The sequence below is a fragment of the Mustela nivalis genome, assembly GCF_964662115.1.
Source record: "Mustela nivalis genome assembly, contig: HAP1_SCAFFOLD_2516, whole genome shotgun sequence".
In the NCBI taxonomy this organism is placed as follows: Eukaryota; Metazoa; Chordata; class Mammalia; order Carnivora; family Mustelidae; genus Mustela; species Mustela nivalis.
The window spans coordinates 1-58,000 of record NW_028134149.1 but is presented as its reverse complement, the minus strand read 5'-3'; the positions used below and the strand labels follow the sequence as shown (position 1 = coordinate 58,000).

The window sequence follows — 58,000 nt, the reverse complement described above, 5'->3', positions numbered from 1 at the left end:
CTTTCTTTTCTTTTCTTTTTCTTACCTAACTGCTCTAGGACTTCCAACACTATGTTGAATTAAAGAGGCAAGAGTAGACATCCTTGTCTTGTTCTGGATCCAAGAGGACAAGCTCTTCAGTTTTTCACCGCTGAGTATGGTAGCTGTGGGCTTGTCACAGAGGGCCTTCATTATGTTGAGGTATGTTCTGTCTATCCCTAGTCTGTTGAGTGTTTTTCTTTATCATAGACAGGTGTTGAATTCTATCAAATACCTTTTCTTTATCCACTGAGGTGATCATGTGGGTTTTTGTCCTCCAAACATACTGAAATCATTGCTTATTTATTTATTTATTTACTTGAAAGTGAGAATGTTTGCAAACAGGAAGGGGGATAGGAGGAGAGGGAGAGAGGAATCCCAAGCAGACTCCACGGGGGGGCTCGGTCTCATAACCCTGATATCAAGACCTGAGCTGAAATCAAGAGTCAAATGCCTAGCCAACTTAGCCACCCAGCACCCCCAGACTGAAACATTTTAATGTCAAAATGATTTTTGTTTAATTAGAATGATGATCTGTATATCCACTATCTTATTCTTTTATTCTGAGACTAGAAACTATAGACTTCTATAGTTGGTAGGGATCTTAGAGAGCAACTAATCAAGTGAGACCCCAAAGGTTAAATGACTTGCCCAATATCACAATGCAAGTTATCAGAAGGGCTGACACTAGATCCTAGTAGAAAATGATTTCTGTACTGCTATCTTTCCATAAACCCACACACAATTTATCCTATAGAAACAGCCTAAAACCTGTGTGAAAATGTGTGTATGGGTAGAGGTATACATACAAAATATGTTTATCAAAGCCTTATAGCAGTGAAAAAAGGGAACAATCTAAACTATTAGATTGAGAAACTCAGTAGATTATGGCATGCCCATATAAAAAGTACTATGCAGCACCTCTGAAGAATGATGTAAAAGTATACTTTCACTGACACGTCTGTAATTTATTAAGGGAAAAAATTATAAAACTCTACATAGAATTCAAATCCATTTCAAGAATTACATGTGTACACACATACACTCTTTAAAAATCTAGGATATGCACAAAAATGTTAACAATGCTTCTATAAATAACGATTGTTAACTGATTTATACTTAATCTGTGTTTTCTAATTTCTTGACAGAGTATATGTATTTCCCACACATATTAATAAAAGATCTACCATTAAATACTATATTAAATTCACATGGATGTCTTCAAAACAAGCAGCTGGAGTTGCTGGACAATTTCTAATTACTCATGTCTGGCTATTTGTAATTCTGGATGAAGATCAGCTCATGCTCACAGATGCACTTACCTCCATGGAGCCAAAGAAGTTTATCACGGCACTCCTCTGAGCTACACTTAGTCCTCAACCAATAGTCTTAGGCACCTTCTACAACATTTTCAGGGTTAATCTAATTTATCAACCCCCATGACATAACCAAACTTAGGGGAGGTACTCTAATCGTCTTCACTAATAGAAGGGGACAATGAGTACTCTGTTTTGATTACTTGGGCCCATCACCTAAAACCTCTCCCTTCCTAATAGATACATGTGTCAAAATACAGATCAAAATACAGTCATTTAAAAATCTAAGTTCTTCTTCCTTTCATGAATGTTTCAGTGTAACCATTTAGGTAGGTAGGGCCCTCCAGGGTAGACATCTGGGCAGGCAGGGGAGAGGAGAAGACTGAGCAGAGCAGAAAGCATGTCTGTGCAATATGGAGTTGTGTGCACGCATAGCGGTTGAGGGGTAAGATCAGTTATGGACAGGGTCACTAACCAAGTAAGTAAATACAGAAGGATACTGGGAACCAATCTGTACTGTCAGAAGGAAATTATGAATATTATAAAGGACAAAACTAGAATGAACCCTATGGTGTCGGCTGAAACTGTGGATATAATTGTGACTTCATGGTTTCTCAATATAGACAGATCCATGATAATATAGACAGGTAGACGTAAGCATGTGTGGAGAACATACATACATACACACACACCGTCCAGCTCTTTTCACTAGGGGGCTCAGGAACACAGACATCCTGGTATCAGTGAGCATACCTATATACCAAAGTCCTGCTTCCTAAACATCATCCTCCTCCTGTAAGAAAGCAGGCCTCCTGGGATAAATGGCTGATACCAGAGTTGGGGCAAGGAGAGTACAAGACGAGCACAGAACATCTTGTTACGCTACAAAGTGAAGGGTCACTCAAGAATATGGGACATGCCAAAAAGACATGGGTGATAGCTTGAAGGGGCCCCCACTGGCCGAATGGTAATGGAGCATAAAGCACTGAATTAAAAAAAAAAAAAAATCCTTGAGTCCATGCTGAGATTTAGAAAATGAAAAAAATTAGAAGTGTGATGAGGAATGGGCATATTTACAACCTCAAAATACCTCCACACAAAATACTTATGAATTATATAAATGCACAAAACCATTGCTTAACAGTGAAGACCTCTGGGAGACATCACCACGGTCAAGTGCTCAAACAGAACAGCACCAGTAACAGGATGGGCAGGAAAGTGTTAACCTCGCAGGCCTCAGACTATCCTTTCTGGAAAGGCCTGCTGGCAAGGACAGTCCTTGGTTAACATACGAGAATTTGGATTTGAGGAGTGTTCCCACCATTCCCTAAATGATAGGAGTGTCTCAACAGGCCTAAATTGTCTGGACAAACAATATGGTTTACACTCAACACCTCCTTTCATTCAGAGGGTCTAGAATTCTGGAAGACAGAGGGGTACCTACATGTCTGACCCTCAGTTTAAAACCTTGGACACTAGGTCTGTAATGAGCCTCCGGGGGAGACGACACCTCCCCCATATCCTACTCAGTACTGAAGGAGGTTAGGTGTCTTGCGGGACTCCATGGCAATGAACTCTTGGAAGCTCCCCTGGCTTTCTGCTCTGCGGAGATGCTTTGCCATCTTTCCCTGTAACAAGCCTTGGCTTTGGGCCTGACCATACATGCAGAGTCTCGCGAGTCCTTCCAGTGTGTCTCAGGAGTGGTCTGAGGGACCCCACACATGAGACAAATTGGAATCATGGATAAGAGGATACAATGAGAATAGAGCATCACCTCTGTGAGATGCCCACCAGAATACATAACCTGAACCTCATCATAAGAACACAAAGAGGGGCAATCGTTGAGATGAACCCAAAGAGGGACAATCTATAAAATAATCTATAATTTTCAAAAGCGTCGAGATTTTTAAAGCCAAGAAAAGACTGTTTCAAATGTAAAAAGACAAAAGAGACATGAATACTAAGATAACATGTCTTTCTGAACTGGATTGTTTTGTTCCAGAAAGGACAGTACTGGGACATCCGAGCTAATAAAATACCTTCCACTAGAACAGTTAACATGCCAGCGTGACTTGCCCCAGGGGGGTGACTATGGCAATAGGGAAACTTCCCTTTGGTGGGAAACAGCCACTCACGTGTTCATGTTCATACCTTACGTTTGAGTGGTTTTGGGTAAATAAGCATTCTTGGTACTGTTCATACAACTTTTCTTTGAGCTTGAGATTGTTCCAAAATAAAAAGTAAAATAATAAGAATGGTGATGACGCGATTCCATTCCTCGACACCAAATACCAAATGAGAGAGAGCACAAGATCCTAGGTGGGGCTAGCAGGAGCGACAGTAGAGGCGAGGAAAAGCATCTTCCCCACTCTTTCTCCTCACCAAGACCAAGTTTACATAAAGCATGCAAGCTCCAAAGTCAAGTATTTTAACTGTACTGGTTGATGATTCTTAAACAACTTTCATTAAGTGGAGAAAATCACTGGAGGTTGCAGAGCTGACTGTTGCTTACCCAGGAATAACTTAGTGAGTCTTAATTACTTAATGATAAAACTAGGCATTTTTATTCTGTAGATTTTCAGGCATAACTTTCAGCTCGGAAAGCCCATCTACATGACCCACTGCCAGAGAACTACTACCAAATTTTAAAAACGTTACATTACCGTTTGTGTGCTTCCTGTTTGCTGCGACATTCTTCACAGTAATATTTGTACTCACTGCACAGAGTTTCTGTGTTGCTGAAACCCCTGTGTAAAATTCAAGATAAATTTCTTTAGTCTATACCAGAAAACTGTGTATTCATTTAAAAGTACTCTAAACCAAAGATATTCATTAAACTTCCAAAATAAGTAACTCTCCATTTACCTTAAGCAGTGAGTGATCGATGTGTTTTGTTCCACATCAACAGAAAGGTCTAAAAAATCTTCATCTTTGCTGCTTATCTGTAAAAATAGGGAATTACCTCTGATTTCTTTAACTGTCAGTAAATCATTGTTCTGAAGTGACAGAATTAAATGCATTCTTTCTATTAGTAGTAGTAAGTACATGAAGAATTCATCTTCCACGAGTTCAAAAGAAATCTACTGGATCTGGATTATCCAAAAGGACACTGAGTAAAGGACTCTCAACACACGTACAGGTTAAGCAGCAAAGTCCACCTGTGACTGATACCCTTTCCAGCAATGATGAGGATGGGAAATCACATCATTTTCCAAAACCTTGGTATTATGGTGAAACAAGAAACAAACTGCCCATATATACTAATTCTTAAAGAAAACACGGGCTAAGACTAAATGGGGACACTTGGCAAAGGGCATCACACCTGTGCTGTTTTATTATTCAAGGAAATAATTTTGCCTAAAATGCCAAATTACAATCTTCACTGACAACCAAATTATAGTCTTCATCGATGACCTCCTTTAATCCTTCTTCTTCTTCAAAAATAAAATCTAACATAAAGTACTGTTTGAATTATGGGTAACTCATCTGATTTAAAAAAAATTCAAGTTATTACTTATTCATTTGAATTGGATTAGGACAGAACTTCAGAAATCAATTTTCCTAGCTCTTCCCTTCAAAGACTCTATGCCTAATGTTAGCACACAACAGGAGATCTCTTGACTGTACCTCTCACACACAAGGGCTATAAGCCCAGTGCAGTAAATGCCTTCCTGCTTCAACAGTGCATCAATTTTATAAGATCAGCATCATTAACTTGTGACAGATTACGTGGCTGTACATACTATGTACTTACACAAACAGGAGTAGCTATGGGTACCATGTACGTACATTCTAGGGACACCATGAGGGAAATGACCTGGATCTCAAAAGATTCAGTGAAAAAGAGAATAAGAAAGACTCGTCACAGAGGAAAGGGAACGTGAGGTCCTAAGGAAAAAGAATCAGCCCATTTTGGGAGGAAGAAGGGTAGGATGTCAAGGGATAGTATGGGACAGACAGGCGAAAGCCAGACTGAGCAGGGCCTTATGTGTAGGCTAAAGAGAAATAAAGATTAGAGAGTCTGGTGTTTCTCAAAATGAGGTTTGTGGTTCTCAGGCACGGCCTCAGGGGTCTTCATTTTAGATTTTGATCTTTATTATAGCATACAAACTTTGACATAACGATTGTTCTGGATCACCTGGATATATCTGAGTTACTACGTTTGGATTTACAGTTCTGTTGGTACTGGGAAACTACCAAGTGGGGCAGTATTTAACTCTTTAAAGTGTCTGGTTGTTGCTGGACTCGCCCATTCTAACGTCAGGTCACACCCAGGATGTGGAAGACTCAGTAAAGCCCTATAGGCTAGAGATGTGGGTGGGGAGTCATTAGCACAGGCGATAACAAAATGGAACATGACCCTCCCAAGGCAGAGCAACAAGCAGCCCAAAACAAAAGCCTGGAGGAAGCCCACATTTGAAGGATTAATAGCAGAAAAAGAATGGGACCAGAAGAAAGCATCAAAGAACAGAAGAACACAAGAAGAGGGTGCCATTACAGAAACCCAATCTTCTACCAACTGGGACATTAATCACTGTGTTACTAACATCTGCCATATGAACTCTGTCTCCCCGAAGCCCACTCTGAATCTGCACAACTCCGTCCCACTCCCACCTGGATAGGTCAGCTCCACTGTTGTCCAACTCCCACAGACTCATGCTTACTTGAACTACAACATACTGTACTGGAATTACCTATCTGTTGGAAGCCTGCAAGCTCACCTGTGAGCATCTTGAGATCAGAATTGAGGTCTTACTCATCTTCCGCCAACCTCTACCCATCTTCGACCTGGCATAGTTGGTACTCAAACAGTTGTACGAAACTAAATGAAGAAATGCTAATATATTCATTCTGAGAAATTCTCAATTTCATTCCTCTAGCTGAACTTGATAAAGGCATGGTACTAATGATCATTTACTGAGACTGCAAGAGGGCGATTGAGATTTTGAGGAAATATTCTCAATTCATACCCTTAATTCTTATGAGACTATCTGCAAATACATATTGCAGACCACAGGAGGACCTAGCTAGCGAGGAATGGGTGGAAGGATCACTATCCATCCATTACAAGTAAAATTAATAAATATTTGAGCAAAACAAGAATGGGTGATATCACTTTCTCCATCTAATCCTCACTCCCATCATCCTCAGTCTGTAACATAAACTTCAAAGACCTTATATCACAGTATCCCCAAACCCTCCCAAATCTACTTTGCCAGCTTCACCTATTACTGCATTTCTCAACACGCTAAACAAATTTAACTATTTTCTGTTTTATCGAAGAGGATGAGTTATACATATCTTCTAACACAGACCAAACTCCATCATATCAAACATCAAAAGCATCTGTCAAGTTCTCTGATTGTACCTATTATTCCAACCAAACCACTGCTCTAATAATTGGACAATATATTTACTTAGAGCTCAGCTTAATAAAATTCTTCTTTATAAGATCTACAAAACTTGTGTTAAAAAACAAATGGAGTTGGTTAGATAGAATAAATATGAGTACTGAGACCAATTCCTGCCATCAAACATTGCCCAAACTCTTACTACAATTAACTAATGGCTGCAGCAGTGAGCAATAATCCTTACTCTAACCCAAAAACATCTTCACAGCATGTTAATATATTTAAACACTCAATTATACCTCTTTCACTTGATGTGAGAGAGGGTCACCAATAAAAATGTATTTCCACAAAAGAATTTTCTTTATTACTACTGTGTCCTTCATTAACTAAAATTATACTACTGACAACTATAATTTTCCAAATGCCTGATTATAGTTAAACAGATCAATGCATAATCAACAGTCAATAGATCATTAATCGGTATAGGTCATGGTTCTATTTAAAGACCCTATCTTTTAATTCATGGTGGAACCAAAACAGTCACCATTTGCTTTGAGAGAGAGAGAGAGAGAGAAAGAAACTACAATATTACTTACATTAGAGCCAAAAACAAACAAACAAAACAACCCCACTCATCTATACAAACATAACAAAATAAAATATGTACAAGATCAACATGAAAACTACAAGATGATTTCTTTCTAAATCAAAGAAGATGTAGATAAATGTACAGTCCATGTAAATGGACAGTTGGACTCAAGACTGTGAAGACGCAGTTTTTCCCAACTTCATCTACAGAGTCAAGGCAATCCCCTTTGAAATCACAGCACACTATCTTGTGGACAATGCTAGTTTTTAAATATTGTGTGATTCTACGGTTTATATGGAGAAGCACAAGGCCCAGAGCAGACAAAGCAATAGTCATCATAACTTGGGAGGCAGCTGAATGGATAAGTGAATCAGTGAATGGATAAATTGCAGAATATCCACATCATGAAATGTAATTAAGTGAAAAAAAGAAATGAGCTACAAAGCTACTTCTCTATGATTCCAAATACACGACATTCTGGAAAAGTCAAAACTATGGAGGCAGTAAAATGATCAGGGGTTGCCAGGGATTTGGAGAGGAAGGAGGGATGAATTTGTGAAACAAAGGGTGAAACTACTCTGTATGATACTTTAATGACAGACACATGTCATTATACATTTGTCAAAACAGATGGAACCCCAGAACAGGCAATACCAAGACTGAACTCAAAATATGAACTACAGATTTTAGTTAATGTGTCATGGGGCGCCTGGGTGGCTCAGTCAGTTAAGCGGTTAAGCATCTGCCTTCGGCTCAGGTCACGATCCCAGAATGGATCGAGCCCCACATCTGGCCCCTTGCTCAGCGGAAAGCCTGCTTCTCCCTCTCCCTCTGCCCGCTGCTTCCCCTACTTGTGCTCTCTGTCCAATAAATAAATAAAATCTTAAAATAATAATAATAATAATGTATCATTATCGGTCCATCAACTGCAACAAATGTACCTCATTAATACCAGACATGAATCATAGGGGAAAGTGGAAGAAAGAGAGAGAGAGAGTTGGGAACATTCTGTACTTTCTACTCAATTTTTCTGAAGTCCATTAATTAAAAAATACAATTTCCTATTGGCCTCACTCAACATACTAGGTATGTTAATCTGATTTAGACAAACAAGTAACCATGCTATTCTTCCAAACATCCATAAAACATCTGTCTTATTTATCTTGCTTGTGAATTCTCTTTTCCAATGGATGATGCTACTCTTCTGTGCTATTAAAGACTAGTTGTAGAACCATCATAGTAGGACTGGACCTGAGTGGATGCTAAATGTTGCGGGAGATTCTGATGAACAAGATATTTGTGTCTCCCCACAGACTGCCTTTACCAAGACATAAAAATAAGACATTATCAACCAGAGAAAGTGAACAACACCTTGAATGAGAGATCAAAATTTGGCCAACGAGAGGCAGACGGATATTGTGTGCCCACACGTGAGACCCTGAGAAAGACACGTTAACTGAATCACTCCAGCCAAGAATGCATACCTGCGTCTCAGTTAGAAGGAAACATCAGATAAACTCATTATGAGAAATGTTAGATTTTTTTTTAAAAAGGACATATTCTTTAAAAATGTAAATGTCTTAAGAAGGTAATGATACTACGAAAGGACTGGGCTATCTGACCCCACATAAAATCCATTTTCAAGCTTCTTCCCTACTGCTCCGCTTTACGAAATATCCAGCAGTGGGTATTTCCCCCTGCTTGAGTGTACACAGTATGCTTTAGTTTTTATTCCAACAATCAACAATAAACATAACTGCAGGAAAAGGGAAAACAAATTAATGTACCTCCCTGACCTGTAAGTTTCTTATGGACTTAAGTAAGACACAGACGAACAATTTCCAGAACATGATTCTATGGCCTCTTACACAGAAATAAAAACAAATACAGTTGACCCCTGAGCAATGCAGGGGGGGTGACAGGTACCGAAACCTCCTACCCATGCTGCCACTGTGGAAAATCATCTGAGTCTCCAAAAAGCTAACTATAAGAGCCTTCGGTTGACCAGAAGCCTTATTGATAACATAAAACTTGATTAACACACACTTTGTGTATGTATCATAGTATGTATTTATAATAAAGTTAGCTACAAAAAGTGTCGTTAAGAAAATTATTTTTAAAAACCTCACATTTACAATACTATACGTATACAAAAAAAATAAAAAATAAAATCTACAAATAAGTGGACCCATGCAGTTCAAGCCCCTGTTGTTCAAGGGTGAACTACGGTCCAAACCGCAGTAAGTATTTTTCGGTCAGCTCAGGTATCCACTGTTTATAAGCAGCATTACTACAGAGCATACCAAGTATGAGAGCAAGTACAGCTTCGATAATTCATTTATGCTACACCTAAGAAATTACCACCTTCATGTTCATCTCTCACACTCCATCTCTAGGAAGTATTAATAAAAATGAATTAAATCTGCTCTATACAAAATTTGATGACATACTTACAGTTTCACAAGTAAGACATCTGGTTTCATTTGTCAGTGTTCGCTGAAAAATCTCGTGAACCCACGTTGGGTCTGGTGTGTTGTTGTTGTTCTCATTGTCAATATTACCGTTAGGTAAACGGCCATTTTGTTTCTCCTGCTTTCTTTCTTCTTGTAAAATATCAGCAATTGTATTTAGCAGGTAATTTAAGAATTCATGGGCATCTTGCTGCATGTAGTTGTCAAAAAGTTCTAAAAATAAAAATATATTAGAAAATTACTTCAAAATTAATAACCTGATTAAAACTAGATGGAAAACAAATATCCAATATTCTATCAGAACTAAATACAAACGTCTGGTATTGTCAGTCATGTACAAGAAACAGATTATCTTTCACAAAAACATATGACTAAACTTGGAGAAAATACAGTTAAGACAAATGAGGATCTTCTTTTTAAAGCAACAATATTAAGTGATCCACGAGAATTGTGGGCCATGCATCCTAGGGATTCAGTCAGAGGTGAGGCCTGGAACCTGGAACTTTCCAAAGTTCCTCCAGGGGACTCGGATTGCAGTCAGGTATAGGAAACATCGGTATCACAAATGATCTATTCAATCCAGATAATCTCTATAAGTGAGATTTTGTAACCCTGTAACTATACAAATGAAAAAATATCACCGAAAACCAGTCACTAACATGAACTGCTTTATACCCAGCACTGGACATCACACCACTGAAACTGAAAGGTAAGGACTTCACAGGCAGTGTTGCAGGTGATCTTTTAACAACTCTGTGACTATGTTATTGTCATCTTCCAAATGAGGGAATGGGATCAGAGAGGGAAAGTCATGCGCCAGGAAGTGGCAGGCCCAGGACACAAAGCAGGCAGTCCCCAAGCAGCCCAGCTGCATACAAAGCAGCCTGCCCAGGGAGGCCCTGCCCCACAACTGGCACCTGTTGCTCAGCGATCACACACACTGAGAAGACCTGGCCAGCAATATTTTACCTTTAGATACTCAAGGCACATTTAATAAATTCCAAAGATATCACAGCTGACATTTTTCAAATAAAAGACAACAAATTAGGAACAAAACTTAGGCAAAGTCTAAGATAAAAAGAACAAAAAATTACATTTTAGAAGAGCTACAGTTATGACTGCATAAAATTAAGTTTCTGTGCATTAGAAAACACTGAAAAGGTTTAAAAAAAAAACCCATAAAAACTATTAACAGCTTCAACACATAAAGAGCTTATACAAAAGGAAATACCAAGTGTGGAAATCAACAATTTATAAAAACAGAAGTCAAAAAGTTAAAAAATGTGAGAAAATGTTCAATCTATGGTAATCAAAAAGGCCTTGATTTTCTGGTCTGGAAAACGGAATACCATCTTCTTTTGCAAAGTTACTGTACAAACAGAATGGGAACTAGTGAAAATGTGGATTTGGGAAGTACAGTCAAAACAAATAAAGACTCATTTCACTCTTGGTGTCAAAAAGACCTGTAAGAAGCCTCAGATGTAAGGTGCAGCTGCTCGAGCAAGACTGTCCGCATTCCTAGGATGGTTCGACCTTTCATTACATGTATGTCACAGGCAATTTATTAAACCTCCTTCTTGGAGTTCAAGTCAAACTCAATAATACTAATGCAGTTAGAGCCACTCCCCACTTCTCTTCTTTAAACTTGTCCTGAGGGATTTGATTAGCCTCCAACAAGCCCTTTATGTTTAAGAACAATGAAAGCCTTGAGTCCTGAGAGATACTGCATTAGCCTATGTGGCGTTAACATTTAACTGATGATAATTTGGTATTGTGTGTCCAGTGTTTTTTGCCCATGAGGGTCAGATCCAAGAGACTGTGACACCATTCCCCATCCCCTGTTGCCGCCAGAAGTCTGTGTGTCACTCCCGACACTGACACAGCTCACTGCAAAACCTCCCAGCTGTCTACTCTATCTTCCTGAGACAAACCAAGTCATGGTCAGAACCCTTAGATGGTTCCACCGCTGGACGGGTCTAGGCAAGGCTGGGGTAACTGAAGTCAATCACCTTTCACTTTGCCTCTCAGTGCAATGATGCCTCATCCCTGAAAATACTAGTCTACCTCCCAACCCCACTCTCCCATCCTCTATTACTCTGAGTCGTTTATTGTTCCTTATTTCCTTCCTCATCCTTGGGATTTTCTTCTTTCTCAACCCTTTCTGCTGTTCCCTCCAGAACAAGGTTCTGTTCTAAACTCCCCATCTTTTCAGCCTCTGGCATTTTTGAGCTCCCTGCAGGCACTTCTAAATCATTACACTTTGCTTTGCATATGAAAAACTCACCCTCAGTCAAAAAACCTGTTAGGTCTGGCCATACTACCCTGAACCTCCTTCTTTCTGTGGTCATCTGTCAACTTCCCCTCACCTCCTAAAGGCCTGATTCCTGGCCTCTTTGTCCATCCTGACTCCTTCACCAACCCTGACACTTTGAGTGTCTGGGCAGCTTCTAGAAGTGTACAGGACACCCTTAAAAGTCCCCTTTTTATCTCTCACTTACTCATCTATCACCAGGTCACAAAAGAACCACCCATGTCTGCTAAGAAGGAAATAGGCTAGAGTTGATTAGTCTTCAAGGAAAATACGAACAAATTGGAAAAGTCAGCGAGGAATCTAAAAGGAAGGATAATGGGAGAGCACCATAAAAATATTTTATAAAAACTCTAAGGGCCTAGTTAAAGTGAGATATGAACAATTTACTCTATATGCTGGCTCTCTGTATGCTGGCTCAATGCCACAGTCTAAAGTAGTCTCTTTCCCACGAAATCAAGTTTTTTGTAACCAAAGTTTTGTTTTTGTTTTTTTTTTTTAATATTTTATTTATTTATTTGACAGAGATCACAACTAGGCAGAGAAGCAGACAGAGAGGAGGAAGCAGGCTCCCTGAGGAGCAGAGAGCCCAATGTGGGGCTTGATCCCAGGACCCTGGGATCATGACCTGAGCCGAAGGCAGAGGCTTTAACCCACTGAGCCACCCAGGCATCCCCTAACCAAAATTTTAATGAATGTATTTTTGCCATGAATATTTAAAATAAACTATAAAATTAGAAAATAACTAAAAAGATATAAATTTTAAAACTTCTGGTTAAGAAAAAACAATAAACAATAAGAAGTCTCATTTTTTTTCTGTTAGAATTTATTTTAGCATCTATGCATGTTCTCAAAATAATTTATAAAGCAAAAATGTGCAAATACTTTTGCTTTTTCAAAACTTGAAACAACTTTTTTTAAATGTTGTTCTTTTAACATAGAACAAAGGACTTCACATGCACAGACATACCTCAACTGACTTGAGCACTCTGGAAATGAGATATAAAGTAAACCAGAAAATAATCTTAAAGCATTTTGTTGAAATATTTAAAATAATTTGCAGTCCATTTTTTTATAAACACATTATGTAAATGTTCCAGACTCTCGCTATGCCTGAGTCGTCAATACAGATTTAAAAACTTCAACCAGCACCACATAAACAGCAAAACAACATCAACTAAATGGCCACAGACAAGACCCATAAAATGGAGTACACTTAATTTCTAAAATCTTGGATTCCTTATGGTTTGCTTTCTTTTCTGCTAAGTAGCATGATGGGAAAGGTGGGCTTCAAAGTTGCTTTGGCAAATTAAACAAATTCACTCATTCACTCACTCAACTCATCAAATATTTAGTAAGCACCTACTACGTGCCAGGAACTAGATTACATGCTGGGAATACAATGGTGACCAAAAACAAATGGCTTCCCCTCATCATGGAACTAATGGGACAGTCTAATGGGACAAATTCATTATTAAATAAATGAATATGAAAGGTATAAATTATTGAAGTCCCAAATAGCTGCAAAATTAATGCAAAAAAAAGGGGGGGACTAAATCAACGTGTAAAAATGTTATGTGTTCTTCATAATTCAGAAATAGTTAGCTTTCATTAATACAAAAATCTTTTACGCTCTTTTGGAGAAACAGGATTAAGATGAACATGGAAATTATTCACTCACATCTATTTAACAGGTGTTATTTGTAATAATTTCCACACTTAAGGAAGACCAATCCTTAAATATATATTTTCACATATTTATATCAGTATCTCTCTGCATCACCTGAAGCATCGCTAAGCACATACAGGTTTCTTGAGAATAAGGATCTTTTCTGTCTCATTCACTGCTGTATCTCCAGCACCCAGGACAATGCCTGCCACATATTTGGATGTGCTTGGCATTGTATGAATGAACGAACGAACGAACTACCAAATGAATAAACTACCAAATGAACAACAGGGGCGGAAACAGCTACGACAACATGGGAAGAAATCTGGGCCCAAACAATAGCGTGAACTACCTGTGCTGTTAAGACCCAGTGAGTCAGAGCACACAGCTACACGTGCCAGCTGATGGGACTTTCAAGCCCCCCAGAAGTGATCCCAAGCCAAGTCACTGCTAGGTAGCACACAAGTAGCTCATCAGTCTGTGTTTTGAGTCTTGTAGAATGGTAGAGTGGCTATGGGAAGTTGGCAGTGTAGAATGGAGGGCTTTACTTCTTACCTAGGTTAGTGCAACAGCCTCCTGGCTGGCTTCCTGGGCTGTACTCATGTGACCCATGCCGGCTCATGCTACCACACCACCCAGCAGCCAGATCAAAACACATCACCCACCTGCTCAGCAAGCCTAACCGCTCACCATGGCTTTCAAATTAAAGCCCAAGTTCTAGGCCCTTGCCTTTTTGCTCTTACTCCACTCCAGCCACATAAATATTCTTGTCATCCTTCAAGCACTCAGGGCAACTGCAATTTTGATTCCATCCACTTGGAACGAGTTTGGCTCGTATTTTCCAATGGCTTCTCACTTCAACTCTCTGAACTAACATAACTGATCAACTCCCTTTCCACGTTTTTTTTTTTCATGGAGATAACACATTAAATTACATGACTATTGGTCCTCTCCACTAGTTCCTGGCCGTCAACAGAAGCTAAATAAATAATAGTTAATCAATTCAAACTTTCAGCTAGTTTCCCATCATTAGGGAGAACACATTTATGGAGCAAGTCTTATCACACTGTAAAAGTTCTATGCTATGATTAGGGAACATGAAATAAAATTTTGAAACCAAAAATCCATTACTGAAATTAAAACAGTTTCTTCCCAAGTAATATCGAAATGATTAGCTATATAAAGTATCAGTGGTTAACACAATATGAAGCTAATATCGACTGCAAGTACAAAACATGACGTGTTTATTTACAGCATACCATGGAAGAAAACTGGTTTAAGAACAACAATCCAACAGTGAAAGTTAGTGGAAATTCTGAAATGGACAATATTCATTTTCGCCAGAGATTTAAACAAAAACAAACAAACAAACAAACAAAAACCCCAGCAAACATAAGGTCAGAAGGAGAGTTAAGCATGGATAGTCCATTAAATGCTCTTTAACTTGTATACTCTCCTCTACAAAATTATCAGGAAAAAAATCAAAAGGCAAAACTGTACTTCATACAAATGCCAGCAACATCAAATAATAAACATGCTTTTTTATTAAATACTGTATCTGAGGTATAGAAAAATGAAACAAAACTATGAGAGGATAAGTTTGGAATATTCACTCTGGAATCAATTTCATCAAACAAAAGAAGTCCACTGTAAAATGCACTCTGCCTAAACATTTAAAAAATTTTCAGAAAATACTGAATTATTAAAAAAATAATAAACACTGCAAAAACATTCCAGCTTTGACAAGCAAACGTATAAAGCCACAGAAACACAACTTTCAAAACACAGTAACTTGAGCTCTGTGTGCAGCGTGACTTACTGTAAATTTAAAAAGCCACTGCTCACTTCAGGACCATAGGCATGTACGTCCACCCAAAGTCCCCTGCTGGAACCCTAACCCCCAATGTGCCGCTCTTTGGAAGTGGGGCCTGGGTAGGACTTTTAGGTTTTTAAGACTGGGATTAGTGTCCTTTTAGGAAGAGACATGAGCAAGTTTGCTTCTCTCTCTTCACCATGCAGGGCACAGCAAGAAGACAGCCGTGTGTAACCAAGAAGACAGCCCGCAGCAGACGCTGAAGCTGCCGGCATGTTACTCCGGAATGTCTCAGCCTCCAGAACTGCAAGAAACCCCAGGCTATGGTACTTTTGTTACAGCAGCCCAAACTAAGAGCACATACAATAGATTAAAGAATAGGGTCAAGGGACCTCGGTGGCTCAGTGGGTTAAAGCCTCTGCCTTCGGGATCAGGTTATGATGCCAGGGTCCTGGGATGAAGCCCTGCACCAGAGTCTCTGCTCAGTGGGGAGCCTGCTTCCTCCTCTCTCTCTGCCTGCGTCTCTGCCTACTTGTGATCTCTGTCAAATAAATAAATAAAATCTTAAAAAAAAAAAAAAAGAATAGGTTCAAGGGGCGCCTGGGTGCCTCAGCTGGTTAAGCATCCAACCCTTGATTTTGGCTCAGGTCGTGATCTCAGGGTCGAGAGACCAGGCTCTGCTTCTGAGCCCAGTGCCCAGCTCCACGCTCAGCAGGAATTCTACTTGAAATTCTCTTTCTCTGCCCCTTCCTGCCCTCAAATAAATCAATCTTAAAAAAATAATAAGGTCAAAAAAAATGCACTATTCACTGAAAAAGAAAATACTGTGTATTCTGTGTTTCATGTTTCTGATGCTGACCATTTCTAAAATACTAACAAAATCACTGAGAAAGATAGCATGTTCAAGTACCATGTACATCAATTTTCTACCAAGACAAAATCCCTGAAGTTTCATACCAATACAGACAAAATAACTTAAGGGACTTGAATCACTCAGCCAAACTCGAACAGAGCTGTATTTGGTGTTCTTAAAAACAGAAGATACTACACAGATTTCTAACTTAAGGAAATGTTTGGCTTTCATAGGGAAAACACAGAAAGATTTGTTTTTGTGAATGAATGATCAACTGCTTTGTATCTGTTTACAGAGGAAATGAACAAAATCTTTTAACAGGTGAATCAGATTCAGGAATAATAGCCTACTGCCATGTTATCTCAGTGTCTTCTTACACAGGAAACGGGATATGACCCAGGCTTATCTCAATTCATGGGATAATGAACAGTGTCCACGCAGTTAAGGACAGCATTATTCAATGGTGTGTTGGGTAACCAATCTTAAAGACGTCTCAAATATTATTTCTGTGGGCATCTTTTGGTAATAAATCAAACTAAAAATACCACTCAATTTTATTTCCAGAATGATTAAACTGGCTACATCAAACAAAACCCAGAATTCTACATGTGATTTAAATCCTGCTTGAGGGGCGCCTGGGTGGCTCAGTGGGTTAAAGCCTCTACCTTCGGCTCAGGTCGTGATCCCAGGGTTCTGGGATAGAGCCCCGCATTAGGCTCTCTGCTTGGCAGGGAGGCTGTGTCCTCCTCTCTCTGACTGCCTCTCCTGCCTACTTGTGATCTCTGTCAAATAAATACATAAAATCTTAAAAAACAAAAACAAAAACATAAAAACTGATGCAAATTTTTAAAAAAATAAATAAATAACTCCTACTTGAATTTTCTTAGGTAACATAACACAGCAGACAGAGTATGCGACTTAGATGGCAGAAACGTGTGAGACAAATCTAAAAGAAAAACACTGAAGAGAGAAACGAGAAGACAGGCTTAATCAGTAACTATTTTAAAAAGGGGGTCAGTGGAGTTAAAACCACCTACACCTACCCTAAGCCAAAAAGTTTCTGGAAAGCTTTTTAGCCTCTATTCTTTGCAGGGCTAAAGTGGGAGAGATCACATGCTCTCTAAATCAGAGTAGTGTAAAGATCCAATGGGTTAACAGACGTGAAACAGACATGAAGCAGACATGAAACAGACATGCTACTATAAAAACAACAGATAATGGGTGGAAGCCCCAACTTTATTCTCCATAGAACAGCCAAGCAGGCAAAAATAAATAAAAATAAAATAAAATAAAAAAATTATCATTTCTCATTTCCTGGCATACAGAATGTAATCTTTGTAGAACATACTTCCAACATTAATCATACCTCATATTAATTACTGTGTGATTACCTCCCTCACTGAACTAGCACTTCCTTCAAGACAGGAAGGTCAGCTTTGGTTTTTCCATGGCTAACGTACTTTCAGTCTTAGAAGATGCTCAGTCAGTGCCTGCTGAACTGTGGTGTGCTATTATTTACCCTTTCTGGTACGTAAGAATACGTTCAGAAGTAGAAGAATTACCATTTTCCTTCCGTAATCTTGTTATGAACTTCTTAGGAGGAATCTTCTTCAGAGTGGCTATGCTATGGAAGAGGTCTGCTAGGCAGGTAAGAAGGTTCTCCTTCTTCCTAGGTTGACTCTTGTATGCTAGAACTTTTTCCCGAAATGGACGACAAAAATAAAGTGCTTGAAGAACTGAATTACAGTAGCAGGTATTCCCAAACTAGAATAGGAAAAAAAAAAAAAACCTTGTTAAATATGGGGCAACACATTTTCAAGAGAATGAATTTCCATGTATAGTTAAGAAAACAGAGAGAAGATAGGGAATTTATGGTCCTCATAAATTACAAGGTATCTGAGAGTAGAAATAATTATTCTGTCTGCTAATCTGCCATTTGAACATTAAACGGATGCTCCAGGCATTGGTTTCAGGTTAAAACAGAAAGAAAATATATGCACTAAATTTGGCCTTCATGAAAACTAATTTTAAAACTATACAGTTTAAACAGTAAGAGTAATTAAAAATCTTAGACTTCTTTATAATTCTTTTTTCAATTCCCATTGTTACATTGTAGATATTAAGCATTTCATATATTATACATTTTAAAATATAACTATCAAAAATTCTTTTGAAAAGACACAAAAGTGAGGTTTTCTATCAGATTCTTAAGTGCCATCAAAAAATAAAAACAAAGGGTCCCTGAGTGGCTCAGTTGGTTAAGCGTCTGCCTCCAACTCAGTTCATGATCCCAGGGTTCTAGCATTGAGCCCTGCATCAGGCTTCCCTGCTCAGTGGGGAGTGTGCTCCTTCCTCTCCTCCTGACCCTCCCCGCAACTCTCCCCCACCACCCACCACTCATGTTTGCTCTCTCTCCAATGAATAAATTAAAAAAATCTAAAAAATATTAATAATAAAAAGCAAATAAAATGAGAACCTCTGAAATGTTAGATTAAAAATTTTCAAGGGCACCTGGGTGGCTCAGTCGGTTAAGTGTCTGCCTTCTGCTCAGGACATGATCCTGGGGCCCCACATTAGGCTCCCTGCCAAGCGGGGAGTCTGTTTCTCCCTCTGCTCCTACCATCCATCCCCCCACACTGTGTTCTCTCTCAAGTAAATGAATAAATAAAAATCTTAAAAACAACAACAACTTTTCAGTATGCTAGCACAACCACCACTGAAATGCTAAGATACCTGCACATCACTCTTGATATATTACAAACAGACTTCAGGTGCATTGAATCCTCCACATGAACCGACTTCTTACCAGCCGTGTGTAACTACAGCCTACTGAACTTTAACGTCCTCCTCTTTAATAATGGGGGGAAATAATCCTACCTTAGGAGACAATGACACACAATTTGATCAACATTCATTGTCTTCCTTTTTCCTTCCCACTAAGACACACTGGTTCCCAAAGCGAGCTGACAAAACACCCATACGTTGATTGATGAGGACATGGGGAGACTTTGAATGTGGAAGAAGAGGGAAGAGGACACTTCTCAAAGCACTACCAGGCAGGGAGGTCACATCCTCACTAACCTAAAAAGCCTAGGCAGAGGAGACTGTTTTAAGGGGCAGTGTCAAGGTGCCTGGGTGGCTCTGACGGTTAAGCACCGGACTCTTGGTTTCTGCTCAGGAGCTGATCTCATCATGGTATCAGGCTGTGGGATCGAGCCCCAATTCAGGTTCTGTGCCCAGCGGAGAATCTGCTGGAGATTCTCTCTCCCACTGACCTACCCAACCCCAACTTGCACACACACTTTCTCTCTAAAAATAAGTATTTTTTTTTAAGGGTAATGTCAAACACATCCACAGACATGTACATTTACTTATATTTAAAAACCAGGAAAGATAAATTAAAAACTAATAAAAATGGTTATAGAGAAAGAGGAAGAGTAGAGAAGAATCAAAGTACCTTTTTAAAAATATTTACTTTGCACCAATCTTTTTTTAAACTAAATTAAATCGAAAATATCTCAGAGGAAAAAAAGAAATTCCTAAAGCTGAAAGGAAACATAGATCAGTGACACCTAAATGTTTATCCAGTCCGTGGGAGAACTACACAAAAAATTAGTTCGAGCAACTTTAAAACATGGAGTTTTTACTATCCATGCGTATTGAAATAGTCTAAGAATAAAAAGAAGAAATCTTTCTTTTAACAATTTCTTTTTTTAAGATTTTATTTTATTTATTTGGCAGAGATCGCAAATAGACAGAGAGGCAGGCAGAAGGGGAGGGGAAAGTCTCCCCACTGAGCGGAGAGCCCAATGCAGGGCTTGATACCAGGACCCTGAGATCATAACCTGAGCCAAAGGCAGAGGCTTAAACCCACTAAGCCACACAGATGCCCCTTAAATTGGAATTTAAAGTATTAGTATAAACTCGTGTTTGTGTATGTGTGTGTGTGTTTGTGTGTGTGTGTGTTTTCAACTTCTATCCACTGAAAGGCCTAGCAGCAACAAGTTTCCCTGGCACACAGATTGTAGTCTTTAAGAACCTTTTTCCCACAAAATGGAACTAGGATGTCTTACAGATATGGCTACACTAGGTCTGGGACAAGAAATATACAAATGTAGATCAGCCTGGAATATATTTTGTACCGATTCAAGAGCCAAATTTCATTCAAAAGAAATACTGCAATTGATAAAAAGCACATTAATCATATAAATATTTATGAACTAATAATGATATTTTATAAAACCTTTCATTAGACTCCATGGATGCTGTAAACTCATATATAAAAGGAGAACATCAAAGTTTTATCTTGTTCCCTCCCTCCCCCCAGCCGCGAGAGCTAGCACATGAGCACGGGGGTAGAGAGTAGGGGCAGAGGGAGAGAGAGAATCCCAAGCAGGCTCCACACCCAGCATGGAGCCAGGCAAGGGGCTTGATCACAGGATCCTGAGATCATGACCTGAGCCAAAATCTAGAGTTGAATGCTTAATTGACTGAGCCACCCAGGTGCCCCTTATCTTGTCTTTTTTATTTGAGAAAGAGAGCATGAGAAGGGGGAGGGTCAGAGGGAGAAGCAGACTCCCCACTGAGCAGGGAGCCTGATGGGGGACTAGATCCTGGGACTCCAGAATCACGACCTGGGCCGAAGGCAGTCGCTTAACCAACTGAGCCACCCAGATGCCCCTTATCTTGTCTTTCTTGTAAGAACTATAATTCACAGGGAAATAACGAGTTGATGAAGAAGGTCCAGCTTATAGAATAAATCCAGCTAATAAATTAAGAAGAAATGACTACAAATAATGGAGTAGGAAATAATTATCAATGGATACCAAAAGCGTTAGTGGCTGATGGGAACTTGAAAAACTATCTGAAGCCCCAGTGCACTACAAATTAAAAATGAACAGCCAGGACGCCTGGGTGGCTCAGTGGGTTAAATCACTGCCTTTGGCTCAGGTCATGATCTCGGGGTCCTGGGATCGAGTCCCATATCAGGCTCTCTGCTCAGCAGGGAGCCTGCTTCCTCCTCTCTCTCTCTCTCTCTCTGCCTGCCTCTCTGCCTACTTGTGGTCTCTGTCTGTCAAATAAAATAAATAAAATCTTTAAAAAAAAATAAAAATAAAAATGAACAGCCAAACCTTTGTCTCTTGCAGAAATATGTAGCAACTCTTAGGAAGAATTCCTGTCTTAAAAAACAAAAGTACTACATTTTTTTAAACTACTAAATTTCAATCACATGTCTAGACCTATCTACCAATTTACAAGATATTTAAGGAACAGAGAAATGAGTTAAACAAGACCACAAAAAAAAAAAAAAAAAAAGAACAGAACATGAGGCCCAATGAGAATATATGATTTTTACATTCCTATTGCTGGTCAGAGCCAAGAAGTGGTTTCCATAAAAACAAGTGCTTTGAAGGCTTTCTAGGTAAATGCTAAAAGAAGTAGATGAAAAGGAGATGATGCATTGGTACTACTGATAAATGTAACTCTGGATATACTTTAATAAAGCCTATCCGGGGGCTAAGTACACCTGCAGTAGAATCTACAGTATTACTGAGATTAATTTACCGATTATTCAGTATTAATTAGTCTGAAAAATACCAGTATTTGTATCACAGTCTAATGAAGCTAATGACCAACAAACTACGCCTCTGCCATCGGAGAGAAGATTCACTCTCCATCACTGGACACTTCTGTTAAAGAATAAGCAACAGGGATTTGAATGACTTCCACAGAGCAGGTAAAAGCAAAAGACAGCGTTTCACAGTATATTAGAAAAATTTATAATAAAGGCTGACCATATTATAAAAAAGAAGCAAATGGAATGATAAGCTACGGAACCAGAGAGAGTCTATTCTTTTGTACAGAATGCTGGGAGGTAGACTCCTGCTCATCTTCTGAACATAAGGCAATGAGTAACATTATAATCAGTTCTCTGGGGTCTTCTCTTATGGTCTTGCACTGATCTTCATCAATCCCATTAAAGAAAAATCAAAGCTTGAAACTACTACAATTTCTCCAGAACAAGCAGTAACTTTCGATCTTATTCATAACTCTGAAAATTTGTCTTCAGCTTCCCTGACAGTAACTTTCCTCCAAGTTCCTAAAACCTAAAAATGTATCTCTCTAGTGTGTAGCTTTCATGCAAAAGATTGTCTGCGATGATTTCCCCCACACTCCTGTTTCTGAATGCTCAATTTCCACAAAAGACATTGCTTTAAGGGTTGAAACCTACCCTATGTCTTCTCAGCTTGTTTTGAAGATCAAAGGTATAACCAGGTTCAAAATAAAGGGAAGCAAATTTTTAAAAGCCACCACTCTCCTCAAGGTCTGAGCATTGACTTTTTCAGTTGCTTACTGGACACAATGACATCCTCTACTGCCTTTTGCTCCTGGTTTTAAGATAAATGCCCCCTCCACAAATCTTTATCATAGCCCCATCACTAAGATTATCTTGAACACACATCCCTAATAAATACAAATAAAAATTATATGGTTCATCATATACATGAAAATACACTTTTATAAAATGTAAATTTATATACATAAAAATATACATTACATACAGTCAGCCTTTCAACAGTACAGGAGTTAAGGGTGTTAACCCCTCACATAGCCAAAAATCTGTGTGTAACTTTCACCTTCCCAAAAACTTCACTAATAACAGACTACTGCTTACCAGAAGCCTCACCTATAACAATTAATTAACACACATTTTGTATGTTATGTGTATTATATATAATAAAGTAAGCTAGAGAAAAGAAAATGCTATCAAGAAAATCATAAAAGAAAATACAATACTATACTGTGTACCAAAAAAAAAGCAAACCGCACATAGATGGACCTAGACAGCTCAAACCTGTGTTGTTCAACAGTCAACTGTGTAACAAATGTGACTGACACAAAGTAAATATGTAAAATTTTTCTTATTTACATTAATTTTGTTTTCACTAAAAATTATTAATATTTAAGTGACAGCAATGAAACAAAGTACACCTTGTGATAAACTGTGGGCTACAGATTTTAATATTCGATTGCAGGTCTGAGTTTACGTTCAGTTATTTCTGAATGTGGCTTTAATGGCAATCAAAGATAGATACACAGATGCATAGACAGGTCCAAGGGGGAAAGTTTCCTTTATGGCCTTACTGTATTTTTGAAATTAAATTCTCCATCCTATCTACCAAATTTGTTTGAATTCACTGGAGTGATCATCGGCCTTGAAAGCAGCACCACTCAGCATCGAAGCAAACAGGCTCTGAAAGCAAACTGTCTAGGTCCAAGTATGCTTCTGCTCTCTGACCTCTGGAAACTGCCATGCCACTCCGCTTATCCGCGTCCTCGGCTGTAAACGGGGTTTGTAACACAAGGCCCACCTTCTAAAATCTTGAAAAGAACTAAACTAATAATCCACCTGAAGCACTAACAACAGTTCCCTGGCCTTCATCACGGCACTGTTATTTTTGAAACTATCTTTTTAAGTCATTTGACCATTTTGAAAAATTAGATTAACAGAAATTAAATCGTATCATCTCTAAATCTACCTTGAAATTGTACTAGTTTATAAACATATAAATGAATAAGAGACAGTTACACTGTCAACTCTTTAGTGCTATGGAACCTGAAGTGACATAGGACCACTTCACACATGGATAGAGTGTGGATACTAGTATCAAACATTTAATAAGAATTAATAAGGCTGGGGCCCCTGGGTGGCTCAGTCAATTGAGCATCTGACTATTGATTTCAGTTCGAGTCATGATCTCAAGAGTCCCGGGATGGAGTTCCACATCCGACGCCACCCTCCGGACTACACCCTCCGCGGGCTCCACACTCAGGGGGAAGTCCCTCTACCTCTGCCACCCCCCACCCACCTCTCTCCAGCCCCGGTTGGGTGCACACACTCTCTCTCCATAAAATGAATAAAAGAATCTTTAAAAACAAGAATTAGTAAGGCTTCGCTCTCATTTTTAGATAAAAATAAACATTAGTGATTCTGTAGTTCTTTCCACAGCCCAATCGCTCATCTTACGTATATCATTTGGAGACTACTGGTGTTTACCACCATTATGTTAACAGTATCGCCTAAAAAGAAAAGTTTTAAAACGTTTAAATGCTCCACTGTCCCCCGTGCTGGAGGCTGGTGACGATGATGCCTATCCTCTTCTAAGGATATGAACATCCCCTTCTAAGGAAAGACCCTCTTGCCCTACTACAGTTTGTTTAGGTGGCCCTGTTTTTGAACACTGTACCAACATGCCCCTACTCACCAGTCTCACCACAGCCAAGTGTACCAGATCTAAAAGTGTCCTTCCGTGTGCTAGTGGAAATGCATTCCTCACCACATACCCCTGAACTCCGCTGCCCCACCCTTTCTTACAGAAAATAACTTCTCTACATAAATTCTGCAAGGTTGTCAATCACAAACCCTTTCACAGACCCTGCCACAGGGCTGGACACTTGATCCAATCTCAGCAGAGGACTTGGGACACAGCTGTTCTCTCGGATCTAATGTAAACATTCTCTGGGATCTCTGATAATCTAACCCTCAAGTAGCCTATGGCCATCGGGTGGAGAGAAACAAAATGACAATCAATCAATTCAAACAAAAACAGAACCAAGACATTTGCGTAATCAACTTTATTCTTGAGGATGTCCTTTTATAACCCGCAAATGGAAAGAAAGTTTCATTTTTATTTGTCACTGTTCTTCACAATGCTCCTGTCCCCTGAACCAATTCGAACCAATGACCACTAGCCATTCAGGTGTAAAAAGCCTTTTGTAAGATGGTCTAGGAACTCAACTGTTATTTCGTAACAAAAATCTTAGGGAAAAACACCATCCACTATAAACTCACAAATAGATTTGCTGACGCGACATGTCTGTTGGCTCCTACTGTATTAGAAAATTAATATAGAACCATATCATAAAACAATGAGAAAAGACTATTTAAAAAGGTAGACTGTACAAAAGTAGGAAAGAGATACTGCTAACTGAAATCACCCCTTTTCTATCTACATACAAAAAGAAGTACTCACTAGCTAAAAGATATAAGGGGAAAAAGGCTATCTGGTTCATTGGATCAAAAGAATTCATTTTCAAAGAAGTTAGCTGACCCTATAAAGGTGACATTTAAGCAGGATATTCTGCTGCAACAGAAAGCTTTCAAAAGGCTACCGGGCCTACTCAAGATAGTTTCTGAACCCCCACTCCACAGTAGTATTCCTCCTGCTTTCTAATAACATCAGAAATATTAAAGCATTCACAAGAATTAAACCAACAGGAAATCCCCACTCAATGTATTACGTAAAGTACAGTGACAGACATCAGAATAGTAAGAAAGAACTGCCATCAAAGCGATCCTTTGTGAAAATATTCTTCCAAAAAAAGATCACTGCAACTGAAAGTAATGGAAAATAGGTTATACTAACAATATGAAAAGTAACCCCTATGTTGAATTTTCTGCCAGTTAATTAAACTGTGGTTATTTTTCTTCTGTCCATTAAAAAAAAAAAAAAGTCTGATTTTCTAAGTGCCCCAATACATGTACTATTTGCCAAAGGCAAGTGGTAGTGAATGATTGTGCCACTCACAAAAAGTCACAAAAAAAGCCAGTCACAAAAAGCCAAGCACAAAAAGGCTCCAAACAGGCAGTTCTGATAGAAACCCTTCTCGATGTAAGCTTTTTGTTAGAAGCAATTAAAATAAACCTTGAAAATGCATACTTAGCTAAGAGCATACTGATAAAAGAAAGAAAATACATGTGTGCTTCATTTTAACAAAATTCAATTATTGGAAAAGATAAATCAGAGTTCTTAAAGCAGTTACATTCCAGTGTTGTTTCAACACTAACTACCTTGTAGACAGGTACAGCAAGGGAAAAAAAATGTCACAACCTTACGTCTGAATTAAATAAGCTACCCTCTCCTACCCTCCCCCCACAAAGCTCCACCCTTCATTTTTAAGGGACTCCTACAGTGTGATTAACTCCAAAAATTTCTTAAAAAGGAAGAAGGCGTGGGGGGCGGGGGGGGACAGAGAAAGAGTGATGATATTTTAAGAGCTGCAAACAGGACATATACAATAAAGTTAACAGTATAGAAGACAGTCCGAAGGTAGCCTGAAAGTTTAAATCACAGAGTTAAACACTATACTAGTTCTGCTGCATCTACTCTGACCACCAATTAATTTCTCAGTATAATTCAGGTGTTCATCAATCTTTCATAGTTGGAGCGCTGGCTACCTCAGAGATCCCAATTTTTCATAATAACTAGGCACAGAGATCAGAAACTACATTTCTACCCATTAGATGAGTCTCTGGAAGGGATAAAAGACAAAGCTTCCTCTAAAGATCTCTTACTAACTCCACTCCCTCCTGCTTCTCTTAGGTGTTACTCAGTATCAGTTAGTCAGTTTCAGGGAGAAGCACAAATACCACCCTCTTAATTTGCATTGATTGATCCATGGAGAATAATAAAAATAAAACCTTCTTAGAAATCCTTTTTTTTTTTTTTACACAGCTGACACAGAGCAATATATCAGAGAAAAAACAGCATAACAAAAAAATAGACTAATTTCAGAACTCATTTTATAATATATTTTCTCAAGGATGTTGTTTTAGTTGTTCTGAGTCTATCTACAGAAAAAGTTACAGTCAGACACAAAACGGAGAGACTGAAATATTTAAACTGGAGAGGATTAAAGGTAAAACAGCCTTCAATATATAAAACATTCCTCTGCTGAAGAAAATGGGTCCTTCTGAGACACAATTCTAGACACACATCAACGTAAGAACGTGAACCGAATCCGGGTGGGAGCCGTAGGGAAGGAGTTCATGGGAGTGGAGCAGCTAGGGTGCTGCCCTTGCCAGAATTGCCAGAATGTACACCAGGCTTCCAATCACCAGACACCTCTGCTCGTAAGCACGGATGCTTCAGACGTGAGAAGAGGCCCAGATCGTGTTAAAGCAGGGAAATTAAATAGTCAACTCCCCACCTTCCCCACAAAACCCCAATAATATGACAGTAAAAGAAGATATTAAGCAAAAACTCAAAAGGCCAAGAAAAAGGGGGAAGGGTCGAGCTTCCCCTAAAAACACGGGCTGGTCAGAAGTCTTTTAAAAGGACCATTTAGACCCCTAGATGACACTTACCCTTTCTTTCAACTGCAGGTTTAGTCTCCACAGAAGCTGCACAGAAGAATCCGGTTGAAAAGCCCTTAAGGACAGCAGAGGACAGCAGTGAGGCACCAAACAGAAAACAGAGGGCTCAACAAAACCCTGAACTAAGCTACCTCTGACAGAAACTGAAAGTCCCTCAGCACCAAGTAAGAGTCCCAGAGGAAATGCTCCAGCCATTGGAATGGGAGGTGGGGGGATGCAGCCATTTCTAACACCTGCCTGCCAAGGGTCACCCTAGAGGAAACCACAGCAGACAAGCTCCACCCATAGTACTCCAAGTCCCAATCAGCTTTTCAGAGTCTCACTTGTATGTGTGAATGAAATTTAAGGAAAGTTTCCATTAGAAAAGACGGAGTTTAAAACAGTGGGGGGGGGGGGTGCTCAAAAAATCCAGTAAGCATAAGAAAACCTCACCAACAAAAATTATAAATAATATCTTGGGGAAAAAACCAGGATATTGCCTCCTTCTTCTATACTCGCCTCGTGCTCTTCCCTACGCAGATCCTCTACACCACCTACTACGAGTCCATCGCCAAGTGGGGCCCCTTCTTCGGCTACTACTTCTTCAACGTCCTCCTGGTGATGCTGCAGCTGCTGCACGTGTTCTGGTCGTGCCTCATCCTCCACATGATCTACAGCTTCGTGAAGAAAGGCCAGATGGAGAAGGACGTGCGCAGCGACGTGGAGGAGTCCGATTCGAGCGACGGGGAGGCGGTCCCCGAGCACCTGCCGCTGAAGAACGGCGCGGCTGCCAGGCCTGGGGCGGCCCAACCGACGGCCCTCAGAGCCGGACAGCTGGGCGGCTGGCCAACGGGCACACGCCGGCCACATAGCTCGCAGAGGCCCGGCCTTCAGGGCTGCCCCCAGTACCCCATAGCTGAGATTTGGCTGGGGGCGGCTGGACTGGTGGCCCTGGGGCCAGCTCTGGAGACTGGGATGGCCCTCCCCCGGGGGGAGGGGAGAGGGCTAATGATCTGTCTCCAGCCCCTTCCTTCTGCCTGCCCTGCCCTGCCCTTGGGCAACTGGACAGAGCCGGGGAAGGTGGGCAGCAGCGGAGGGCCCAGCTCCAGGCTGAAAGGGGCCCAATAAAACATGAATGGAAAAAAAAAAAGATAAAAAAATTAAGATAACACTCTACGAAATAAAAAGTGCAATGAACTGGACCAAAAAGGGCAATAGTCCAAAATGTAGAATAATATCAGATGATGAAAAAATGGAAGAAAAAGGAGGGAAAACAGAGAATCAATCTGCATTTCAATATGCAACTAAGACTATATGAAAAAAGAACAAAGAGATTACACTGATTGGAAGCAATTATCCAAATACTGGTATCAGAAATATTCTAGAACTGAGGAAAATGAAACATGTCTACATGGGTTGATAAACAGCCACCAACAGCAGGAGACACGAAGGACCATATCATGGGGCCTTGGGGTCTAAATGGTCCACAACAACAGCGGGAGGCACGAAGACGCATCAGGAAATTTCAGAACACTGGCTATCCATTCACATTCTGAAAGGAAAGCCTCCCAGAACATCTTTGTAAGGGGCAAAAGCCACACGCAGAAGAGATGAAGAATCAGAAGGGCATCAGTCCTGCCGATGTCAACGGAAGCCAGAAGTCCACAGAGAAACCCCCTTACAATTCTAAAGGAAGGTTGTAACTTAGGATCTCCATCTAGTTTTGACAATAACCAAAACATTCTTAAATACACAAGATCTCAAAGTCACCTCCTGTGCACACTCCCTAAAGAAGCTACTACAGGGGGCGCCTGGGTGGCTCAGTGGGTTGGGGCCTCTGCCTTCGGCTTGGGTCATGATCCCAGGGTCCTGGGATCGAGCCCCACGTCGGGCTCTCCGCTCAGCAGGGAGCCTGATTCCTTTCCTCTCTCTCTGCCTGCTTCTCTGCCTACTTGTGATCTTCGTCTGTCAAATGAATAAATAAAATCTTTAAAAAAAAAAAATAGAAGAGGAAGAAGAAGAAGCTACTACAGAACACGTTCCACAAAGCAGGGAAAAACCCAAGCAGAAGAGGGGATCCAGGGAAGGAGAAAAGTGAAGGGCTGTCCGGGGTAACGGTAAAAGGACGCAGAGGCCACACGGCAGGATGACAGGGCTCCGGAGGGATGTTAACATTCTGGGGCTGACGCAGTGCAAACTGGTACTGAGGAATTCTTTTTGCATTTGTTAGTGCTGCTGAAGACTTGGAATAAATGAAAATTAAGGATGAAATCTAACGAAAATGAATAAATGAAAATTAAGGATGTGGAAAACTAAAGCAGTGGTGAATTCCACGCCAGAGCATGGGCAGGGACGGTGCTAGAAGAGGGCTAAGTCTCTGACCTACCGTACAGGACGTCAGTGAACGGGTCTGTTTGTTTTTAAGATTTATTTATTTGACAGAGAGACAGTGAGAAAGGGAACATAAGCAGGGAGAGTGGGAGAAGGAGAAACAGGCTTCCTGCCAAGCAGGGTGCCTGATTCGGGGCTCGATCCCAGGACACGGAGATCACAACCTGAGCCAAAGGCAGATGCTTAATGACCCAGGCGCCCCAATGGACTGATTCTAATAGCAGCATAGGCACGTGATCTAGAACACAGGGGTAGATTCCAGGGGAAATGGCCAGGCTCCTCTGGGGAGAGGGCACTGTGGAGTGGGGACTGCTGATTCTGTCACAAGCTTCACACCCACGAGAGGACTCCCAATGAAACACCCACACCACTTAAACTGCTTGCTTCAAATCACACAAGAAATCCACCTCACACATCACAATTACATACTAGTGTTTAGTAACACACAGGTGTGTTCAGTGGAACTTTCTTTGTCACCCGTATTACTCTCTCTCTCTATAGCGTAGAATACTCACCCTGGACCCACCTAATAGTACCCTACCACACAGATTTGTGGTGTGTGCTGAGGATTCAGAAAAGAGTTAAAAATTCTAAAAGAAAGTTCTTCCAAAGTTTTAATAATGCATAATTACTAGAATTACCTCCACAAGCCTGGGGAATGTACCCTTTACTTGTATTTTGCCCTTGAAGATCTATACTAGTTAAACACTGCCAGAAGTTGACAAATACTTTACAGACACAGGGAAGCATTTACAAAAGGTTATTATACCTGTACATTTGGACCACTTATATTTAGGCATTTAAAGGATTCTCAAAGAATCAAGAGATCATTTGGTGTAAGCCATACAAAATTTAAGTTATGAAAAATTCTGACACAAAATAGGAAAAATTTAAAAACCATTTTAAAACTCTTATGACCTTGGGCAACTTTGTTTCCCTTTCATTAAAAAGGGAATTTCAAATCAAGTTTCTTGGCCTTAAGCCTAGTGAGGCAAATAAACAATTTTCCTTTAATAAATGATGAGATGCATGCATTATTTTAAAAACTATTTCCAAAGGTACTGGTGAAGACTAAGTATCAACGGGTACTTACATTGACTAATCCAAAATAGTGCTCATTGACTGGAAACTGTTCTGGTCCAATCTCTTTCTCTAATGCGGAGGCATTGGCGCCCTTTAAAAAAACAAAAACAAAAGCAGAGATCTTAGTATCTGTAGTATTAAGTTTTCACAGTTATAGAGGCATTACAGAGAAATCCTTTAAAAACGATGTTCCCTTTGACTCCCTAACATTACTGGAAAATAAAGGATGACAGTGAAGAGTAAAGGATTTTAATAATATGACTAAAAAGTAGTTCGCAAGAACTTCCTCAGGAAACCAAAGCATGGATCAAGAAATTCTATTTGTAATGTGTTACTATTTTCTGGGTAATGCATTAAAGACCCTGCTGTACCATGTGCTCTAAGAGGAGAGCTGAAAACCAAATATGCAGATATGCAATAACCTAACGATTCTTTGAAGCGATATACCTGAAAATCCCCCCACGCATCCCAAACGACAAGAACGTTGTGTGAAATGGCACTGATGACTGTGCAACTGCCAACCATCCTACTACACAGCAGAGTCAGAATCATGGAACTAGATTTACATACAAAAGCACGACCATTTCTCAAAAAGATAACGTTAAAGAAAAAAATGAGACTAACACATGTATAAAAAATAGGAGATGGCAAATGGGCTGAAGAACAGACATGAAACATACTCGAGTGGGTGCTGAAAGAGGACTAGGACATGGCATTCAGGGTGAGGGATTAAAAAGGGAAAAAATAAAATGAAATGCAACCAAAAAAGGGCCCTGCGCCCAGACAACAATTGAGTGTCACAGTCTCAGGAATATGACTGACTCAACTCTGTGCACTGGGGTCCCTGAAAAAAAGCGGGGTAGGCCAGGGTAGGGTGTCCCTGTGTGGTGGCACATGCCACTGAGCGGACTCCAAACATAGCCGGAAGGGAATCGACAGCAATACTGAAAACCCAACTCTAGATACGGTTACTTGAAAACTCCCAAGAAAACATACCACCACCTACATAAAACTGATACGGTATGACTCACAAAATACCTGAACACCAGTTAGCAAAGTCACACACAAGACAACATACGCGCTATGCCTCCTCAGAGGCGCTGACTCGAGGTTAACGCTACCTCTGTGCCCAGAAGCCCATCCCTGTTGTTTCCTGACTGAGCTCCGCTCCTGGACTTGGGAAGCCCAACCTCTGTTAGACGACACATCCTCAACTTCCTGATTGCAAGTACTGATTACACAGACCTGGTGGACTGGTGGTCAAATTCTACCAAAACAAGACATTTCCTTTACCATGTTCCTGCCCTCCAGCACTTGTATATAAACACGACAGTGCTTTTATTTTTTTTTTTTTAATTTAGGACTTATTTTAGGCTTTCTGCAAAACCTTCATATAATCGCTAGTTTGCAGATACCATTTGTTTCTAATCTGGCCATCCACTGTTCCAGAACAACATCAAATTCAAATATTTCAGCAGCTACAAGATCTACTGAACAAATCTGTCTTGGTGCGAATGTTGGAAGCCCCTCTCCCCATCCCCGCCAGCACAAGTTATCAGGTCATAAAATTTCCTCAAATATGTTGAAAAATATCCATAAGCCCGGATGTTCACCACCTACTCTAAAAACTAATACTAGTTTATTCAAATAAGTATAACCCCTTCCCCACAAAACAGAAGGGCAGGGGAGAAGGCAGGGGAAGGAGGAAAAAGAAGAAAGGTTCTATTACCCAAAATACAACCTTATTGCATCTTTTTATGTGGAACAGTAAAATGCCAGTACATGTAACTCAGGAAAGCATTTCTGGCCCTTAGGATGAGCACAGTAACACATGAACATTGTCTCTCCGATGTAATGCCAATCACACACCGCAGACCGGGTATTCTAACCATGCCAGAGGATCCACTTATTCCCGCCCCTCCATCACAGATTTTCATGCCTGCTTAGAAAATCCTCCAGCTGTCCTGCATCCTCAAAGTAAGTCTCACTATGGATCAAGTTATTAGCTTCTCTGCACCTCGGTTTCCTTAACTACAAAAGGAAAATGTCACCAACTACTTCAGAGGATAGCTACAAGGAAAGGAATTTAAACCTCTATAAAAGCATCCAGCGGCGTCCCATAAATATTGGTTCCCTTCTTTGCCTTCCCTTCAAATTCAAGGTGGGGGAAGAAAGCTACTCTCATTAGCCAGTAATGTTAATAAATGTCTGCTCCATGCAACATAGAAGAAAACAAGTCAGAAGAAAAATGAGATAGCTTTAAAAATAATAATAATAATAAGGTATTATTAAAAAAATGGATTTCCTCACCCAGGCCAATTCCACCAAGCGGCTCAGAAGTACAGTCACTGTAGTCTCCAGAGGCTGACAATAAAGCAAAACCACAATCCAATCAGAGATCTGGGAAGAGGAGGCTAAGTGTGATAAAATGGAAACAGCCATACACCATAGCCATTGAACCTTTCTGGATTTATGAAGCTTCATTTGCAAAATAAAAGGGTCCATCTCCTCACTGATTTTCAAAAACCCCAGCCCCCAGGTTATCTGTTGGGTGCTCAAGTAAGCCTTTACCCAAATTAAGGTTTTCACAGCTAAGCCTGTTTAGAAAATTAAGACTAGGTAATTTCCAACTCAACATTCTACCATTAACAATCACTTTTACCAACATTTCTGAGAACATTTACTATACCAGCACAAAACTCCATGGAGGGCCAAGCCAACCAATAATACATGCCAAACAACACAGTTCAGAAGAGAAAGATCAGAGCGACAGATGGAATAGGGGGAGCAGATCCAAATGGAAAGTTCAAAGAGAGAATGGAATTCACTTTACGACAGTTCTAAATTAAAGGACAGCATAGTAACATATACCTTACCATGATAATGATGCTGTATAATGCAGATTCTGTGACTGTGCAGGATAGTCTTTGGGCATGAACTCAAGATCTTCTCTGCAGAAACAATCTACCTCTAGCTGAATGCTAACCCCAAATGCAAAGAGGAGACGAAGTAATTCGGTTTCTGATGACTGGTTTTCAACACTAGAGTTTGATATAGCTGGGGAGAAAGGGCCACCAAACCAAATGTTTGCTGTAGAATTTTTAGTATCTTCAAAAGGGTTCTCAATGTCATCCCTTGAGGATGTTGTTGAAGGTTGACAAACCCTATCGTGTCAAATAATGGTCAACCAGCAACCTCAAGGTTTAAACTGAACCTAGAACAAGTCAATATTCAATAATAATGGCTCCGAACAATTCTCCATCCTTACAACACTTGAGAAATATGATCCCACTACAATTAACAGTGGTTTATTGCTTCAGTGTTGCTTTCCCAGAATAAAGGAAAGAAATGTTGGCATGCTCAGATTAGAATTTATGCTCTAAAGCTTTCATAGGTATCAGGATTCTTCTTATTGTATGAGTACATGACACACAGAGAAGGAAGAAGACATTCTTTTCTGATTGTTGTCTCCATTTTTGTAACTTACAGAAAAGATTACTTTAGAGTCAGTACCTACTACTACAGAATTCATCATAAAGAAGCATGATGTTTCCATGACTCTCCTGATGAGATCAATGAGGTGGATGAATTTTAGTATTAAAAAATTAGTAATTTAAGGGTGCCTGGGTGGCACAGTGGGTTAAAAAGCCTCTGCCTTCGGCTCAGGTCGTGATCCCAGGGTCCTGGGATCGAGCCCGGCATCGGGCTCTCTGCTCCGCAGACAGCCTGCTTCCTCCACTCTCTCTCTCTGCCTGCTTCTCTGCCTGCTTGTGATCAATGTCTTTCATATAAATAAATAAAATTTAAAAAAAAATTAAAATAAAAATTAGTAATTTACTGAGCCAGTGAGAAAATGAGGAATCCACAGAGAACAAAAAACAAAATGATGAGTGAACCCTGCGAGACAGGCCAAATGCCAAAGAGAGATTTTACAGAGAGGGCATGTGTCAACACTAGTGACCTTTTTACTCTTTTCTGACAGCTGAATGAAAGACAGTGCAGGGAAACCTAAAACTTGGGATGACAGGAAGGCCAACAAAAGACTTGAGGGTGACACTAAGATTCTAAAAGGGCTGATCTTCATGTCAGGGGGAGCAAGAAATAATCCTGTACCACAAAAGGCAGCAAGGAAACATGCGTGACATGTGCTTGGCACTGGGGGTGGAAGATAGCTTCAAAAGTTCATAACCCCGGCCGCCCGGGCTCATTCATTCTGCGCCAGGCCTGCCAGACACCTGCGCTCTCCTTCAGCCGCTCGCGGTCGCCGCCGGCATGTCAGGCCCCGCCGCCGAGACCCCGTCCGCCATCCAGATCTTCCGGATCATGCAGCCGGATGATGCCAATGTGGCTGGCAACGTCCACGGTGGGACCATCCTGAAGATGATCGAGGAGGCAGGAGCCATCATCAGCACCCGGCACTGCAACAGCCAGAACGGTGAGCGCTGTGCGGCCGCCCTGGCCCGTGTCGAGCGCACCGACTTCCTGTCCCCCATGTGCATTGGCGAGGTGGCGCACGTCAGCGCGGAGATCACCTACACCTCCAAGCACTCCGTGGAGGTCCAGGTCCACGTGATGTCGGAAAACATCCTCACAGGTACTAAAAAGCTGACCAATAAGGCTACCCTGTGGTATGTGCCCCTGTCACTGAAGAACGTGGACAAGGTCCTGGAGGTGCCTCCAGTCGTGTACTCCCGGCAGGAGCAGGAGGAGGAGGGCCGGAAGCGGTATGAGGCCCACAAGCTGGCGCGCATGGAGACCAAGTGGAGGAACGGGGACATCGTCCAGCCTGTCCTGAACCCAGAGCCCAACACGGTCAGCTACAGCCAGTCCAGCCTGATTCACCTGCTGGGGCCTTCCGACTGCACCTTGCACGGCTTCGTGCACGGAGGTGTCACCATGAAGCTCATGGACGAGGTGGCCGGAATCGTGGCTGCACGTCATTGCAAGACCAACATAGTCACTGCCTCCGTGGACGCCATCAACTTCCACGACAAGATCAGAAAAGGCTGCGTCATCCCCATCTCTGGCCGCATGACCTTCACGGGCAACAAGTCCATGGAGATCGAGGTCCTGGTGGACGCCGACCCCGTGGTGGACAACTCGCAGAAGCGCTACCGGGCGGCCAGTGCCTTCTTCACCTACGTGTCCCTGAGCCAGGAGGGCAAGTCGCTGCCCGTGCCCCAGCTCGTGCCCGAGACCGAGGACGAGAAGAAGCGCTTTGAGGAAGGCAAAGGGCGGTACCTGCAGATGAAGGCAAAACGGCAGGGTCAACCAGAGCCCCAGCCCTAGGGGCCGCCCCACGCTGGGCCCGGAAGGGCCCCAGAGTCCAGTCATGTAGAATCCACCCCCTTGGCCAAAAACCCAACCCACACTGAGAGCCGGTGTCGTGTGAAGCATTCGTCTTGCAGTGTGAACCTGTGCCCTCTCCCGAAAACCTACACACCAAAGCTTTATTTCTATGACTCCGGTGTAAGCGCTCCCGTGTTGTCCCTGCCGCCGAGGCGTCCCTCGGGAAGACGCGCGCACACTACGGCGTGTGTAGAACCCAGCATCACTAATAAAGCTGCTTTTTGGCTGGAAAAAAAAAATTCATAACCCCAAGTTGACCCTCATGAAAGACTGTAACCCAAATCCACACAAGCTGTATGATCTTAAACCAAACCACTCAAGCAGATAGTGTAATTCAAAGAGACCCTGAGTTGATGGTGCCCTCTTCACCTGGCAACCAACAGAATTACAAGTTCACTCTGGGAGCTGAAGTTAATCCACCCCACAAAAAATTCCCACAAATAAAACTCCAAGAGATTTGAGTTCACAATCAAAACTCATACACATACACAAAACAAGAAAATAAAGCGCTATGAATAAAAGCCAGCAGAAAAACAGACAGCAGAATTAGACTCTCAAAATACTAAATACCAGAATATTTCAGACAGGATACAAAACAAATGCTTAATATGTGCCAAGAAATAACAATTGCTTGATTATAAGAACAGAGATGAGACTCAAGGCTGATGCAGGTTTTTTTTTTTTAAAGAACGGAATCAAACTTCTAAATATAGGGGCACCTGGGTGGCTCAGTGGGTTAAGGCCTCTGCCTTCAGCTCAGGTCATGATCTCAGGGTCTTGGGATGGAGCCCAGCATCAGGCTCTCTGCTCAGCAGGGGGCCTGCTTCCCTTCCTCTCTGCCTGCCTCTCTGCCAACTTGTGATCTCTGTCAGTCAAATAAATAAATAAATAAAATCCTTAAAAAAAATAAAAACTTCTAAATATAAAGGCTACAATAATTGAAACTAAAAACGCAATAGTAACTATAGAAGGCAGTAAAAAAACTGGAATTTGGGGAGAAGGACAGATGAACAGGCAGAGCACAGAGGATTTTTAGGGCACTGACAATATTCTGTATAATACTGTAATGATGACTAGGTCATTATACGTTTCTTTAGGCTGTATACCAAAAGTAAACAGTATCATAAACTTGGACTTGAGGTGATCACGATGTTTCAGTGCAGTTCATCAGTTATGTCAAAAAGTACCAGTCTGGCGGGGGACACTGATAATGACGGAGGCTACGCACACGTGGAGCAGAGCTTTACGGAAAATCCCTGTACTACCCCCCAAGAAGAGAAAGTCTTCATAAGATAATTAGTCGGAAAAGAGAAAAAACTCAACGGCTAGGCCTAAGAATCCAGGTTAATAGTAATTAATATTTTTTCTTTTTCTTAAATGGAGCCTGAAGTGGGGCTTGAACTCATGACCCTGAGATCAAGACCTGAACTGAGACTTAAGAGTTGGGACACCTAACTGACAAAGCCACCCAGGCTCCCTGGGTAGTATTTTTTAGTCAATATTCCTGTCAATATAATGCTAGAAATTCAAACTAACATTTTTATTAAAAACAGGAAATGTTGTTTTACAGAAAATATTTCATGGAAGAATGGGTTGGATCAGTTGGGGAGCTGCTGCAGCAAGACCATGGTACACTATTATGGCACTGACCTAGGAAAGGTACAGACTTGGGTCTCTCTGGTCCCGGCCTTCTCACTAACTAGCTGAAACAATTTGAGGCAAAATGCTTCTCTCTCTGGACCTTGGTTATCTCATAAGTAAGACCTCAAAATCTACAGTACCTCCCATCCCCATGTGTCTAGCAATGTGTGAATCTATTGGTTCTTCTGATCTCATTAAGACATTAAGGAAAAAAGTTTGGAGAGTCTATTAAAGACCAAACATCAAGTTCTGAAGAAAAGGTAGGATATATTATTACATCCCCAGAAACAGTCATCCAATCCAAGAATTTGCAGGTCGTGGAGTAAGTGTCTCCTTCGTCCTGCCTACTATGAATTCTTAGAAAGCTAAGCAATGTTTCTTTTTCATGCCGAAAAATAATCATCCAAGTAAAAGAAGAGTAAGTTCTATAAAGCTGCCTTTGATCTATCATTCTGAAGATACCACCTGCAAGAAGGAAAAAACAAAAGAACCCGGGGGGAGGCTGTTTCTGGTTAAATAATTTTTACATGGTCAATCACACCCTCTCTGACCACCGTCCACTCTGCCATTATGAGAAAGACACAAGACAACACATTATTACATTAGAGCAAGAAATTAAAAAACAGTAAATTGTAAAAAGATGAATATCTACTACCTAGAAAATATACTTATCAAGATTACTTCCTTTTTTTATACTAAACAGTTGCAGTGAACAATTAGTTCCCAGACAACTTTCTGTTTAAAACAAATATGATAAAATCCATTTTCCCACTCTTCTGTTTCAAATCATATCTTTGAATCCAGTGTTTATCATTCCGAGTGTAACACTGGAGGGTCACACCAGGTCAGTACCCAAAGGAGAACTGCCAAAACAGGCAGGAAAGGCTTCCCAAAGAGGAGACAATCAAGTGACCTTGGTAAAACTAGGAAAAATTCTAAAGGCACAGGAAGAGCCCATATGAGGATATGAACACAAAGAGACAAAGCGAATTTGAGCAGTGAAAGGATAAATCCAAAATAGAGATGATACAAGAAGCAAATATTTTAACCCAGAGAATGGAAAAGAACGGAAGGCTAAAAGCCCACACCTGTTCTCCTGGAAGATACTGTGTCCCTGAAACTGTATCAGCGACAACAAAAATCTGTATTAAAAAAAAATTTTTTTTCCACAGGCATCATAAAAATCATCTCAAAAGAGTCTTTCATAAAGGTGAAATTCACCAAGTATCTGAGTATCTACTTTCTCCCCAGTCCTGTGCAAAAAGTGGTAGAACATGACTGTCAAATTGTAATACCCATTTAGTGGACAGTGAAATCAGTGTCTCTACCATTTGGATCTACCATTTGCTTTTTCAGTAAAACAGAAGAAGTCATGGTATATCTCTTTATGAGTGAACAATGGTGTGTGAAACTTTTATTCCAATAATTAAGTACATGTATATTAGATCTAACTGTAAAACCTATTTCCACTGTGAGTTAATTTTTTTAATCTTTTTGAAGATTTTATTTATTTATTTGAGAAAGACAGAGAGCAGAAAGGAAGAGAGGGAGAAGCAGACTCCCTACTCAGCAGGGAGCCTAACGTGTGGCTCAATCCCAGGACCCTGGGATCATGATGGAAGCAGAAGGCAGATGCTTAACTGACTGAGCCACCCAGGCACCCCTCCCTTGTGAGTTTAAATAAAAGAAGTTTTGATATATACAGTGCTACCAAAGATTTAAAATGGTAAGAAAGAATCATGAAGTCATGATCCAATTGAGGAGTATACAGTGAATAAAAACTGGTTTTTCATGAAACCTGATCGAAAATGATTGCAAATAAATTTAAAGTTACAGAGGGGAAAACAAATGTCAAATTATGTTAGTATGCAGTATGTACTATAGGCTATCAGGACAGGAATGACTCTGGGAGCTGCAGAATTGCGAAAGGCTTCATAAACAGATGTAACTAAAAGAGCCAAGCCTTGAATTTTCCTTCAGAGGTACTTCGATTCTAGCTTTACAGGCTGGTGAAACAAGAGCCCAGAGAATATGAGTAGACCCTTAACCATTCCAAATGCTGGCTGTGCCATGGACTGAGTAATGGCCTGTAAGCAGGAGGCCTGCCTTCCTGGCCTAGTAGGAGCTAAGCACAGCATCACCGTCCAGAATCACTCTGCCTTGCTTTTCTCATCAGCAAGGTAAGAGAGACCGGATTTATGGCATCTACTCTGAATCTAAACTGTTATAATTCTAAGACAGCAGCAACATGGATTCACAATCACGGTGTGAACTTAAGGCAAAACAGTTCACACCCTTGTGCTCCAATTTCCAAATGTGGAAAACAGGGCAGACAAAACCCTTACTTATTATGGCCTGTTTCTAAAAAATGTATAGAATATTTAGAACAATGTCTGGCACAGTGGGCACTAAACCAATAGTTTCTTTACTCCTTCTTAGTCCCAACTTCAGATCAACCCCCCAAGAGACTGACATTGCCAAAATAACTGAGAAAGTATCTGGACACTCCACACTGGTGCACCATCATTCTAAGAATCTTGGTCTAGGACCTCTACAGTGGCCTCCTCTGGTTTTAACTCGGCCATCAAAGAGAAAACATGCTCCACAGAAAGTACATGGGCTTCTAAAGATTGGGCCAGGCCCAAGAGTGGCAAGGCCCCCTCGAAGCAGGTCACAGAGGGTGGCAAGTACTGTCTGAGAATCTGAGATCAGCACAAAGCAAAGCCAACCCTGGCAAGATATCACATGGTATAAATGGTGCACACAGAGAGGGTGGGATGGTCTCCAACACAAATGGAGAACTCAAAACACCTTCGTATCTCCGAACTACTATACAACCAATTATCAACCTCTGGAAATCAATCACACTCCCGAAGGGCTCTGGCCTCTGTTACCATCACAGGTCTTCTGAAAGCCCTCTTTGTAAGTCCCAGTTCCATGGAGAAGGAGAAGCCATATAAACTTTTTACCCAATGGTGCATATGTGCATGTTCACGTGTACCTCCAACTTCCCTCTATCTACCACAGCACCCCAAAAATCTTCAACCCAGCAGGGAAGACTTCTGGCAAGTTTTCAAAGTTTTCAAGAATATTGTTCTTTTCAGAAGAAATTAAAGCAGCTTACTCCCTTCGTCAGCAGCCGCCACAGGGGCATATACATGACATGTAAGTTACAGAGGTAACATTCTCCATTGAAGCAACTATGAAAAATTCAATTCTATGATTAATCACTGGCCAAATGACTGCAAATTTCAATTTACTCAGACCTGCACTTATATAATCCTTTCTACCTAACAATAATATATACAAAAACACACCATGTAAGAGACAGAAGCTAATCATGTTACATATCTGAATCATTATAATTCAATGATAAATGACCAAACCAAAAACATCAGACAGGTAATTTTCACCTCCAGAAGTTCACATATCCATTAGAACCTCAATATTCCTATTAGATGTTAAAAGCTATGATCTCTGTATTACTTGATCTAACATCTTCAGTGAAATGATTAGCTATATATTTCACAAATATATGTGTTATTTGTAGAGAATATTGATATGTAGAGAATAAAATAAGACTCAGATTCACCTTTAAATCAGTCAAAGAATGAGAAAGTAATAACACTGACTTGGTGCCAAAAACAACAACAACAAAAATCCACATCTTTAATCTCTTAAGTGTTCACGAGACAATGAGTTACTGAAAACGCTCTCATTAATTCACCTCTGTCAGAAAGTTATGATGGTGACACTGGGATTAGCACAAATTACTCTGCCAAGCCTCCAGTCAGCTTAACAAGAACATCAAAAAGAAAATTCTCCAATATGACCAAGCTTCATATAATGGCATGCTTAATTTGAGTGAGTACACTGAATTTTACAAATCCTTTTTATATCAATACCAAAAACCGTTCCTGAAAAAATTATACAACACTCTCATGTACAGATACACATTTAAAACATAACCATACCTGAACTCCCTTAATGTTACCTTACTTATGACAAAAAAGGTTAAGATTTGGTTTTTACAGCCTCTCTGTGGAGATTCACCTACTCTGGTCAAACAAATAACAAGAAATGTGACATTACTTTAAGCTCTACCATATTCTTTTTATCATTTTTCTATTCTATTTTACCAAATAATAGAACAGAATATTTTGCTCTATAAAAAATAAGGAACCCTGAACTGGTACTAGGCCAAGTTTGGACATGTGACTAGGATAACTGGTTGTATGATAACACTCAATCAGAAAGCACATGTTCAGTTACTTTCCACTTACAAAAATGTGAACACTTCCATTTTTACAAATAATGACCTATTTGTAAAGCCTGTCACATTTCTGTGACAAAAATCACTATATAGAGACAAGGTATTATTAAATTGAAGGAAAATAAAAATTATTTCCTGAGTTACTGTTACTACAACAGAGTTCATACTCCAGATTCTAGGCTAAATGTACTCCTGCTCACTCTAATAAAAAGTTAAAATGTCATCAAACTTAAATAGTTTTGTCAAACACAGACAGGAACTAACTGCAGCTGCCACCACAGCATGTCCAAAATATAACCACGGGTGAAGTGACGTCACAGAAAATTGAAGCTCCAGGGATCAATACCTCTACAAAATCATGGAAACCCATGAGAATCAACTATTTCAGAGCATTTGCACCAACCAGGGGTGTGGCTGCTGAAGACAGAGGATACTCAACCCAGGTCAGAGAGTAGAGTGCATGAACCAGCAAACAGCCCCTGTCCCTCTGACTCACAGCCCAGGCAGGCATAGGGCCCATGTGCCTCGAGTGCTGGCTGATGCCAAGGTGGGCAATGGGGACCTTGCCCTGCTAACATTAGGGTTATGTATCTTATCATACTGGAGGCAGCCTAGGGAAACAACAGAGACACCTGCATTTGTTTCCACCCTCCTGGGCTGCATGAACTTCCCTTTCTGGATTTTTTGGGTGGTGGGAGGGAAGACCTAGACATTTCAGTAAATCTCTGCCAGGTCACAAGCTGACCAAGTATAACATAAAAGAAACTGCAATAACCACACAAAGCAAAGAATACAGGTTTTGCAAAGTCATTTTGGAAAAGTCACCACACAAAGAGATGACAGCAACCCTCAACAGCAATCACTGAGAAAGGGGAGAATCTGATTCCCAAGTCTCCACACCATAATATTCAAATGGTCCAGTTCTCAACCAAAAGGTATAAAACAGGATGCCTGGGTGGCTCAGTCATTAAGCATCTGCCTTCGGCCCTGGGATCCAGTCCCATATCAGGCTCTCTGCTCCAAGGGAAGCCTGCTTTCCCCTCTCCCACTCACCCTTCTTGTGTTCCCTCTCTCACTATGTCTCTCTCAGCCAAATAAATAAATAAAAATCTGTTTTAAAAAGTCACAAAGCATACAAAGAAAAAGGAAACCATAGCACTTTGAGAGGAGAAAAAGAATTTGATAAAAGCTATCCCTGAGGAATGCTAGATGTTAAGAATTATTAAGGTATTAAATCAATGGTCTTAAATATGCCCAAAGAACTAATAAAGGATATCAAGAGAACACTGTATGAATAAAGAAATTAAAATTAACCAGGCTGAAGAGTCAATGAAAAAAGAATACAGAAAAATCAATGGAGGGCCCTATGGGATACCATCAAACATATCAACATGTACATCAGGAGAATCCCCAAAGACAACAGGGATGGGGGAAAAGAAGCATTGTGTATGTATCATAGTAACCTTATACCTGTAGAGGCCTAGACATTGATCTTAGTAGACAATGACTTATATCAGGCATTACAGATATGTTCCAAGAACATACAAAATCATTCCTAAAGGAAATTCCTAAAGGAAAACATATAAATGATGTCTCACCAAAGAAAAATGTCAATAAAGAAATATAAGTTATAGTAAAGAACCTAATAGAAATCCTGGAATTTAAAAGTATAATAAATGAAATGAATTCACAACACATTTGAACAGGCAGAAGAAAGAATCCATGAACTCGAAGATATGTCAATAGAGATTACCAAGTCTCAGGAACAAAAAGAAAAATAATGAGGATTAAAAAAAAAAGGATACACTCTCAAGGACCTCTGAGATACTAACAAGAGTATTAATATATGGAGAATTGGAATCCCACAAAAATGGCATATGTCATTTTTGAGAGAAAAGAGGGCAGAAAGAATATTTGAAGACATAACCAAAATCTTGCTGAATTTGATGAATCTTGAAAGCAGCAAGAGAAAAATACCTCATATCACATACATCTGAACCTCAGTAAGACTGACAACTGATTTCTCTTCAGAAACCATGGATGCAAGGAGGCTGTGGTAAACACAAAGTGCTAAACAAACACTGTCCAAGAAGCCTATAACCAGAAAAAACATCCTTCAAAAACAGGAGAAATGAAGACATTCCCAGACAAAAAGTTTGTTGCTATCAGACCTGCCGCACAATAAAACACCAAAGGAAGTCTTTCAGGCTGCTATGGAAGGTACTTAGTACCTCATATCCACATGAAGAAATGAGCGCTGGTAAGGGTAACTACACAAACATAAAAGCATACAAGTAGTTTTGGAAAGCGTCTAGGTGGCTCAGTGTTAAACGGCTGCCTTCGGGCTCAGGTCATGAACTCAGAGTCCCAAATCCAGCCCCACATGGGGCTGCTCAGCGGGAAGCCTGCTTCTCCCTCTCCCATTCCCCCTGCTTGTGTTCCCTCTCTCACTGTCTCTGTCAAATAAATAAATAAAATCCTGGGGGAAAAAAAGTAGTTTTGGTTTCATGACTCCTTTTTTATTGTATCTGATTTAAAAGACAACTGCAAAAAGAAATAATTATATTGTTTTGATGGGTATATAATGCATAAAGATGTAATTTGTATAACATCAACAGCACAAAAAATGGGGAAGAAACAAGCTATCTATGAGCTAAGTTTCTGTACTCTAGTGATATTTTGTATTAATCTAAACTAGACTGTTATAAATAAAGATGTTCATTATAATCCCCAGGACTACCACTAAGAAAACAATTTAAAAAAATATGTAAACAGAAATGATGAAGGAATTAAAAGGGAATACGAGAAAATACATAAAAATACAAAAGAAGGAAAAGAAGGAAGTAATGGAAGAACAGAGAAACAAAAAAAATGACAGAATAGCAAAATGGCAGACATAAATCCTGCCTGATTAGTAATATAAATAAATACAATAAATTTATAAATATAAATAATATAATAAATATATTTAGATATAAATTAAATACTCCACTGAAAAGTTAATGATTGGCAGAATGGATAAAAAAATAAAAGATCCAACTGTGTGTCTACAAGAGACACACACATAGACACATATAGGTCAAAATTAAAAGAAGAAAAAAAGGTATACCATGCAAATAATAACCTAAAGACAGCTGAGTAGGTATACTAATTTTAGGCAAAACAGACTTTGAAGCAAAAAATTGTTTCTAGGGGTGCCTGGGTGGCTCAGTGGGTTAAGCCTCTGCCTTTGGCTCAGGTCATCATATCAGGGTCCTGGGATTGAGCCCTGCATCAGGCTCTCTGCTCAGCAGGGAGACTGCTTTCCCCTCTCTTGCTCTGCCTGTGTCCCTGCCTACTTGTGATGTCTCTGTCTGCCAAATAAACAAACCAAAAAAATCTTAAAAAAAAAAAAAACTGTTTCTACCAACCAACATTTTACAGTGATGAAAATGTTCAATCTATCAAGAAGCTATAACAATTATAAATGTAACTAACAAAAGACATGCAAAGTCCATAAAGGAAAAAATGAAAGAATTAAAGGAGAAATAGAAAATTCAACAATAATAGTTTAGGACTTCAATGCCACACCTGCAATAATGGATTGAACCCTTATGGCCAGATAAGAACAGGGAAAGAAAGACTTTAAGAACACTATGAATCAACCAGACCCAATGGAACATCTATAGAATACTCCGCCCATCAAGAGCATAAAACACATTCTTCCTCAGTAAACATGAAGCATTTTCCAGGGTAGACCATGTGCTAGATCATAAAAAAAAGAAAGCCTTAATTAAATTTAAAGGACTGAATTACACATAGCATGTTCTCTAATCACGATTAAATAAAAATGGATCAAAGACGAAATGGATCAAAGACCATAAACGTCATAGAAGAAAACATGTATAAATCTTTGTGACCTTGGATTAGGCATTGATTTCTTGGCCATGACACCAAAAGCATAAGCAAACAAAGAAAACACAGAGAAACTGGACTTCATAAGATTAATCCCATCTGTCCTTCAAAAAGCATAGGAAAGTGAAAGGACAATCAACAGAACAAAAGAAAACATTTGCAAATGATATACTTAATAAGGTTCTAGTATCCAAATATATACAGGATGCTTACAACTTACCAAAAAAAAAAAAAAAAAGCCCATTATGAAAATCGACTACTGATAGTGAGCATTTATTTACATATTTATTGGCCATTTAAATAATCTTCCTTGGAGAAATATTTATTCAATTTTTTCACCCATTTAAAATTGTAGATTACTTGCTTTTTCACAGAGTTGTAAAAATTCTTTATATATTTTGGATACTCATACTCTCAAATGATTTGCAAATCTCTCTCTATATATATATCTGCTTTTTACATTCTACATAAGAAAAGAATGCTGGCAAGAATGTTTGAAACACAAACCCAAACCAAAGGCAGATGCTTAACCAACTGAGCCACCCAGGTGCCCCTGAAATTCTATGAATTGATAAGAAACTTCTCAATTTCTTTCAAATGAGTGAGACTGTGTGCAGAGATGGCACAGTCAGAATAATCATATTCTGTGACTCATGGTATTACTCGGTTGCCTGTCTGGGTTGGTTTGAAAACATGGCTGCAAATGTTTGGCCTCCTTCCATCACAAAGTGAAGCCCAGGTCCCCTGTCCCATTGAATCTGAGTGGACTGCTTCAAACAGAGTGACAGCACAAGGGGTAATATGTGCCTTCAAGATTAGTTCATACAAAGCCCTCTAGCTTCTGCCACACTGAATGTCACATAAAAACTTTAAATACCCTGAGGGTGCCATGCTGGAAAGGCCACCTGTAGGCTTTCCTAGCTGAGCCAGAACCTCTGGTTTTCTCCACCAGGGTGCCAGATATGTGAATGAAGAAACCATCTTGGAAGTAGATTCTCTAGTTCCAAATGTTTTGGTCCTTGGCTTTCAGTTCTTCCCCGCTGTGGCCCAGATTACACATAACAGGGCCAAGTCATCCCTGCTGTGCCCTGTCTGAATTCCTGACTCACAGAATCCATGAGCAGAATCAAATGCTTGTTTTGTGTCACTACATTTGGGGTGGCTAGGTCCTCAGCAACCAATACTAGAACATAGATTAACCATTTAAATGAAGAAATGTTAGCTGAATGTCAGTTTTTAGCAAAGGGATTCAAAGACTAGTAAAGACAATTCACAAGCCAGCATTAGATTGTAATTTGCACTCCACTTGCAGAGACTACTTAACATCAACATTTTTAACTGAAAACTAGAGAAAGGTCGGGCTGTTCCACCCATGTCTACTCCAATGAGATAGAAAAATTACACTTTGTAATTTTCCTTTTTATTTTTCATAGTCAATAACTATCCTTGGCTGTTTATCTCAAGCCAGTCACTCACCTTTTCAAATCATTCACCTTTTTCAATGTATCATTCACTATATAGGCCTGAGATGCTTTGGAAATGACTAAACGAGTAGCTCAAATATTAACAAGCTTGCTTGGAAAATGCAACTTGCAACTGGACATGAATGCTTAGCCTTTACCAACCTACAAATGAAAGGACAGTGTACTGTTCCCAAGTTTTTACATCACCAACATAAACATAAAGCTTGATCCAAAATACTAATGATACGTCAATTACACATTAAATTCTTGTAGGCATATTAGTTAAGTGAATATTCCTAAAAATTCGTGCAACGTTTACCTCACTGCTCTCAAAATAATTGGGTAACTGAACTGAGGCTTTGTTCAGTTCTTCTAACATCCTCTAACTCATATTCATAAAAGGGTCAAAGAAAACTATTCCCTAGAAGGAATAGTCCAACTGAGAGAAATAAGGCAAGCCTAAGATATTCCTCAACCTCAGTAAGCAGAACCCACCCAGAACACCACATTCAAAAGTCTGGTGTCGATTTGTACAAGGTCTCTGCTGTCATGCTCAGATCCTACACCTGCTGGTGACCGAGGACACAAGGAAACCTAAGGCCATAAGCACTTTCACAAGTCTCTGTATCTACCCTACACTTTTTCTTAGCTCTTACTAGATAATACAGCTTAGATTTAAACAATTTTTCTATAAATCTTCATGTTTCTGACACGGTAAAAACATCTTGTTCTTTCTCATATATCTTAACTATTTCTAATGAGTATCCTCATTTTATAACACTGATATTTAGGAATAGAAGGACCACATATACACATGTCTACAGGAAACTTATTACCACGTAGTAGTAAGGAACATGATTGGACCTGTGGTCAAGTCAGCACAGTGTATCAGAATTGTAAATAAGAGTATTAGAAGTTTAGGCCTAACTATACCATTAACTAGCTCTAAATCTTTGTGATTCAGTTTCCTGATTTGTAAAGGGAGGGGATGAAGTTAGATAATCTCCATCAATTCTATGATACCCCATATATTGTACTGTGACTTTTTCACAGTGATCCTAGCTTTCTATTGCACAAGTGGCAGAACTCTGAAATCCAGAAATCAATACATTTATTTCTGTCATATTATGGGATTCTTCATACATAAGACATAGAGATATATTTTGACCTTTCCTAAGGGTATAAATAATTCTAAAATCCAAGTCTTTCACTAATGTCAAATTATAAAACTCACTAATTGGCTCAATAAATTACTTAAGCTTTTAATAAAAAGCTTTATTAGAATAAAAATCCCCATTGAATACTTTAAATTTTCCAACCCCTAGCTCTTATTCAGTCTAGTCCTTGAACACAGATTCTTTATAAGATCCTAGCAAATAAAATAATGTACCCTCTTTTCCATGTTGCAACTAAATTACTGTTTCTGCTGTCTGCATAATTTCCCATGGAGTTGATGTACTATGGTAGTTTTAAGCCTTCCCTACGGTTAATTAGATCAACACTGATTTCTTGAACAATGTACAATGCTGCAGTGAACACATCTTTATACATAATTTTTCCTTCATTTGGATTATTTCCTTAGGATAATAAGCTACATCAAAGGATACTCACATTCACTTTTTGAAACAAACTGCTAAACTGCCTTGGAAAAAAGTCTATCACTACACCCTGCTGCCCACATGAATGCAATCGTTTCATGTTATACCAGCAAAAATATTAGTAGGTACTTCTTCACTGTAGTTTCTGTATCTATGTATTTGATAAATTGTCATGTAAAAATGTTGTTCCACAGAACTTATTTGCGTGTCTCTTATATCTGATTTGTCCATTTACTTACTGATGTCTTGGTACTCTTCAGGAAGTTTTGGTTTGACCAACCTTTTTATAAACCCTAGACTTTACTTCTCTTCCCTTTATATTTTGTGCTTACCTGTTTTTAAGATGTGCCTCCAGATCACAGCGTTGCATGACAACTTGGCACACTGAAGAAAATGGACATAACACTAATAATTTGTCCAGAAGCTTATGAACTAGAATATTGGACTTCTTACACAACTTAAAGTGGAGTCTTTTCCGGTCCAATGGACAAAAGTCCTTCTCCTGTAAGAAGTTTTTGAGGCACTTGCAGCAGAACGTGTGTCCACAGGGGCTGTCTAGTGGCTGCAACAGAGTCTGAAGGCAAATATGGCAGACCAGGTCGTCATCTACTTCATTCTGGTAATTGTATAAATGGTTCTCTCTTGTCCAGTGCTGCTGGCCACATTCAAAACACAGAGGATTGAAGAGGAGGAGGAGGTCTGCTCCACAGACACCATCTCATCACTTGTTCCCATTTTGAATCAACCAAAGCAGTTTCTCTATCTTCACACGTTAGACTTTCACTTCACGTATGGTTTCCTTTGATGAGCAATGATGTATCTGACTAAAATCAAGGTTTTTCTAGATAAACCAAACAAACCACAACTGTAATTAGCATCAGTCAAAAGGGGCTAAAAGTCATCAATATCATATTACTTAGTTAACTTCTTTTTAGGTTAAAAAATAAAATTCAGATCAGGTGATAAATTGGTCATAAAACCCTAATAAATTTGCTAGCTGGTTAAGCTTGCAAAGCTTAACTTGCTACAAACCTGCTACAACCTGGCTACAACATTGCCAAGTTCTTGGTGAAAGAAGAACTTGTGATTAAAAGCAAAGATGCTGCATATGCTGTGACATAAGAGAATCAATCCATTTTACAGACTGAAATCCTCCAACACTTTGCTGCTCAGTGGTAGTTTTTAAAGCCAATTAATCTACATAGCATGCTAATAATGCAAATTGAGGTATATTATGCGATACATTTGCATCTGTCATCCCAGTCATGGTTCTTTCTTCTCATTTTCTGCATTTACATTGCCAGACCAAAGGCTGTGTCTTTGAAATGTTGTCTCCAGGATAATTCAGTGTCTATTTAAAAAAATGACCTTCGCCCTGTACTATGTTTGGAAAAAATGGATTTCAAAATAGGTATGATTTAAATATTCTCTATGTAGCCCAGATTATAGAAAGATAAACTACACAGCATATATAGATAACATCTGTGCAAACTCCGTAAAGTGCAGTACTACTTTATAGCATTAGGGAAAAAGCCCACTGTCATTCAATTAAATTGGTAGAGTGTGTTATAAATTATAATTCCACCTCGTATTATTCAACACTTTGATCTGTTCTTGCTTACTCAAAACGGCAGTTTGTGTGTGCGTGTGTGTCTGTCTCCTGTCCAACTACAGAAGGCTCTCAAAGCCATACCCCCCCACCCCTAGGTCATGCACCTCTAGCAAGGAATGCTGCCCTCAGGTTCCCCAGCAGCACTAGGGCTTAAAAATCAACTCCAGAGGCAGCAGCTGTCTATAGTCACCCTTCAGTAAATATTTACAGTCTCTAGTATGACTCCACATTGACAGGAGAGGTAGGGAGAGGACAATTAAGAAAACCCAATATTTAAAATTCAGCGTACTCCAAGAAAGCCCTGCACAGGAGGCTGTTATGTGAATACAGAGAAAGATGAGGAGAACTGGTCATCTAACTCAAGTTTGGCTTTATAGTCGGAAATACTTTCAAAAGGGGAAAAGTGCGCACTGCTGTGTTGTGTGACAGGGCGTCGGCCAGATGGAACCAGACAAAGGCCCCTCTGTGGAGCCTCAAGGGCTTCAGAGCACCTGGCACGCTCCCCTAGTATGCAGCAGGTCAAAATACCCGAGGCACAACACCTTCAGGCTGCGGGAATCATCAAACCTGGGCCTCCCAGCCACAGAGCAAAAGGGGCAGACACCAAGTCAATGCTCCCAATGGATGTTTCAATGAGAAAATTCTCTTCCCATCACACATCCATATTTATCACTTTGTTTATCCAGAGTATTTATTAGAAAAACAATATTAACATTTCAACAAAATTAACAAGAGGTGCCATGACTTATGAGCAGGTGGCTAGGATTCAAATGGGATGGCTGACCTTCGAGACACTGTTTTGAAAAATGACTTAATAAAATAACAAGAGCAGCCTGTGATCTGAACTCCTATTGTACCAACATTAAGAGAGCAAATGTAACTCACAAGCCTTGTTCTTTACCCTCTGGGCATCATAACTTTTCAGACTTCGGTGCAAGACATGTGAGATTAAGGAGAGAAACAGCATTTATCCCAGACAAAGTATTTTAACACAGAATGTCTACAGACTCTAATTCCAGTCAGAAAACTCACATATCCTTTGCTCTTCTTTCTTTGTGATAGTATTTAATTTCTCTTTTCCTCAAGAAAATATACTGCAATTCAAGCCTCTCACATAATGACTAAGAAAGCATTTCTCTTGACTATTATATTTTAGCTATTTTTTAAATCTCTAAATAACTTTGAGTTTTTTATCACAAAATCTTTTCATGAGGAAAAATAACATGTTCCCAGTTAAAATACCAAATAACAACTGCATTATCTCCCACCCCCGAGATACCTCTTTTACCATGAAACAAACATTAAGTGAAAAATCACCCTGTATAGCTCACTAGCATGTGCTCGTGCGTACTGACTGCAGAACTGCCAGGCTGTGCAACACAAGTACTGAAGAACACATACTCTGGAGGAAGTCTGGGAGGGTTCGAACCTTCGCTCTGCCACTTAACGAGCTCTGTGACCTTTCTAAATATCTCTGTTTCCTCCTCATGTGTAAAATGTAAAATGGGGATAACCATGGTGCCTATTTCAAAGGGTTGACATAAAGAAAAAACGAACATATAAAATAACAAATGAGTGTATAAAATAGTGTCTAGCACATCGTATGTGCTGTGTAAGTATTAGCTATTATTATCATTATTAAAGATAAACAGAAGTTCAGACAGATGAATGATTTGTGAAATGCCAAACAACGTATAATTACTTGGTAAGAGATAAGGGTGATAAATCTAGTTCTTTCTTGCTTCAAAATAACCCAAGAGCAAATTAAGTAATTACAAGAGAGAGGCGAGGTATTTCATCGTGAAACATATGATACGTAAAATATTATTTAATCATAAAACAACTTATAGTCAGGCTTAGTAAAATTACATTAAGGATATGTATACTATTTTTAATGTAGATTAAATACTATTAACTACTCAAATATTAGCGATACTAGCTGTAGCATGCTTAATAATTGAAAAGGGCAGTTAAATGAGTCAGTCTTTATACTATATAATTTACAAATGCCCCACACTTTTAATACCAAATTTCAGAGTTAAAGGAGGAATGAAAAAGATATTACTGTGTATATTAACTTCTGATAGAAAAGTAAATATAAGTTATTTACTGATTTTAAAAAATATTTTCCCCCAAACACTATTATCTTCTAACTACCAACTGCCCAGGCAATTGCCTTTCTTTTTTGGCAGGGGTTGGTGGTGGGGGAGACTAAGTATGTTTATCATTTAAAAATATTCACTTAAAAACTTTTAAGCCATATATTATACTAACTTATATCAATAAATTATAAATCATTGGCCAACTGGTCAAATAAAAAGTAGTTACATTAGACTTAATATATGTGTTCTTTAATTTAAAACATAACATACAGAGCATTAACAGCAGTACTAACTGGGATGGGAATCACAGGTGACTACTTTCTTCTTATGTTTACCTGTGTTTTCTAAAATGGCCACGAGCAACTTGTATAATAAAAATCAACTTCAGGGGCACCTGGATGGCTCAGTGGGTTAAAGCCTCTGCCTTCAGCTCAGGTCATGATCCCAGGGTCCTGGGATTGAGCCCCGCATCGCGATCTGTGCTCAGCAGGGAGCCTGCTTCCCCCTTCCTCTCTGCCTGCCTCTCTGCCTGCTTGTGATCTCTGTTGGTCAAAAAATAAATAAAATATTTAAAAATAAATAAATAAATAAATAAAATCTTTTAAAACAATAAAAATAAAAATGGAAGAAGAAGCTGTAAATTTCCAATGCTTACAAGTAGAGGAAGGGTGAGGATAAGCCACAGGAGGCAAGGATAAAGGTCGACTTGTTTCCTACACCAGGTTCTAGCTCATTTATTTTGGAGCCATAAGTATTTTATGTAATTTTACTGAACAAAATTAAATCAAAAAGCAGTGCTGATAAACTGTGAGTGGGAGGAAACAAGCAGACTGAAGCATGTACCCCGCTGCCCTCGACTATGAAGAACTGCCACTTGATGGTACATTCTCAGTGGGCTTACTCCCAGCACAGAAAGAACTAGAAACAGAGCCATAAATGGCTCTCAGGAATCTAGAGCTATTGGTAATGGTCATGTTGCACGATTATTCTGAGACTCGTGTCTGTGCGGTGGGCTAAGTCAAATGCGTAACTACACTGTGTGTCTTCAGGGACTTTTCTCTGTGGCTGATGAAGTTAAATCCCTGTGGTCCCAGGTGTGAGGTCAAGTATCAGAAAATCACCTTGTGATTAATCTTACAGAGCAAGTGTTCCAGCTCTGTCCATGGGAAAGGCCTGGACACAATGACCTTCCCGGTGGGAATTAGCACTCCCAACACTGAGACTGCGATCTCCATGAAGCATCGTCCTCTAAAAATAATCAGGAATCCTTGAAGAAATGGCCCATTGCAGGGGTGGGGCCTCCGACATAGCCTGTTTCCTCATATCAGGAAGCAAGGAAGCTATCTTTCTACTCAGGTGGCCTCAAAGTTCTCGAACCAAGCTTGAAAAGCTCTCGTCCGCCAAAAATAAGACCATTTCAATATCTTTGGTAAGGACGAAAAGTGCAGTGGATTGAAGTAAGTCCCACACTTCTGAGCTCCCAGAGATAGAAAAGCCCACCAAAGAGAAAACTACTCAAGTCACCACCCTTGGGTGATGTTAAGGAACCAAATCTCTATTCACCTTTGAACTGGGAAAGAACCAAGCAGGGACGCCTGGATGGCTCAGTCAGTTAAGCATCTGAATAACTCAGGTCATGATCTCAGGGTGACATGGAGCCCCATGTTGAGCCCTGCATGGGGCTATGTGCTCAGCGGGGAATCTTGAGACTTGACCCTGCAGAATCTTGAGATTCTCCCTCCCTCCCTCTCCCTTTGCCACCCCCAACAGCTCGCCCTCCTCACCCCTCTCTAAAATAAATAAATAAATAAACAAATCTTTTAAAAAGAGAAAGAAAAAAATCAAGCATTTGTCCTTTATTCCTCCCCCCCCGCTTTTTTTTTTTTTTTTGAGTCTTGTACTAATCATATTTATTATTTTCTGTATCTTATGATGTTTTGACATCTCAGGAGGACGTTACAGACCTGGAGAGAGACTGCCCATTTCAGGACTGGCTAATTCCTTTTTCTTTTTCTTTTTTTTTTTTTTCCATCTTTATTTCCTATGTGATCTGGATCTCAGGATAACCAAAGAGTAGATGAGAGAGGTTTTACTTTGTAATATGCCAGCTAATAGATGAAGAAGGAAGGATAGAATTAGAATATCATCATCTTGCCACTCCCAATAAATAAATAAATCTGGCTAGTGGTCATCAATGGTTAGTAATATTTCACGAGGAAAGGAAGCTGGGCATCATACACTTGCTGTTAGAAATACACCCACCTTTAAAGCAGACTTGCATGCAAACACTAACCCGCTCAACCAAGACTCCAGATCTGCAAATATAAGGGATAGAGATCAGGTTAAATTTCATTACAAGAATCCCATCGACAAAATTCAGCCTGTAGGCAACTCTAAAGAAGGGACAACTTAATTTCTGAGGGGTTGTAGGAACCTACAGATTAAAAGATACTCAAGAGACATATGTCAATGCATTGATCTCTTGTAGACCGCAAATTGAACAAGCAAAGTATAAAAGAATTATTAGGCAATCAGAGAAACATGAACATTGACTCTATATTTGATATTGGGGGATCATTAGTCATTTCTTAGGTGCACTATTATTGTAGCTATATTTTTTGAAAGCCTTTATCATTACTAAAATATTTACGAACTATGAGCTACCTGGGATTTGCTTCAGAATAATCTGGGGGGGCGGTCATAGAGGGGTTGTCCAAGAAGACAAAACAAGTAGCCATATGGAAGCTGGGGGATGGGTAGATGGGGGTCGTTATCCTGTTCTCTGTGCTTAAGAATATCCCAGTTTGTTCAATGAAGACCCTATCTGCCCTCCTACTCAAGAGCCTCCATAACTCAAGCTAGGCAGACAGTAGTTCCCTGAAAGAGGAGTTTAGACAGAACAAGGGGATGGTCCATCTACTTCCCTTTGGTTGCAAAAGGGAGTCTCTGTGGCTACCTGGGGCCCAGCACAGATAAGCATAAGTGGAATGAAGGAATGACCAAGTATCAAGGTGGGGGAGAGATGGGGGAGGGGGATGGGAAACCCATTCAGCATGCTCCAGTCAAGAGATAACAGATTGTTAAGTGTCTGGATAACAATCTTAGTGTAGCTGAGATGCATGATTCAGATCACCAGAGCTGATTACAGATGAGGGAAAGTAGGTCAAAGTTGCCTTAAGAATGAAGAGATGCCAAAAACTCAGGTTCCTTTTTTATCTGCTAGAAACAGCACTTCTTGCCTCTGCTCTCCGCTGTGCTTCCCACCTCCCGTCTCCCACTCACCCCGCTCCTCCTTCCCCTCCTCTCCCCACTCCCAGTCCCTCCCCCTCCACCTGAGCATCTCCCCTCTCCTCCTCTTCCCCTTCTCTTTCCCCCCACTATTCCCTTGTCCTCAAGTCTCCCTTGCTCCCTCCATGCCCCCCACTCGTTAGTCACATCCCCTTCCCTAGGCAGTGAGGGTCCATAGCCCAGCCCCCCTCCCTCTTTCCTCCACATCCTGGTCCTGAGCAAGGTGGGAGCAGGAGGAAATGTTCAAGAGCCTGTCACCTTCTCGCTGTGTGCCTGTTTCTCCCTAGAACACCTCAGTGAGAATCCAAGATGAAAGGAATGGCTTCCCCTGTTCGGGAATGACTTGACAACAACTGCTCAGCTCTGGCATCCATTTGTACACGTATCTTAGGCTGTGGGAGACTGAAGCTGGTGCCAGCCAACTCACAGCACCATCTCCTTCTCTCCCCTTTCTTCCTTTTTCCTTTTTATTTTATTTTATTTACTGAAGTTTCTGTATTTGTGTTTGTCATCTCTACACCCAACGTGGGGTTTGAACTCACCACCCTGCGATCAAAAATTGTATACTCCTCTGACTGAGCCAGCCATGCACCCCTCCCTTTACTTTTTAAAGCTGCTGACATTTGGGGGGCCCTTGGGTGGTGGCTCAATTAATTAAGCATCTGCCTTGGGCTCAGGTCATGATCTCAGGGCTGTGGGGTCAAGCCCCACATCGGGCTCCCTGCTCGGTGGGGAGCCTGCTTCTCCCTCTCCCTCTGCCCCAACCCCACTCATGATTCTCTCTCTCTCAAATAAATAAAATAAAATCTTAAAAAAAAATCAAGCTCTGGTGTCACTGTAGCTGGGCTGGGCATGTTACAAATGATCAGAAAAGCCACCCTGAGAAGCTTCAAGACCTAAAACGGAACTGTGTGGGCTCCAAGGGAGCCGTGTGAGGCCCGTGAGGTTGTGGCCGCAGAAGGAGCCTGGCCAGGCCGCGTGGAGGTAGAGAGCGGCTGCAATCACACTTCCCTCCCCCTTTCCTGCCCCAGCTCCCTGAGCTTCACACACCGGCTGCTGCAATCCACAGAGCTTACGGTGACATGCGCTGACTTGTGTCCCCCCAAAACCCATATCCCCAGTATCTCACAATGTGACTATATTTGGAGATAAGCCTTTGAGGAGGTGATTAAGTTAAACGAGGTCATGAGTCCCATGGGACGCATCTCTCTAATATGGGGATGAGGGCACAGATGTGAGCAGAGAAGGCCACATGGGACGCAGTGAGAAGACAACCATCTGCAAGCCACTGAGACAGGTGTCACGTGAACAGAGCGTGCCAGCGCCGTGATCTGGGACTTCCAGCCTCCAGAACGATGTGGAAAGCACATGCCCCATACATAAGGCATCTGGTCAGTGGCGCTGTTTTATGGCAGCCTGAGCAGGGCTGCTACAGTGACCAGCTCCTCATGATTCGGAAGTTGATAGGAGGCAAGTGGCATGTCACATCATTTAGACTATGCCACACTGGAAAAGTCAGTAAACTCCCCATACAGCGTCCAGGCCACATTTCTGCTCCCATCTCTCCTGCTGCCTGCCTGCCTCCTGCGCCCGGAACGACACGGAATTACCGACGCACAGAGCCAGGGCCCCTTAGTGACTACTGAATGCATGAGGAAACAAAGGCACAGGGAAGTCCCCGAAGAACAAACGGAAATGGCCAGAAAGTGGCCCAACCAAGATTTGAACTGGCTCTTTTCTCCAGAGTTCGTATTCCTGACACGGCCCTCCCCCAAACCCAA

The 58,000-nt window shown here is 40.3% G+C and overlaps 1 protein-coding gene and 1 pseudogene across 2 annotated transcripts; one reads left to right on the top strand and one right to left on the bottom strand.

Moving 5' to 3' along the window:
• Positions 1 to 3,814: 3,814 nt before the first annotated feature.
• On the bottom strand, positions 3,815 to 31,524 carry LOC309858458 (ubiquitin carboxyl-terminal hydrolase 12-B-like; the record flags this gene model as incomplete). The annotated part of the gene is made up of 6 exons (XM_082751141.1): positions 3,815 to 4,081; positions 4,200 to 4,276; positions 9,729 to 9,958; positions 17,951 to 18,152; positions 31,010 to 31,090; positions 31,447 to 31,524. 6 exons carry the CDS (start codon positions 31,522 to 31,524, stop codon positions 3,994 to 3,996), a joined length of 756 nt encoding a protein of 251 aa, XP_082607267.1. The 3' UTR covers positions 3,815 to 3,993.
• Positions 31,525 to 35,197: 3,673 nt separating this feature from the next.
• LOC309858457 (cytosolic acyl coenzyme A thioester hydrolase pseudogene) lies at positions 35,198 to 36,336 on the top strand (annotated as a pseudogene). Its single transcript has one exon. The product of its transcript is annotated as a cytosolic acyl coenzyme A thioester hydrolase pseudogene (transcript).
• The last annotated feature ends 21,664 nt before the right edge of the window (positions 36,337 to 58,000 follow it).